This window comes from Paroedura picta, chromosome 2 (genome assembly GCF_049243985.1).
Source record: "Paroedura picta isolate Pp20150507F chromosome 2, Ppicta_v3.0, whole genome shotgun sequence".
Taxonomy (NCBI): Eukaryota; Metazoa; Chordata; class Lepidosauria; order Squamata; family Gekkonidae; genus Paroedura; species Paroedura picta.
In genome coordinates this window covers 127,673,451-127,744,449 of record NC_135370.1, presented here as the reverse complement: position 1 = coordinate 127,744,449, position 70,999 = coordinate 127,673,451, and the positions used below count along the sequence as shown (strand labels likewise).

Here is a 70,999-nt window from a genome sequence, read left to right as displayed (position 1 = left end):
GCAGGAACACAAATTGTGGGTGGATGACGCATACTGGACCAAATGCTCCCCTGTGCGGGTGCAGGAAGAGGTGGGGCAACCTGCCACGACAAACTCCAGCTTGCAGCCCAGCATGAAACCTCCAGTACATAAACGGTCTTAGTGAGGAAAATGTAATCCTTTACTTACTTGTGGCTATTACTTTAGCACTTGGAACCTTATTATTTTAGTGCTCCCAATTGATGTAACAACCTCTACATCTCTCATGAGGCCTTGGGACTCACTCAGAACCAAGATCACTAACGTTCTGATTGGCTCTGTGACCAACTGTTCCAGTACAATCATTTATGATGTCTAGGAATCTCATTTCTACAGTGTGACTAAACTAGATGCTTACCCAGTCAATGTGAGAGTTGTTGAAGTCTCCCAGTATAATAATGTTATCTGTTTTAGTCACCTCCCTTGTTTCCTTCTCCATCACAAGATCAGTGTTAAGGATTTGATCAGGTTGACAATAATATAACCCTGTCTTAAGTAACCGTTAAGGCCCAGTATTTCTACCCTTATTGCTTTTGTTGAGTTAATTTCCCTGACATTTTCTAACTTATTTGATGATTCTATGCCACCAAGCTATCCCTCCCTGTCCTGTCTATATAGTTTATACCCAGGAATGACTATATGCCATATATTTTCCCCATTCCACCATGCTTTTGAGATACCTATTGTACCTAAATAGTTATTGACATACTTGCCCAAGGGTTCTCCAGTTCCTATCGGCTTTCCCTTTTTGAGATTAACCACCAACAGCCTGGTTGCCTTTTGGTTCAGGTGAAGCCCACCTCTTTTGTACAGGTTCAGCTTGTCCCAGAAATTTCTCCAGTGCTTAACAAATCTAAACCCTTCCTCCCAGCACCACTTTCTCTATCACCACTTTGTCCTCCAAAAAGGTTGTGTTGATCAGATTACTCTGCCAGTTTTCACATGCATTCAGACAAGAAAAATATATGGCCAGTGTTCTGTAGTACATAACTTGTTAAAATAAACCAAACAAACCATAAAGAATAGTAGAGCTCAAGCATATCTGGAAGCCATACACATTGACACTGAAACTCAAAGTCTTTGTAGTTATGAATGGTACTCCTGTGGCTACACAGCTGTGAAGGAGGCAGGCCTCCACACATCCTCTTGCCAGAGGCAACTTGCTCTTAATTTCCTGGTAACTTAAGAATCCCTACCACAACATCAGGGTGTAAACGGCACGGAGCTTTTATTCCAACTCCAGGTTGATTCAGTCCCTGCCCTCTACACAGAATGCGATATCCCTTTTGATTTGGGGCGATTTAAATTTTCTGCAGCAAGAAGGATTGATCCAGAGTCAACCTACCTTTATTGTGCGATATCTTGGAGTGCTTTTAATGCTCAATATATTTTAAAATCTCATTGTTTTGAATCTGGGCTCTCCTCCGTGGTAGGGAACCCATGATTGGCCACAGGTGGTCATGTGACAAGCCTGCCTTAAAGGAGAAGCCAGTAATTTCTCTCAACTTCTGTTGGTCTTGGATTTTTTTCTGCCTTCTTCAATCCTCTTCCCCCCCCCCTTCAAGAAAAGAAAGGATTTTTTCCTCCCTCCTCTGACTTCTTAAATCCTCTCCGTCCCTTCAAGAAAACAAAGAAAGAGTCTCCATTTGCCTCCCCCCTTCTGAACTACCCTAACCACGTGCAGAACACTTTCCTGTTTCAATGGGGGGGGGGGAGAGGAAGACTCGAGTTCAAATCAATCTGAATTCAACAGGCTTGACAATGGAATAAACAAAATAAGTTTATTTCTGCCCAGGAAAGAAAAGGGTTTTCTCTTATGGGGCACTGAGCTTTACAGTAAACAGAAATACTGGGGACTTACCACAATGATACTAGATGCCAGACATCCCTGCCCCCCAAAATGGGGGGGGGGGGCAGGAGAATGATGTATCCTGCTTCAGTTGCCCATTAGGGAGAAAGGCAGGATATGAAGCAAATAACCCCTTTAATGTCTAGCATTTCTGTAGGGAACACACTGATAATCTGCACAGGGGGATATTGCACATGGTTGCATCTGAATCGCACTCAGTGCCTTCTACTACAACTCAGGACAGGAGCAAGTGTTTTTTTCCTACATAGCAGTCCCCTGGCTCCATGTTACAGCTGGATGGGATGTTCTTTAGAGCCCTTCAAGCCTAAGCCCAGCCTACCAGTTAAGAGCGTCTTCTCAAGCCCTGGTCTCTGTGCCCCTGCCTGCAGCTGTAAGGACTTTTTTGATGGTAGCACCTTTCCATTCTTTTCACCAAGGCTTATTCTTCTTAGTTGTATTATGGTCTGCTCTGCACCTGAGACCTGTTTCATTATTTTCCTAAACCAATGAAAAATAGTAGCTCTGCAGTCCTCAGCAGTATGACAAGATACTGCTAGCACATATTCAACTTCAATACATGGCATCAGTCTTTTGCCAGACACAGTGAAGGGCCAAGTGGGAAAGAAACTGCTGCTGTTCTCCTGCCCACTGTCACCATAAACACTGCATACAAAGGAGCTCTATGGATACTGTGCCAAGCACACTCGTCCCTCCCACCACCATCTATCTTGGACTTCCATCTTATACTCAGATTACCTTTAAAAGCCTTTGCTGTACTGTGGGAAAATGCAAACAAGAGGAATGGCCTGATGGAAACTATGGAAGAAAATGTAAATGAACAATCTGATATAGTGGGTAAGCCAAGCCAGGGGAAGAATTAATTGAACTCAAGTGTGATTAATTACATTGTGTTTTCATTGTGCCTCGCTGACTGACACACAGCCTGGGATGCTTGTTTTCTTCTTCCAGAGAACTGTTCACCTTTCAAGCAGAGAGGGGACACCAAACCCAGATGTTCCGCTATTCCCCAGCCAATTAGCCAGCAGACATTGACCGTTATCTAGGGAAGCCCACATTCCAGGTTGATACAAATAATTGTCTTCTTTGTCATAGTTTGCACCAACTACTGCTATTCTGTAAGTTTAAAATGTGTGTGTGTTAAGGTGGAACATTTTAAGGCATTTGTCTTTTGCAGTTTGGACTCTGCTGTTCTCAGACAAAATGAGCTTCAGACGTTCCTTGAAAACAGCAGGCAACAACATGTGCAAAAAGGGTTTGGTGCTGCTGAGTTCACTCGAATAGGCTCAAAGTTCATGTGAGTTGAAAGGGGAATCACCCCTACTTTTACCAATAAATTAGTTTGTTTTAAATGGAGAAGAGGAAGTAATAGATTTGACAGTAGATCAGGAAGTTCAGCACTGAACTAATGTCATTAACAAGGAAATGTGAAGTTTCACATAAAAGGGTAAGCACCATAGTATACAAGAGGCACCCAAAGTATGCAGTATATCTTACACCATACAACCCCCCCCCCCTTCCCAGCATCATATGGCATGAAGGATATTGCACTCGCATGGACTGACTTCTTACGACACTGGCTGACTCAACTGGTTTGCTGAGTAATGTTTGAGAAGAAGCCTACCTGAAACATACATGTTAACTATGTGCTACTAGAAGCTATCTAGGGTAGAAATGAACTCTGACAGGATCAGGTTCCTCCTTCCAGAGAAACCTTTCTTTTCAAAGTTTGGAACCATATAAAGAAGAACAAAACAGAATTTTAAATAGATACGTAGCAAGATGTAAACAGTCATTTCTTCTGGTCAGGTGAGGCATCCTCTTATTTGACTAGGAGACTAGGGTCAGCCCGCATTCCCCATCAACCTAATCTCTGGACAATTTCTCTGCCACAGTTTAAGAGACAGGAATAAAATGTTTGCCTGGTTCAGGAGCAGGGCAAAGTCTTTCTTTTCCGCTAAATGAAAGAGATGTACTTCTGAGGGCTCCACTTTCCCTGGCATGTCTTTTGCTACTCTGCACTTTCCACTTTCAGGAAGATCAAATCAGTTGCAACTAGCTCCCCGCCCCCTTAAGATGTGAAGGCAATTCCTGAAAGGAATAGAATTTAGCCAACTTACTGTTTGAGTTCTCTCATTGCAGATCTAATCCAAGAATCGGCAAAACCCATGAGCAACATGGCTTAACCACCATTAAAGCCACAATGAATTATTCAGATACTGTTTTGTTATGCAGATAGTAGCATAAAGCACAGCATCTCTCTACTAGTGACAGCTTTATTGGCAGAGCCTAATGATCAAGGGGAAGTGCATCTGATAGGATAACCCCCTTTGAGTTTCAACATGCTTACAAACTAGCAGGCACAGAATAAAAGACCCATACTTTTCAAACAAATCATTTGAGAAGGGGGAGGATGTGGGATTTACGAGTTAAACATCCATTAAATCCACAGCTTTACACCGAAGAGGAAACAAGTTAAAAGTTTTAAAAGTCATAGATCTTCCCCAACAAAGAGTGGGGATTTGCTGAGAACCAGGATGGAAAAGAAACTTTGATTAGTGCCTCAGAGTAAAGTTTAGTGAACTTGTGCAGCGGGAAGGTGAGAAATCTGCAGCTGGTTTTTGTTGGGTTTGGGGGTCTCTTGAACTAGTGTTTACCCCCCCCCCTCCCCAGATACAGTACAGGGAGCAATTAGAGAGGCTCATAAATGCAAGTATATAAAAATGGTCTACATGGGTTTAGTTTGATAGACAAGCCTGTGTGTTTTATAGGAGCTGGCATCAGAATTCCTTCCACTTTTTCAGCTCAAGGGTTCCTAATTAAAACCTTGGATCCCACGCCACTGGGGCCCAAGTGAACACTTGCAGAGACTCCATAGACTGCCAACCCCTCATCTAGAAGCATGGCTAGAAAACAGCTGCTCTGAGTATGCAGTGCAGATTCAGGGAAAGACACCCCTTCCATGGACTCCCGTAATCCCCCAGCCTACTGCTATTCCTGACTTCTAAGGATATAGGACATCCACTGGATCTGAACTACTGTATTTTGGTGGCTGCTGCTACATAGCTAGCTGTACCCTGTCGACCCTTTTATGAACAAAACACATATGAATGTTGCAGACAGATCACTAAGACGGGGGCATTATTTTTATAATCCAGTTGCACAGTGGCCAGCCAATGACGACCAGCACAAAACAATTTCGATTCTTTTGTGTTCTGCCCCTTTTCTAAGTAAAAACTTCTGCCTAAGAATTATTTCCAGGTTTGCCTTGGATATTAGTCCGTCTTCTAGTGGCCCAGTCTGCATCTTAAAGGCATTGGCCAGCTTCAATTCAAGCAAGAGTCTGTTATGGGGAAAGTCCCCGGCACACGGACCTGCAGACCGATCCTCCCCACCCCACCCCACCCCACCCCCACCGCCACCACCCCTTTCAGCGGGATCCCTCCCGGGACTGAGAGAGGAGAGCTTGAGCTTCGGCAGCTCCTGCAAGGCAACATCCTTGACAGGATTCTGCGGATGCCAACTTGTTCCCTGACGAAGGCGCCGAGCTCTCAGCCCTTTCGGGGGGAAGGTCGTGGCGGTGAAGAGAGGATGCCCTTTTGGATTTGCAAAGGGAGCTTTCCTTGACGCCCCGGGGAAGGGACAGTGCGCATAGCGCGCGGCAACTCCGTCCGAGGTCCGGCGAAGGCGAGCCGCCTCTGGGGCTCCCCGCCGCGCCGGCGCTTCACGCCCAGGACCCGAGCAGCGCCAGGCACAGGGACCCGGCGCCGCCACCGGTGGGGGACCAAGGCGAGAAGCCAACGCGGGCCCCGGGGGTGGGGGGCAGGGGGAGCATCGCGGCGCCCCCTCCAAGCCCTCCTGGGCGCGTCTCGCCCGGGCCAGGCTTTCCGTGCCGCCCCCCCTCCCCCGCCGCCGCCGGTCTTGACAGCGAGAGCGCCAGAGCCAGGCAGCGCCCCTCCTGCCCCGCCCGCACTCACCCGGGGCCCGCTGGCGCGCTGGCTGTGGGCCCGCGGCAGGAGGACCAGCAGTGCCAAGAGGAGGCGGGCAGGCGCGCAGCCCCGCGCTCGGGCCGGCATGGTGGCTCGGGGGCCGGCGGCGTCGACCGTGTGCGGCTGGCAGCGCTCGGCCTGCCCCCTCGAGCTGCAACAGGTTAAGAGCTGCGCCTGCCGCCCGGGCCCGCGCGAGGGCCATTATAAAGCTCGGCGCCGGGGAGGGGCGGAGCCAGCCCAGCCTGCCCGCCGCCGCTGCAGCCCCCCCCCCCCCCCGCCGCCCACGACAGGTTAGGCATGCCGCGCCGCCCCGAAAAAGACGCCGCAGCCGGGCGCAGGAGGAACGGAGCCCGCGACCCTCTCCTGACCCCGTTTTCAGGGCCATCCTCAAGGGCGTCCGACGCCACCGTGGTTGTGGAGGGTGCCAAGCAGGCCGCGGGACCCCCTTCTCAGTAAGCACGGCTAGGAGCCCACCTTTCCTGACTCCATTTACAGTCTGCCTGTCTCCCCGAGGGAAGCCCTCCGCTTTAGCCTCACAACAACCCTAAGAGACGGGTCAGGCTGAGGGTGGGGGACGGGCCCCCCAGTGCCAAGCCAGTTCCCACGGCAGAGAGGGAGATCAGACCAAAAGAGTCAGCCTGGTGCCCTGACTGAGAGCCACAACCGCTAATGTGGCAAGCCAGGTCTGATTCCCTGCCCCTCCACATGCAGCAAGCTGGGTGGCCCTGATAGTGCTGGTCCTCTCTGCTCTGTCAGAGCTCCCTCAGCCCCACCTACTTCACAGGGTGTCTCTTGTGGGGAGAGGAAGGGAAGGCGATTGAAAGCTGCTTTTAGACTCCTCCCAGTAGTGAAAAGTGGGGTATATAAACCGACTCTTGGTCTTCAGATTCTCTCATATCCTCCTCTGACATCATATCTCAGGGATCCAAGTGGGTGGCAGAAACAGGTACTAAGCCTTTCCTCAGGGTCTTGCAGGCAAACTCATGATGCTGTTTCATTTTGGTTTTGACATTGCTCACGAGTCTCATTTCTTTTTCCTGAAAGGTGAACCAGGATACACTCAAGCTGACTTTATAGACAAGATCTCCATAACAAACATTGATGTAGAGTCTTTTGCAAGCCGAAAAAACATTTGTAGAAAGATTCTCAATGCATTGATTTCTTTCCACTGTGCACCGATGCAAGCGATTGGTGGAAGACATGCCACTTAAGTTGTATCAGATACGCCTCGAAAATGGTTTCAGGAAAGAATCCAGATAGCTCCAATAAGTGAGCTATCGACATGCATAGCGGCAGTGGGGTGTGAGCATAGAAAGAATAAAGGGGGAGGGAAGGCCCAGAGTTGAAGGAAAGAACAGAAATCCGTCTACACATAAGCTCCATTCTGAACTCAACTTCTTAGATATATTCATCCCTGTCCAACTTGTTGGAGACCCTAACGACATTTGGTGGAGGAGCCAATTCCTTACGGGAGAGGCCAGTGCTCAGTGACAGCACATCTTTGGCCTGCAGAAGTTCCCCTGTCCAGTTCCTGGCATCTCCACTTTAAAGAATCAGGTGGCTGGTAACACAAAAGACTTCAGCCTGACACCCTGGAGAGCAGCTGCCAGCCAGAGGAGAAAATACTGACCTTGATAGACCATGGATCTGATTCATTATTAGGCTGCTTCACATGCACCTGTTCATGGTGTGTGTGTGTGGGGGGGGTAGTCTATTTGCATCGGCCAGGTGAGATCCAGAATGGACATACAATGGAGGGTGCAATGCCTACTTCTCTCCCTCCCCCCCCCCCGAGTTTCCACAAGAATCTGATTTTTATTATTACATCTAACGCATGTCGTCTTGTCTGTCATCATGGCATGCCTTCCTAAATGAAAGATAACAAATAACAAAACAGCCGTAATTATGAGTTTCTAATTGCTCAAGGATTTTCTTTGTCAGCAATAAAAGGTTTACAGACCAGTTTCTGTGAGAAAGAATACTTGTACATTCGGCAGAGATTCAAATTTCACAGAGCATCCAGGGAACAATGAGCTGGGGAGAAGAGCAGGACAGGCAAGGAGGCTGAAGGCTAGAGAGCTGATTGGGAAGAACTCCCAGAGTGGAAGCCCTGGGGGGGGGGGGGCTGAAAGAGAAAAGCAGAGAGTAGGCGGCTAGAGTGAAATGCAGGAACCTGATGGGAAGGGAAGGTTCTGTGGGACAGGAAGCCAAGAATTCAATCGGTTACCAAGCCAAGACTTGGAAGGGCTCCTCTGCTTTCAAGAATTGCACTGACAAGAGGGTTGCCATGCCTTCTCTTACCATAGCAAATATCCTGGATATCACAAGCAGAGGAAAGAACCAGGGTCAGGTAGAATCATAGAATCATAGAGTTGGAAGGGGCCATGCAGGCCATCTAGTCCAACCCCCTGCTCAATGCAGGATCAGCCCTAACCATCCTAAAGCATCCAAAAAAAGTGTGTATCTAGCCTTTGCTTGAAGACTGCCAGGTGTTGAATTTCACACGCTGCCTTGAAGTAAGAAGCCACCCCACCCCATCTTTTGGCTTCTTGTTTATTATCATTACAGGCAAATGTTCTGAAGTTATTTATGGCCCCATGACAGTGAAATGATCATCAAGGATTGTGCTTTTGGGCTTCATGTGCTGTTTCAAGGGAAAGTTGGTTGTGATCAGTGTTGAAGAAGAAGGAAGGCATTGTGCTGTTGGCCGAAGGAGCTATGTTGGCTGCCCATCTCTTTCTGGTGCTGGGTCTTACCTTGGAGGCTTGGGGCCAGGCGACTGGAAAGTGTTCGTTTTCACAATGTTTTTGCTGTTTTATGATTTTATGATTTTATCATATTTGACTTGGTGAGTTTCCTCAAGCACTCTTCACCTGTCACACCTACACGAGATATCTAAAAATTATATTTGTTTTCCGTATTCCTCTATACATGACCGAATCACAAAGTTAAGTGTCCGAGGGCCATGCTAGGCAAGACAGCATCCTAGCAGCTGACTAGCAGCTGCCTTTCAAATACATTTTTAAATGTTGCAACAACTGAGTCCTGACTGGGCCTGCAGCACGGTGGGCAGAGATGCTCCTGTTTCTCCCCTTCCCAACCTTATCAAGTGCTGAAATGACCACACATGCATGCACATATATGCACACTTGCACATGGGCAGTGGACAAACCAGACCACCATGCTGAGAACTCAATCAGGATTGGGACCCCACAGCATTTTAAAACTACTTTTTAAAGGCAGCGTCGTCTTTGGGACCGTCACTAGGATGCCATCACACCTCGTTGGGCTCCAGGTAAGCATCCCTAGAACCTCAGTACTCCACTGATCTGGTTCAGACCCTAGCACCAGACACTAGCATCCCCTGAAAATTGTGGGTGGTCTTTAAGCTGCTTACTGGACTTGAATTTTGTTGTAGCATCCCTAGAAACGTTCAGTTTTCCTCAGCTATTAACCGGCAGGTTGCTACGCAAAGACACGCAAAGGCAAATGGCCTCTGAATGTCTCTTGCCTTGAAAACACGGCAGAGTCACCATAAGTTGTCTGCCACTGGGTGGCAAAAACAAAAAAAAACCCACTCCACACAATGGTCTCAAGCTCTTTAGACGGCAAGAGAATCCTGAGAGTTTGTCAGTGAAGCTCTTCCAGTGATACAAATAGGCTATATTCATTATCACCTGTGTTAGTCTCTTTTCTGATATGGTTGAGTAACAAAGATTTTAGTTATTTATTTATAATTGAATGTATAGACCACCATTCTTGGCCCAACCGGCTCATGGCAGTTTACATAAAATATAAAATAGCATAAAACCCGATATAATTGATGGCGGCAACAAAGAACAACCTGCTCTCTCATACAGCCCTCCAGCCTTCTGCTGCCAGTTGCTGTAGCCCCGAGTGGGCCTGGGGGGGGACAGATTGCATCTAATGTCTGCCGGCCTCCCAACCCAAACTCACCCATTTGCATCTACTGAAGATGATCTTCATGTCTCGCTGCTCCCCATCTCCTGGAAACTGGAGATGATTCCGAGGGTATTGGTGCTACTTATTTTAAATCACTGTTAACAGTATTTTTAAACGTCATATAATTTATATTGTGCTGTGTGTATTCTAATCTTGTGAACCACCTCGAGACACCAGGGAAGGGTGGCATATAAATGCTATAATAATATGCCCACAATGGGAAGCCTGCGGGCAGCTTCAGCTCCCCACTCACACACATACAAACACAGAGAACGAAACCCAGGCAAACGCATGCAGTTGGCACATGGAGTGATCTACCCAAGGCATATATGTTATTTGCCTCATATGGAAGCATCTCTTTAATAGGAACTGCATAAGCCATGAACAGACTTGAGATACATGGGTTCCTAAAGGAAAAATTGTTGCTGCCCACGATGTCACTAGTCTAAACCTGGCCTGAGCTATAAATAAAATGACATGAGCTTGGACTGGCAGATTCCAAACTGTGGTGCTTTGAAAAGAGGTTTCCACACTACACTTTACCTAGGATGAAAAATATGAAGGAAGATGTCATCCCAACCACAGACATCATGCACAGGCTGCACAACAGTGGATCGTTCAACAGCTATTCAGCACCTCTTAGGAAGGGAACACTCTGAAAAATGGGTTAGGCCACATGTTTCATAGGGCCAGAGTAAGACAACGATCCCAGAGTTGGGAGCTCACCATGTCACTTACCACCGTCACTTAGTATGGCCTTGAACAAACAATCAGCTTCAGTCCCTGTAAAGCAGGAATAATTGACTTCCAGTGGCACTGTACTGAGAAGAGGCATTTAGTAAAGACTGAACAGGGCACAATGGTCAGCACATGCAAGTCAATGGAGGGAACCCATCGGTAAGGACCTCGACTCTTAAAATGTAACCATTGAAATCTGCCCTGGCTGGAATATAAGGGAAGGCAACATGAATTCAGCACTGGCAGCCTGTGCTGTCGTTCTGGCTTGTGCTGGAGTCCACATTTGTGAAGTGTAATCAGAGCAGGAGGACTAAGCCTTTGAGGAGAAGGTGGGACCTGAGGAAACTTATCACCTGGCAGATTTCATACGGAACTGCTTTCGTCTTTTGCCACTTCCGCTTTTGCAATATTGCTGATCATTACTCGCCTGTTGGACAGCTTGATAGTTGGGGGACATCAGATTCTTGATCCTGATACATCACTGACTCTTCCCGTCACCAAATAACTGGAAGGCGACCAACTGAACCCGCCCCCCTCAATCTTGACTTGGTTTTAATTTACTCCATTTTAAAATCTACAGAAACTAATAAAAGCTTTAAGTTGCTTAAAAGGCCTTGAGCCACTAGTTTCTTCACCAAAGTTTACATTCTTGAGGCTTTTTTATAGGCTAATCATGAAAAACATTTTGAAAAAAAAAAACACGCCATAACGTAACAGACCCCAAGATTAAGAAACTAAAGCTTCAAATTTTGTTCCTCATGGCTATTAAGGTGTTTCTTCTCTTCTCTCTGTCCCCCCACCCCAGCTAATTAAGATTCTGATTGGTTCTGCAGACTCCAGTTCAATTTCCCCAGTGCTCAGTTTGGAATTAACTCTCTGTCTGCCAGACACCAGCCAAGGGCTTCATTCTGTGCGGGGCTAGGATTGCCACTTTTGATGCTGTTCCTGCAGGTCTCCTAAGTTTTAACCTAAACATGATGCATGTTCACTAAGCAAAAGCTTTCCCCTCCCAATTCATCTTCGCCTTAAGGGAAGCTTCTGTAGTTGAGGTTTTCCCTATACAGCAGTGAATGGGATGACAGAATGGCTCAGTGAGTAAGCAGATATGCATCAACCTAGCATGGGGTAGAGTTGCCAACTCTGGGTCGGGAAATACCTGGCAGTGGACCTGGGGGGAAGGACCCGAGTGGAGTTCAATGGGAAGAAATCTCTGTAGTCCACAGCAGCATGAAAGCACAGCAGCTATGTGTCTATATACCAGTTTCTAAAAGGAAGCAAATGGGGAATGGACAAATGTGCATTAAACTTGCAAAGGGTCAGAGCAGACAAGGCCAAAATGACTACCCTCCATAGTGGTACCTCCACCTTCCAAGACCTTATATCAGCTGGTGCAGTCTGTCATGCAAGGGGGACAGAAGTGGCCCTTGCTAGAAAGCCCTTTCTGTGTAGCTACTGAAGGTATAGGAGACCTAGCTGCCTTTGAAATAGCTCACCCTAGATCTACCTACCAGTAGAGTACTCAGGGAATTTTGTTTTTAATTCTAAAATGTTAAGGTCTGATAGGAAAGTGGTTTCATAAAAATAAGTCTAGATCTCTCTGAATCAATCCAGACAAAACATTAGAAGGGAAGAGGCAAAGGTGGCATTTTACCTGGTTTCCATTTCTTGACTTCATGAGTTACCACAGGCAGTCAACTGAGAGGGCAAGCTTACTCCCAAGGCTTACTCCCAGCTGCTTGAGTCTGGTTAGCAAAGTATGATTGAGCTGATCTTGAGGTAAATTGCTTTCTTCTATTGTTCACCTCTTCTTTGCAGTTCTGAACCATCGTAGTGCACTGTCTATAAATGTCTGTGGTCCCTCCAATAGCATCATGAGGCAGAGCAGGCTCATGTTCAATGTGTGGTCTACTAGATCCTTTTTGCACATACTACTACCAAGTCAAGTCTCCCCCATCCTATAATGATGCATTTGATCTTCCTATCTAAATGAAGAACTTTACATTTATTACTATTAAAATTTATTTTATTCATATTAGCCCAGTTTTCCAGCTTGTCAAGATCATTCTGCATTCTGATTCTGTCTTCTGGTGTGTTTGCTACTCCTCCCAGTTTAGTATCATCTGCAAATTTAATAAGTATCCCCTCTAATCCCTCATCCAAATCATTTATAAATATGTTGAACAACACAGGCCCCAGGACAGATCCCTGGAGAACTCCACTTGTCACTCTTCTCCAAGAGAATGCTGAACCATTTACAAGTACCCTTTGGGTACGATCTGTTAACTAGTTACAGATCCACCTGACAGAATTAGGATCCATACCACAGTTTACCAGCTTGTCAATAAGAATATCATGTGGAACCCTATCAAAAGCTTTACTGAAATCCAGATAAACTATGTCTACAGCATTCCCCAGCAAGGTAGTTGTTTTCTCGAAAAAACAGATGTTGGTCTGACATGATTTGTTCTTGCGAAACCCGTGCTGAGTCTTAGAAATCACAGTGCTCTGTTCCAGCTGCTCAAGGACATTTGAGCCCAGTTTTCTAGCCTGTCAAGATCATCTCATATTCTGATTCTGTCTTCTACTTGTGAAAGGCCCCTCTGCCATCTCCCCCCAGTTAAAACAAAAAGCCAAAAAAAAATCCACCAAAGACACCCCCAACCCACCTACTACTAATCGCTAGGAAAGACTCAGCTCGCTCAACTCCATCCACCACCAATGGCACAGGTCAATGAAGTGGTAGGAACCTTGGCCAGCAAAGGTTTGAATGGCCAGAGCCCCTCCCCTTCCCACCCACCCCCAGCCCGTGATTGGCCACTTTGGGAAGGGGTGGGTTGACTTGCCCATATAAGGCAGGGTTTAAAAAAATTTTTTTCATGACTTTCATTTGGCTAATGAATAATTTATGAAATTGAACTAAGTCAACTAGATAGTCCCCTCTCCAATTACTTGGGCAGTGTTTTTTAAACACCCCTTTGTTATTTTAAAATGTACTTACAAAAATTAGGGGTGGCCAGTATCAGAAGCATTTCTTCTGAATGCTTCTTAAGTAAAACTGTTTGCTGCAATATGCATGTGAAAATATAATTCCCCCCTCAAAAAATGTTTTGTTCAAATGCCAGTTTAAAAGATCAATAACCCATGAATTGGCCAACATTCACACAATTGATTTCTTTATTTGAGTCATTATTTCTTCTCATAAAATGCAGAGCACCACTTAACCGATGTAATAACATTATTAGAATGTCTGGAGTGAGCTCTCCACATCACAGCAATGCTGCTACCTTCATCAGGCCACCATAGGATCACATGAAGCAATCTCTTATTACTCGTGGCCAGTCAATGCAGACAAATGAAGGAATGAACTGACATAAGGCAAGAGGCTTTACTCTATTCCTTGAAGAAAGCTTTTCCTCTACCCTCCAGAGGGCTGATTTTGAGAAAGCAGTCTGTGTATGCAGAAGACATCTTAGCTGCAGAGCAGGCAACTAGCAGATGCAGAAAAATAGTTCCATATCATACAGGCTAGAGACAATTCAGGTGTTATGAACTAGATCAATTGTCCAGAATTTGGCAAGCTCTATCTCAAACAAACTAAGCATTGGGTGAAGTTTGCTCCAGATGTTTGTCTACAAAAACATACTCTACCCCAAAAGGCTTTGAAACAAATATTGTGATTATAACTTATGTCTACAGGGGGGAAACAGCAGATTAAGTTTGGGGTTTGGGGGCCTTTTGCAACTTAGCCAATCTCTAAATAAAAGAAGAGGTGGTATTTTATCCTTTTCACTACCTGAAGGAGTCTCAAAGCAGCTTACAATCACCTTTCCTTCCTCTCCCCACAACAAAAGGTAGGAGGGTATGAGAGAGCTTTGCTAGAAGTGCTCTGTGGTAACAACTCTAACAGGACACCCAACTAGTGAAGTAGTAAGGAATCAAACCTGGTTCTCCAAATTAGAGCCCACCACTCTTTAACCAATAGTAAATTGGTTCTCAATAAACTAGGTTTGTGGGATTTTTTTGCAAACAAATCCAGTCACACGTCTAACTTTGCTGTCATTTCAAAAATATATTTTTACAAATTACCTTCCCCCTTTGACCCCACGCCACTAACAATACACAGAGAAAAACCTTTCACTGAGCAGAAATTGCCTCTAACCTGTTTTCTGGAATACCCTACTGTGGTACATATTAACCTTTATCTTATGATTGATAGACATTGCCAAGCAAACTTAACAGAACAGATGTGTGTGTGGGGTGGGGGGGAGTGCTGTCAAAGGAATTTTAATGCTCCCCTCCCTCCTCTGCTCCCCTCACTTACAAAGCTATTTCTAAAAGATGTGTGAATCTAAAAGCTGGGGGAAGGGATGCTTGGGGATTAGGGGACATCTGAAGAAAGTAGTATAAAATGGCTCTGAAAAGAGGAGGGTGGGAAGAACCTATAACCCTTTCTCCAGCCACCCCAGTGTCAACAAATATGCAACCAATTAATGTAATTGCAGAGTTATTTATGGTGAACAGGAAAGTTTAGTCAAAGATCCCAAGGTTGGGGAGATAGAAAATCCCCACCACTGAATCTCTTTCACAGACATGAGCTGGTGGTGTCCATGTGTCTCATAACCAAAGAAGCATGTGGCTTTTGTTTGCAGGTGTTACTTTCTGCAGGGAGGTCAGGTGGGGAAACATGTCAGGGCTGGAGGAGGATGTGTGTGGAAAAGAGCAAAAAGGTCTTCTGGTTTCCAGCTGTGATCAAACGATTTGTATTTGTATTTTAGATATTTCCTCTCAGCAGTTCTCAATAGCCTTACTTAATCCTCCCCCTACCCATGACCCTTTCAGACAGCAGCAACAAAATTTGCACACAAATAGAAGGGGGGGAAATACAGCCCAATTCTCACTCTATAATTTAATTGTCCTGGATGACAGTTTGTCTACTTTGCAGTGCCCTTCACCAGAGAGGTTTTAATTAGAGCTATTGAATGGTCTGAATTGGCGCAATTAGGGTCTGCATTAATTATTGTTGCATGTGCTTTTTTGAACAGTAGGGTCTTTTTAGTTGTTGTAATAGTAGTAGAAGGAGAGAAAGGGCTACCAGGAGAGTGCAAATTACCTCTGAGATATAAGGACAAGCACTGGAAAAGCAGCAGCAAAAAACTGGAAGGGCAGATTGTAGGTAAGACTTACAAGCATACCCTTCCTCTAATCCTCTGCTGCTATAGCTCCACCTCCCTTTAGTCCCAGTTTATTGTGCCCACAGCAGGCATGCACAATTTGTGCCCCATCATACTAAATGCAATCCACCAGCCATATACAGCAGCCCCACAGGAACTCAACAAGTGTTCTGTTTGTGCTGTCAGCCTTGCATTCTGTGGCAAATCCAGGGGTTCTGTTGAGGACCTGGAAGTCCATAAGTATGTTTTGTTGTATCTGGTGAGTCACAAGGAAGCACAGAATAATTTAGACCAATACTATCTCTGATCTTCATCCCCCCCCCCAAAGGACTACTCATGCAACAGTCCCCTGTAAATCAAGGAAGCCCCCCACCCAATGCTCACACTTTCAACAACATGTATATCGAAAAGCTAACACACATGCCTCAGCATGGTGAGCAGACAAAGGTGTGGAAAAGAAATGTGGTGTTTTTATGCTACCTTTAGGGACAACTCAGACAACTTCCTTATCTAATTCAGAGATAGTCAAAGAGTTGCTCTTGGGCAGAACAGAAACCAGCTTCTCAGCTGGATTATACAGACATTCATACCTGTTTGTGGTCTATAATACCCTAGTTTGATATCTCATAGCCTTGTTAAATCACAGCCCTTAAAATTCTAAATGGAGGATGAAAATGCGCTGTTAGTTTTCTCCTAGTGATCTACATGCATCCTGATTTTGTGAACTGTTCCTCATCTGTTCATCTGTAGGTCGAGCCATGTTCAAGTGTGCTGAACCATTAACCTGACTGAGATGGATATTCTTCTACAACACATCTTCAGGAAACCACCGGCGTAATCCTTCACCCACACACCCTCAGCCTCTACCCTCATTTTCCCTGTTGAGCCACAGTGTAATGTTATGGTGCAGACTGGCAGGGAATGGGGGAGGGAAGCACTTCACAGTTCAGTCCTAACCAGAGTTACACTCTTTGAAGCCTGTTGAAGGGGCTAAAGAAAGACGCTCTGCCATTTTGAAAGTGGGGCTTAGCTTTTTCCCATGGTGACAACAGAATGGCACTATTCTTGTGGAAATACCCATGCAGACACTGTGTGGATTCCCCTTTCTGACTAATTAACTCAGGTTAAATTTTTAATCTAGTTTTAACAGGAAAGCTCTGGGAATGCCATGAGTTGTGCTCAGAACATGGATGTCCCCAAATAATCCAGGGTTCCTTGCTTCCATGTAAGGAAAAATCTCCATGTGGAAGCAGCTATAGAAGGATCCCACTAACACTATAAATAACTCTGATATATTTGAAGAGCACATTTAATGCAAAGATGAGTATGACCAAAATGGTAGACACCTAACAGAAGCAGAAGAGATTTTAAAAGGTGGCAAAATTATACAGAAGAACTATACAAGAGTGAGCTTAACATCCCTGATAACCACAAGGGGGTAGTCACTGACCTGGAGCCAGATATCCTGGAATGTGAAGTCAAAAGGGCCTTAGGAAGTCTGAGCAACAATAAAGCTAGTGGAGGTGACAACATTCCAGATGAACTATTCAAAATGTTAAAAGACGATGCAGTAAAAGTGCTGCACTCAATATGTGAGCAAATTTGGAAAACTCAACAGTGGCCACAGGATTGGAAAAGGTCAGTTTACATTGCAATCCCAAGGAAGGGCAATGCCAAAGAATGTTCAAACTACTGCACCATTGCACTCATTTCTCATGCTAGCAAAGTTATGCTCAAAATCCTACAAGCTAGGCTCCAGCAATATGTGGACTGAGAACTTCCAGAAGTACAGGCAGGATTTCAAAGAGGCAGAGGAACTAGAGATTGCCAACATACGCTGGATCATGGAGAAAGCACCAGCAGCGGCAGTGGCAGAAGCACATCCCGCCTTTCGGTCGGTTAATTCTGGTCACCTTACTTTATACCCGGCCTTTCACTACCAGAAGGAGCCTGAAAGCAGTTTGCAATCACTAAACAAATGCCTGGTGGAAGAGTGCTGTCTTACAGGCCCTTGGGAGCTTTGCCAGCTCTGATAAGACCCAGGTCTCAGCTGACAACTCCTTCCAACCATTCCACCAGCAAGGCCGATTGCACTTCTTTAGGGCTGGAGCCTACCAGTAGATTGGATATCGCAGAACATAATGTCCTTCAGGGGACATACTCAGAGAGGGGGTCCCTCAGATATGCAGGTCCTGGACAGTTTAAGGGCTTAAAGGTCAAAATGTCCTAATTCAGTCCATGTGAGTGCACTCGTTGCTTAAACATGTTTAAACATTCCATTTCTCATTTTATGTTACCTTGATTCATACTTCTTACAGTCCATGTTCCCAGGTCCTATGAGGAAAGACTGAGGGGCTTGGAATGTACAGCCTGGAAAAGAAGCAATTCAGAGGGGACATTATTGATCTCTTTAAGTATTTAAAACATTGTTACTTGGAGGAGGGCAGGGAGCGGCAGCAGAGGATAGGACCCGCAGTAATGGGTTTCAACTACATGTAGAACAGTACCTGCTAGCTATCGGGGGGGGGGGGGATAACTTTATTTTTGCTAAACTTTCTGCTTTCCATTTTTGTAATTAACCGAACAAACAAGTAAAACTAAATTTTATTTTTATCAAACAGATGTCGTGGTGATATGTTTGCACTCGCTTAAAAACCTAACTTGGTTCATGTTTACCAAGGTACAAATGATAAGGTGGATATGAATAATTCTTACAAGTGAGTGTTTGAGGGTTCCTCCACAGCTATGTGATTTGTAGTTAGTGTCCAGTTTTTTTTAATTAGTTAATATTTATTGATTATATATACACACACACACAAGATTGTCATTGATTAATTGATTCATCCCCCTCCCTAACCTCCATTCAGTCATTGGTTAGTCTGATAGTCCACGAAGAGCTTCCATTGCTTCTGGAATTCATTTTCTGGTTGGCTATTCAGTTCCAGTTCTTAATATGAAAAGGCCCTTTAAAAGACAAACAAATAGAACTACTCCAGGAAACTACACAAATTATATATTTAATTCTTAACCATATGGCAGAACCATATTTGGTAGGGGGAGAGAAATAAAGCTGGAGAGAGAGAGGCAAACCTGGGCCAGCTTACAAAATTCTGCATACACACACATCCATGGTTGAACAGGTGCCATGTTACCATAGAGGTTAAGATGCATTCTTGCAGGGCAGCATGTTATCTACCCTGCAGCAGAACCCCAAAGAGAAATACTATCCTGCTCCAACTAGTTAACAGTTGTCTGAGCTTCTTTCTTTTTTCAATGCAAGCTAATCTTTCTTCACATTTTTTTCATCCAGGAGTCATTTCCACTGTGCTCTGAAGGGTCCTTCAACAACACTTGGCAGTGGACATCTTCCTCTAGCAGTTATCCCACACTGAGGAAACACCCACAATAGTTAATGAACAAAAACATGCTTTCATTGTAAAGTCTACTCTCCATAAGCCAAACCCATGACAATGTCTGTGACGATGGAAAGAAGGCCGCCCGATGGCATCTCCAACCAAAAGATGATGAAGCATCCTGTACCTTTTGAACTGCTGATCTGGCTTCCATTAAAAAAAAAAAAACACTTTGTCCATAACAAAAAAATGCCTTTGGGTTTTTTTGGCTAACTTTTTTTTTAACATTTCCCCCTACATGCACATAACCGGCATCACAAACCTTTCTTCAATAATAATGTCTACCTCTGTTTATCTCCCATTTTATTTCGAATAGATAGATGTGTTTTTTCTGCCATTATTATACTGATAGGAAATTTAGCTAAACTTCAGTAGAAATAACAGACATGATAAGTGCCAGAGCCGAGCCGTAGGCATACTGATCTGCTGTTGTTTCTTTAAGTATACATGCTATTATTTATTTATTTGTGTTTGGATTTATTTAACCGCCGCTCACAGTAAACTGGCTCGCGGTGATTTACAATCTTATAAATACACATCCAATACAAATGCATATACAATACAATAATAACCATTTAAACAATCCCCCATTAAAACATAATTCTAAAGACTCAGCTACACAACTCGTGGCGGTATCAACTAATTTAGTTAAAAATTCATCCCACACAGCGAGACCAATGGCTGGTCCAGGACCGGGCAGATGTGATGATCGAGGTTGATATTGACAAAGAAATTAGAGAAACAGTCTATAAAATGAAGGAAAATACTAATGCTGTCTAGAGCTATCCATCGTGTTAAAAAACATTAACTGATCAACTGATACAAATACAGGTGACTTGCAAAGCATATGAAAGAAAATTACTATTCAGAGCAGCCAGGGTTTCTAGAATGTGATGTGGCCAGAGACCCTAGCCACCGGGTTGCAAAGTTGAGAAATTCTGGAAGATTTGAGAGTGGAACCTGGAGAGGGTGGGAAATGGGGAGGGAAAGGAAGGAACCTCAACAAGATAGAGTACTATGGAGTCTACCCAACGAAGTAGCCATTTTCTCCAGGGAAACTTAGTGTGGAAAGCAATTGTAATTCCTGGACATTGTCTGGCCCCATCTGGAAGTTAAATACAAAGAAGTACCACAGGTAAGCAATATGCAAGAAAAACAAGGAACACTTGTGTAACCTGGCTGCCAAGCCTCAGTCTCAAGTTAATGTCTTGAGCTGTTTAAAGTCGCCACACAAAAAAGGACCAGAAGCATCTTTTGTAGACTTCACTTGAAGGTTGGGTCCTCAGAAGAAAGAGAGGGAAAAGGTTTTGCCTTACCTAATAAACTGACCTAATAAACTACATGTAGAACGTACCAGGCTAGATATTGGGGGGGGGGGGGGATTCACAGTCAGAGTAGTTCAGCGGTGGAATCAATTGCCTACAGAGGTGGTGAGCTCCCCCTCACTGGTAGCCTTCAAGCAGCAGCTGGACAGATACTTGGATGCTTTAGGCTGATCCTGCACTGAACAAGGGGTTGGACTAGGTGACCTGTAAGGCAGTGGTCCCCAACCTTTCTGAGGCTGGGGACCGGCAGGGCATCGGGCCGCACCCGCGCGGACCACGCCCGCACTCGCGGGCCGCGCCCGGGCATCAGGCCACGCCCGCACGGGCTACGCCCGCGGGCCGCACCCGCACGGGCCACGCCTGTGCGATGCGCGGCCCGGCCCTGATTCCCTCTCCCTGCCCTCCCGCAGTAAGAAGCTTCCCGGGCCGCAAGCTTGCAGCCTGGGAAGTTTTTTACTGTGGGGGGGGGCGGGGAGAGGGAGCCGCAGCCCGGCACCATGGTTGGGGACCAATGCTGTAAGGCCCCTTCCAACTCTATCACCCTATGTTTCAAGAGACTGTGAAGACTAAACAACTCAAGAAATTAACCGACTGAGACTTTTGGCTTGTCTTAGAAAAACTGTAAATGTTCTAACCACTGAAGAAAGATCCTTTGAAAACAAAATAAAAGTCTTTTGGCCAAGGAGCTTACCAAAACCTGAGGCCATCCTTGGCCATGTGAATTCTTTACAGCTTTGAACTGGCTCTCTACATAAGATTACTGTTTCTCTAATATCAGTTGCTTGTCCATACCTTTAATGTATATGCCATACAGGTTGTCCTGATTTTCTACCTGCTCTAAGAAAGGATAGCAAATGATGCCAATTTCCCCCGAGACAAGTTCTTAAAACCTAAAAGGGCAATCCTGAGCAAATTCACATGCTTGCACACCCATTGACTTTAAATGACACGGAAGGCTATGATTTAGCTTAGGATGGCACTGAAAACCATTAAAATTAACCCTCATTAACACCAGCCTATGAAATCCAAATATAAACGCTAATGTAGTCTTCCAGGTAGTCTCCTATGCCCTGGCCTGTGTGGCTCCAGCAAAGTTGCATCAAACAAGAAGCTAAGGACCGACACTTGCTGTACAATGAATCCAAATTCTAGAAAGTCTTTTGTCTCTTTATTGTGTGTATCAGCCAGGGCAAGAGGCCAAAATGAGTCTCCGGATTCAAACAATACTCGTTTTCAAATCCTTTAATCAGTGGCGTTGCCTTTTAAAATGGTTTCAAGTTGGCTAAAGTTTTTATTGGCACACCACGAATATTCTATGAAGTTCCATTACAGTGACGACCACTATAGGGACTTCCATTAATGTGATGAGCCTGTAGCGTGTTTGTTATATAAAGAATATTACATTGTGAAAACTTGAAACCATTTAAAAAGGCAACGTCACCAATGAAGGGATTGAAAACGAGTATTGTTTGAATCTGGTGCCGTTGTGGCATCTTGCCCTGGTTGATACACACAATAAGGGGACAAAAATCTTTCTAGAGTTTTGATTTATTGTATGGCAAGTGTCAGTCCTTATCTTCTTGTTTGATACTTCATTGGACCGCCAGGATTTCTCTTGGGAATCCAGCAAAGTTGCTGCATCATGTTCTCTGGTTTAGGCAAGACAGTTCAGCATCTCTGGTCCCACCACCCCACTGCTTGGTAAGGCAGCGAGGGGAAATGGGGTGGGGGGGGGGACACTCAGTGTTGCTCAGACACTACAATATCACTTCTACGCAAATCCATAAGTGATGTGATTTGCATTGGGGTGACACTGTAAGATTCCATTGAAATTCTGGGGAAACCATAGAGCATCACCCCAATACAATGATGCCACATCCAAGTTCTCACAGTAGGAATGTAGCGGCAGTTGAGCCACTCACCCTGGTGCACAAAGGCTCCTGCAGGTTGCCTGCACTGGGCTGACATCCCTATTCTAAGAAATATTGCTGCCAGAGAGAGCTTTCTATGGTCTCAGACAACTGGTGTTCTAGAAGAGTAGCCACCTTCATAGACTGCAGCAAAAACAACAAAGCACCCCATAGTACCTTCACAGCTAACACAATAATGGTGGCCTAAGCTTTCACAATCTGTCCTGCTAACAAAACCTTCTCTTTTCATAGCCATCTTTCCCCTTTCGTCCCCCACTCCCCCTGCTATGAATATGTGTGAACCTCTGACACCCTGAATGGTTTTCCAATGCCGACACTAATCACATTTTAGGGAGCAGGTCAGCAGTGAAGGAGCTGAAATTCGTGTGAAAAAATCTCTGGGATGGCCCCAGTGGCTCACACCTGCATGTCCCATTCATAGGCCCTGTTTACATATTGTCATCCACAATTAATTCTTTCCTGGGACGCTCCACTGGTTGCCCTCCTGTTGCACAGGGACCCCATTCCGAGCTGTTGTGACTGTTAAATTGAGCATGGGGAACCATGATTAAATTAAGTTTTGTAGCACTCTGCCCCCCCTTCCCCCCCCCTTTCTTCTTTCCCTCCTCTTTTCTCTCTGTTTAATAATGATGGCTGGCACTGGAATACAAAGGTAATTACAGACGCTAAATCTGTAGGGAAGGAAGGTTTGCATTTAGAAGTGTGAAGCACTGCAGCATGGGGAGGGGGAGTCTTTCTTGGATTAAGGCTGCTTGGGATAAGAGCTGCGATGGAAGAAAGGAGGAGCAACGCAGACAGAAACAGCTATGGTAGAGTTGGGCAGCCCTTTCCACATATCATTTGATATGGGATTTCTCCCCCTCTCCTTGAGTTGAACTGACTACTAGCTAATTGCCTGTCCGGATGACAGACAGGGAGGTGAAACAGAGGGAAGCCTCTTCTAGCCATTTCAGATGTTGTTCTTTTCTTGGAATACCCCCCCCCCCAAAAAAAAAGTCTTATGTGGAGACAATGACAGTGCCTTGCCTTGCTCACCAAATCCTAACCCACCATTCAGGATAGTCCATGTCATGTCAGGCCAACATCCACATTATCCTCATTCATTGGCAGAGCACAAGGGCCTGTTGGAAATAGGAACAATACGAAGGGACTTACTGCCACCTGTGCTGTTACAGGTTTCCACCCCAGGACAGGAGAGGAGCCGATTCAAATTCAGTGATAGGCCTGTTTCTTGCAGTACGAGAGAAGTAAATGGAGCTGACTAGGACCTTGCTTTGTGATGCTCATTCTCCACATACATGCACATTACTCAAGGTTTGTGATGGACGCACAAATACCAAAGCATAGGTGGACTGTGTCTATCAGAAGCTAACTAGGTCTAAAGGTCAGAAGTCAGCAACTGGCTTTGTGTAAATGTATTTGTGTGTTAAGGGCAGCCTAGACCAGACTTTTTCAACCTTTTGACTGTGAAGGAGCCCCTGAAATAATTTTTAAGACTTTGAGGAGCCCAGAAGTGGTCATCTTACCATCCCCACTGCCATGTCCCCAGAATTGACATCACTACTCGCACCCTTAGCCCTCCCCCCAGCCTTTACTACTACTATAGTGGTCCTGCCTCATGTAGACTGGAAAGAAGAGTAAGAGCTAAGAAGACAGCCCAGACCCCCCCCCCCATACTACACCACTTCAGAGCTCCCATGGACTCCCGTCAGAATTCCCATGGTTGGGAATCCATGGTCTAGACACTTCCAACTTATGGCAACCCTATGAATTAATGTCCTCCAAAACGTGCTACTGTTAACAGTTTTGGAGCATACCATGGCATGAATTAACTTCTGTCTCTGTCACCAGGAACACATCCTTATGCGTAAGAAACTTTTCTAGCTCCTCCATGGCTGACCTTCCCAGTCTTGATTTCCTTTTGATTTCACAGTCTCCCCTTTGCTGGTAAGTAATAATATTTTTGTCCATTCCTTCCTAGTGTCTCAGGGAGGGCTGTGATGCTGTAGTGTATAAGATGAAGTTAATTAAACCAAGCATTATTTATTTGGGTCATTCTTGAAAATACTACCTATACAATCCAGCTAAACCCACAGTTCATAAATCTGCAGCTTTGGTATCATATGAACATAAAATAAAATAGTACATAAGATAAACACCGACACACTGGAAAGGATTAACTGAGTTTTGAAATTTTGAAAAGATGGTATTTAGGGGAAACAGAAGGGGAGATTCTTTGACATTCTATGCCTTTGTTTCCCTTCCAAGGCATGGGGTGGAGGACAGCCCATACTTACCTCAGAGGGCAAGGGGCACTGTGACAGAGACACCCAGAGTGCTTCCACATGTTTCAAGTACAACAGGTCAACCAGCCTAGTATGGGAGGATTATAGGAAACATGTGGCCAAAAGTTTTTTCTGAGAATAATTATTTGCTCCAACATTCATAACAGGGAGCTGGAAACAGATGGCCATAGTTTTGGGCCAGCACACACAAACTGATATGATAGCCCACCCCTTCAACGCTTGACCTCTTGCTTGTCAGATCATAATGCTTATAGAGATGTATCCTGAGATTTTCTGGATTGCTTGTAGTGTTCCAGGATTTTCTAGCAATTAATAATTTTTTAAAGGTTACTCTGGACATTTCCACTTTCCCCTCTCTTACTATGCTGTTCCAAACCTGGCTTTAAAGGCCTTAAAAATAAATTGTAGTGAACTAATCATTATTTATGACTATGATCCAAGAACCTCACATGTGGCAATGGCTCTTATTGCCTTCCTTCAGGAAGCAGCATGCAGGTGGAAAACTTAGTTGGCCTTACCTGTAACTATTGTTCATCGGCATCTTCAGTGCAGGAATACATTGGCACCGCACCTGCACAGGCTGGCTATGGACAGAATTTTTTCTAGCTTTAAGGAGCTGGAGGGGGGAGGCACTCTTCCCCTTCAGAGCTGAGAACAAGAGAGCAATCTAAATGCATGGTGAGCTAAGTTTTCTTCAGGAAAGTTCCCAAAGTTGTCCTGTATAGATCATATGATCGCTGACTATACTGTGCTTTAAATGATAAAAGTAAGTACTACTAGGAAAATAGCATGCATATTGACTACTGTAAGGTTAGCTTCTTTAATATCTAGAAGCCAAATTTGGCAGTCAGCTCATGTTTGCAATTTATTTGTGTACTTCTAACCAGCTTGTCTAACCCCAAAGTGGATTAAAAGTGGCTGACAGTATCACACTCCCCCATATGCACAACAAAAAGTAAAAATGTAAAACCCAGATACTGTAATATAGAACAAATTCAGAAAATCAGTGCAGAATAGACTTTCCTATGACTTCAGTAAATTATATCCAAAATGTCTGGCAAAAGAATCTGTCAAAACTTGGACTTTCCAGGACCAATTTGTTCAATCCCTTTTATTTGCCTCATTTTTCATTTGTAGTTATTTTTACTGTCAAATAAGACTGAACAGTGAATGTGATCTGCTGAGAGCCAAACCAGATGTGACAGTATCCCCAAGTCCACTACGGAGGCACTGTTGCCATTTTGGAAATGAAATTCCATCTGTTTATAAGAGCCAAGGGGGGCCAATTGTCATAGGAACCAGAGCACAGATGGGAGGAGGGGCCCCCACCCCCACATACTATTTTCAAGAACCCAACCCCCTGGCCTATCACTCTAGGGACCCAGGTACCTGTCTTGGGTTCTGTTACATCTACCTCAACTTTATCTCAAGGGACGCGAATACTATTTCTGCACCATTGGTACATTCAATTTTACTTGACCCCTTTCCCAGTCACTGTAGATGAGGGGAAGTGTCTCTTGAGAACTTCAAAAATCTTATACTGGAGAGTGTGGGAACATCATGGCCCAAATGTCATGGGGTGCAGGGGATCGCAATGAGGGGATCGCAACTTGGGCAAAATAGTCTAGATTAACAAAATTGCCCATTTTGACAGATAGCCATCAATTTGGTACCCTGCCACCACTTGATATGTTGGCAGAGAGAAATGGGAGGAGCCAAACAATGCCCCACAATGTCGCTGCAGGTTGCATAACCAGAAATGACATCACCATGTAACAGGACACTCTAGGACTTGTATAGCTTTCTGAGATGCAGTAATGTCACTTCCAATTATGCAATTACATAAAATCACCAGTTATGAAATTGATGTTGCAGCATCATAGGACACTGTCTGTATAAGTCCTGTCTTCCCAGTACCTTGGGAGCAGCTGGGAACCAAGTTCAATAGCAGGGCTGCCCATTCCCCTATTCCACTCATTCCCCAGCTCCCCTTCCTGAGCAGCTCTCTCATGTCCCATGCTATTTCATCCACAAGACTTCCACAGAATCAACCATCAGATTTGGTAGTTTCTGGGGGAGGTGCAAGGCTGGGAAAACTTGGTCCTACTCACAGTTCATAGTATCCAGCGTATAAAGTTTGCAGTGGCTTGAGATAAATTGACAATTTTGTCATTTGAAACTTCAGCTTTGTTCATGTCAGCTGTCTGATTTTGTTGTCCTGTTTGAAGGAAAACAGATGAAATGAAAGTAAGGGGTACCCAGCTGGATCTTTTCACTATCCCCTTCTTTACTTTCATGCTTCCATACTTGCTTCTTGCTCCATTTCAGCTCCTGGTCCCCAGCTGCAGAGGGTGACTCTGTGGGAAGCAGCAGTCTGCCTGTGGTGCTTAATCTCTTGCATTATGTATATAAAGATCACCACATGATTTCTTTTAACAAGGAAGGAAAGACTTTTAAATCATCTGTCATGTGTCCCACCCATGCCCTGGCCACTGCAAAGTGAGAGTGTGCAGCTCCCTGTTGCTTTGAACTGCATTAACGTAATTAAATTGGCATCCTATTGTGTCCAGGTGTTGGAAGACACCTGGTGAACTTCATCCTTAGCAGTTATTGTGCCACCTGCACCACAAGGGAAGCTGCACAGCCTCGCAAATGTGGTATAGACATTTCATCCAACTGTTGTAGAATAAAATGCAATCTGGCCGAGTTCCGCCATGAAAACAGAATCAGGCTTGAATGTTTTAGATGAGAGGCAGGTTTGTTTTTAATGGATTGTTTACTTTTGTTGTATTGTTTTAGTTGTCAGCCACCTGTGCATGTCTCTGGAGAGGCAGCATGTACATTTTCTAAATAAACAGAACAAAGTCTGGGTCCTGTGGCACTTTACAAACCAACAAAGCTTTATTTGCACAAAAGCTTATACCCAGAATAAAACTTTGCTAGTCTTAAGGGTGTCTCTGGACACAAACTTTGTTCTGATGCTTCAGACCAGTGCAGCTACCCCCCTGAATCTATTTTCTAAACAAGTTAGGGGAAAATCCTAAGCAGGCTTACTCAAAAGTAAGTCCCATTATGTTCAATAGAGCTTACTCTCAGGCAAGTGGTGTTAGCATTGCAGCCTAAGTAAGCAAACCTTTTGGGCCTGAGTGCCAAGAAATGCATTGTGTATCGATAAAGTCATTGGGGTACTACATCAGTATTAAACATGAGGGTTTGCTTATTTCTGTAATGTCTGACATTGAAAGATGCTTGTGAGTAGGGTTCTACTAGGGTACCAGGGAATCAGTGAGAAAGTTTAAACTCCACTTATAAGCCTTGGAACAACCACAGTCAAGGTTCTAATTTTCAATAACTGTTTAGGTACAGGATGGGATTGCTCCTTGGGATCCCTCTGGCTTCCATCCTACCCTTCTGCCTCCCATCCATAAGCTGAACCTATCCCAACATGAGTACATCCCTTCTTTTGGGCCCAGAGAATGAGAAGCCATACCAAGCAAAATATTTAGGCCTGTCAATTTACCCCCCCACCTCCATCAATATTGCCTGCAATTTAGAAACCACAAGACTATCAAAGGACTTAAGCCCTTCCCCTCATCATCTCACCTCCTAATAGGATGATATCCTGGAACAACAGTTCCTCTCTAGACCAGAGATCAGTTCCCCTGGAGAAAATGGATGCTTTGGAGGGTGGGCTCAATGACATTATACCCCACTGTGGTCCCTGACCTCCCCAGGCTCCATCCCAAAATCAGATAATCATTGCCAGCCTCCAGGACCATTTCCACACAACAACAAACTGACACATTGATGTTCTTAAGTAATCAAATGATGCAAAACTTTCCACACAAAATTTTTCCTCCCCCATTTCCTGAATCTTCCTTTACAGCAATTTTTCTCCTTTGGATCTTCAATCAATTTTCCAGTCGGGATTTCCCATCTTGCCTCCATTTTGGATCATCAGTGTCACATGTTCACTCCATTTACCACCTTTTCACACATGCACCCCTCAAGCTGTCCCCTGAGCAATTTGGTTACTTTTTAAAGGTAAGCTTCTCTCACTGTTACAACACAAATTTCATTATGATATAACAATATTATAATGTGGGGATAAAACAGACAGCAATTTTTATGTAGATTCTCCATGCAATTACCTGTCCAATAATTTCCTTTTCTTTTTGGCAGGGAGGATAGGTTTTGATGTTACGTGTTTGTATGAAGAAATATTTAGCATGTTTCATAATTATTGAATTGGTGCATCCAGTTCAACAATCTCCAGCCATTTTTATAGCTGGCAATTAAGGGGAGCAGGAGATCTTCGAAATGTCAGCAACCATGCTGTTCCCCACAATACATCCAGCAATACAACACAATGTTACGATGTTATAACATGGCACATGCTCAAACAAAGAGGGGAATAAGGGGGAATAAGGAGTATTCTTCCCCTTGAGACCCCTTGGTGCTTGCTAGAATGCTAACCTCAGGGATCACTTACTCTCAATGTCCATGATTCACAAAGTGCAAAGGAGTCACTAATTAATATTCTTAAAATATTTTTGCAATTTAATCTCAGAAGACAAACACACTCACCACGATGCAGGCTTCATTGGCCATTTAGCTGAGATTTTTGCCCCTTCTTTCTACTGAAACCTCAAACGGTGGCTCCTAAGTTAACATTGCTGAGGAATTACCCAGGTGCAGAAATGCCCTCTATATTCCTGGAGGCTGAAGAAAACACTGCATAGTTCTTCTGTACAAAATCTATTTGGGAACAATTTTTTCCTACTTACCATAAGATAAAAGCTTGTTATAAACGTAATCTTGCTATAATTTCACTCTGAACGCCCTAATTGGTTTACAGATTTATTACTGATCTCTGAGGCTGACAGGATGTTACCTCTACTTGCAGTAATCTTGTTAGTTCTGTTCTCAGCGAGACTTCCCTGAGCACTCCCTTGAACAGAGAATCACTTGTTTTGAGTTCAGTTGCCCCTCATTTGCTGTCAGAAGGAGCAAGGGGGAATTAAAGCATGTTCCTAACAACTATGATTTTTTGCCGTAATTAAAACAACAGTTTGGGAAGGGGAGAAAATAACATATATAGGGTATGTTTGCATAGGCTGGGTTTTCCTCAGTGTTTTAAGAGTTCCTACCTCAGGGCATATCTCCCAGGTACTCCTCATTCTGCTGAACATGCAGTTGTTTTCTGTATGAGCTTACCTGTTCTTCAAGATTTCCTGGGGTGCAGTCGCTCAGCAGTAGACAGCCAAGAAACTTGAGCAAAGAACTAAAACAGTCATGATCTCCATATTCCATCTTTGCCAGAATTAATCCCTTTTATTATGTTGAGTGTTGTTATTTCCATGTATGGAAGCTTCTGAGTCACATCCAAGGTTTTACAGCTGTGAGTTGAAGTACAATCATGCTGTTTTTGATGTAAAATGCATCTTCTGATGCACCCCCTGGGACAGAAATGGGTACAGACATGATGTCCGTAGTCCCACCCCAGGGAGGACAGCAGAAGAGGTCAGGGAAGCTGCAGAGCAGCACGGCAGGGGGCTGGGCCAGTGTCGCCACTGCCCGAGGTGGCCGGGGCAGTGGCAGAGTGGGGCAGCAGGATGTGGGACCAGCCCCACTGCAAGAGGTATGGAGAGGGGGAGGGAGGAGGGAGCCTTGGTGTGTGCCTTAGGGAAGGGGGAGGGACCAGGAAGGTCAGGGAAGCCAGAGGTAAGGGGGACGAAGGCAGGGGGGATGGGGGGGAGGAGTTTGTGTGTGTGTGTGTGTGTCTGAGAGAGGGGAAGCGATCAAGGAGTCCCTGAGCAGGTATGTGTTCTACATACCTTGTGAGAGTCTGGTTGTCACTAATTTATTTGCACTGTTGTGCAATCTTTAACAGTTATAACCTTCAAAGCTCGTTGACGACAAGTTGTAATTCGGTTTAGGATTGCATTGTAATGTGGCATTTCCTGAAGATGAGCGTTACGTCCTTAATGATATGATGTTAGGTTAGTGATGCACACTTCACCTCAGCTTCCCCCTCTAGTCGCAGCATGATTTGCATTTAATTTTGTTACCCATTGGTGAGTTTTATCTATCCAGATGCATTCATGCATTTCTAAATGTCTAGCTTTTTTTCAGAGATCTTGACAGTGCTAAATCCACAGCAGAGAGGAATGGAGCCAGATCTTCTCACGGATATCCCAGAGCCTTTCCTTGCATTTTCAGCTTTCCTTTTTAAAGGATGTTTGTGCAGTATCCCAAATGAGGCCACACAATAGAAATATTCAGTGTCATTAAAATATCAGCTGTTTTATTCTTTAATCCCTTTCCTAATAATCCTTAATATAAGAGTTTGCCTTTTTCATTGCTGCAGAACATTAAGCCATGAGCAGAAAGAGGGGGAAAGGGAAGCAAGTCGTACAAATTGTCACTAAGACTATATACGATCATCTGAAGCAACCTTGCCAACTTTTCCTAATAGAATTCAAGAGCCTTTAACAGTTGCAACAAGATATGCAAACTAGCAAATGAATGAATCACCAAGTGAGGCGAACACCTTCAAATACCCTCAGCAAAATGATGGAAGTGAGAGTCACAACAGGCAGAGACTTACCTAGGGCTGTTGTGACATCTATGGTGTCTCCATCAGAGCTGGGAATAGCTCCTGAGGAAGCCAAGTACAGTCATTACAACACACAACCTTCCTGTTCTTCAGTTCTGGATTAAAGCAATGCTGCTTCCTGCATACTGGACAAATTCAGTGTCCCCACCCTATTCCCATGTGGCCACGTCAGAGTGCCAGGGATGAGTCCTCCTGCCACCACATAGGAGCAGCCTCAGTGTCTGGTTTCTGCCTCCTGAAAATCTTTTGGAACCTGCCAGGGGAAAAAAAACCTTGTTTGAAATTGAAGCTGGAATCAATGGGTGGTGAAAGTTCTATCCCTGCAGCAATAGATTTCCACAGTTGGTAATGGACAGAGATGCTCTGCGCACAAACCCTGTTATTTGCAAGGTTAAGTGAAATATCAGCTGTTGCAATTAATTGTTTCCTTCCTTTGGTGTTTTATGTCCGTCTCCCCAGTTCTTAAATCTTTAGTTCTGCTGTGCCATTCTCATTGTTTTCTTTCTGCTTCACTAGTTTTACCTCTCCACTGAGTTCATTTTATGATATTTATTGCAAACATTAAACCATTTTATGGGTTTTGATCATTTACTTGTTTTAAATCTACTGGTTGGCCCTTAGTAATCTTATCCCTTATTTGATACATTTTTATGCTGCTGCTGTGGGTGTTTTCCCCCCTTTGGTGTTTTGACTGTGTTCATCATCAGGTTTATTGTATAACCATAGGCCATTACAAAGTACAACCATAGGCAATAAAAGCAGATAATCTCACATACAATGGAATCCAAACAACAGAATATCATAGATGATCAGAATCAGCCATCCCCCCTCACCTTAGACTTTGTCTGTCTGGCAGCCAGAGCAAACAGCACAAATCTATTAGAAATGTATGGATTGTTATCTGAAATTGGAAGAATCACCTTCTCGCAATTTGGAATGCCAGGGGGCATTGCTGGGTTTGTTTTATTGCAATGTGTATGGCTGCCTTGAGAATAGTTTATTGAGTGGTCTACTAGTATGTTAAATTAATTCATGAACTGATGGTTGGAAGTAAATGCGTTAGACAAACTTATGAAGTGAAATTGCATGCATATCTATTTGAAGTAAGTGATATTTTATTCAGTGGGGCGTGCTTCCACAGTAGCGTTCTTTGGACTGAGACCCAAGAGATCTAGGCTGCTTTTGAATAAGCGTGTAGTGATTAAGTGGGTTCAAATCCCATTTGAGCCATGAAGTCAGAGATACCATGATCATGGCAACTTCACTCCCCGTTCTGTAAGAGGTAATGTTGACCAACATTAAAGGGTTATAGAAAGGTAAACAGAAATGCTGTGACTATTAAAAAGCAGTGTATTTAATGCAGAATTGTATTCTGCATTAAATACAAATTATTATAGTTGATCTGACATTGCAGTTTTAAAAATTCTTCAAAGGATAAAAAAAAGTATTTCAAAATTAATGCTGAACTATATTCTCTCTCTCTCTCTCTCTCTCTCTCTCTCTCTCTCTCTCTCTCTCTCTCTCTCTCTCTGTGATCATTAGAAGAAATCTTGCATTGCCATCTAGTGGTGCTTGACGTCCCATGAAATGGAAATCAGGGGGGTTCGGTGTAAACTGTTGCCTTTCTTGAAACCAACCTCAGGAAACAAAAACAGACCTCAGCACATGACGATGATTTCAAACTGGGACCAGGAAAACTAACTAACAAATTTCAAGAACAACTGCTGGGTTTTGGACTAGGAAACAGTTCTCATATTAAGTCAAGAGAAGAAATCTGACGATCAGCCACTCAAAATATGTGCTTCAGAGTAGGGATTGAAAATAATTTCATAACCTCAAGGATGTTGCATTTTTCCATTTCTGCAATAATTCTTGCTAAGTTGATCCTCAAGCATGAAAGAGACACATCATGAACGAATATAGCTTCACCCGCTGTTTAAGTTTCTTTGTCTTACTTAACCATTCTCAGGGCTACAAAGGGCTATAGAACATGTGAAAAGTGAAAACCCTGAGGAGTGGTGATGGTAGAAAACACAAATGCTTTGCAAAGTCCAGGATTCATTTTGCCCACAGATATGCAGTGGCATTATTTTGGTACCTCTCATATTTATAGTCAAGAAAACAAGAAAACAAAGATCATGGCATCATGGCATCCGGCTCTCTCGATTACTGGCAAATAGATGGGGAAGAAATGGAGATAGTGACAGATTTTATTTCCCTGGGCTCCAAGATCACTGCAGATGGGGACTGCAGCAAAGAAATTAAAAGACGCTTGCTCCTGGGGAGGAAAGCTATGGCAAATCTAGACAGCATCCTAAAAAGCAGAGACATCACCCTGCCAACAAAAGTGCGTTTAGTCAAGGCTATGGTATTCCCAGTTGCAATGTATGGCTGCGAAAGTTGGACCATAAGGAAGGCCAAGCGTCAAAGAATTGAGGCTTTTGAACTCTGGTGCTGGAGAAGACTCTTGCAAATCCCTTGGACTGCAAGGTGAACAAACCGGTCAGTCCTAGAGGAGATCAACCCTGACTGCTCTTTAGAAGGCCAGATCCTGAAGATGAAACTCAAATACTTTGGCCACCTCATGAGAAGGAAGGACTCCCTGGAGAAAAGCCTAATGCTGGGAGCGATCGAGGGCAAAAGAAGAAGGGGACGACAAGAATGAGGTGGCTGGATGGAGTCACTGAAGCAGTAGGTGCAAACTTAAATGGACTCCGGGGAATGGTAGAGGACAGGAAGGCCTGGAGGATCATTGTCCATGGGGTCGCAATGGGTCGGACACGACTTAGCACATAACAACAACAAATATTTATAGTTAGTGCATTTCTATCACATGCACGCTGTTGCTTTTCTGGAGAGGTTTTACATGAGATATTTGGAGCGCTCTTTTCTTTCCTTTTGGGGCACTTTTCACTTTTCTGTTGTCTCATAAGCATGGAAGGCCCTCCATTCATCATCAAGCAACTGTGCTTGAACCGAAAATCAGAAAACGTCCATCTAAGGACTAGAAAAAGGAAGGAAGAAATGTGGGGCTGAGTTTCTCCACTATCCCTGGATAGGCTGTGGGCAGAGAGTCCATATTACCTACCCACGGGCAGCTAGTTCAAGATTTATCCAGTGACCCAGATTTAATGAGGTTTCTTTTTATTTTGACTCATTGGGACAAAATAAAGCCATATATCATAAATAAGTTGGCCACAAACTATGAATGCTCCCTCAAATCCCAAGGGCTTCCCCATGACCGTTTATGCACTGGGAACTTCACTGCCCCAGCTCCCATGCAGGAGTACAGATCGGGGGTGGATGAGGTGCACCAGGCCAAATGCTCCCCCATCTGGGTGCAGGAAGAGGTGGGGCAACTTGCCATGACTAAAACTCCAGCCTGCAGCCCGGCATGAAAGCTACAGTGCGTAAACGGTCCATGTGGAAGCAGGGGTATTTAGCATGTATTTAACTCTCTTCTAATTAAATCAACATGCCTAAATTTGACTCTTATCATTTTAAGTTTTTTAAAGTATATATTCTAAAAATCATGTATACCAATGCAGCTGCAAAAGAATAAATAAATATAAAATGTTCTATCAGCTTCACATAGTCCAGCAGTTGTCCTCCTACTACCTTGATTTGGATGATCTGGCCACAAGGATCCATGCTGCAGTGACCTTGAAGCTAAACGGCTATAATGCATTTTAAAAGTCTTCTCCTGAGGTCAACTCAAACTCCAGTTGGAACAGATCATAGCAGCCTGCACAATGCATGTCCTGCACTTGCTCCATTGGCTGGGCTCAGTTCAAGGTACTGATTATCATCTCCCATGCCTTCATGGCCTAGGACCCGCATACCTGCACACCCACCTCTCCTGTTATGTTCTGCCATGGCAACTTCCGTCATCTGAATAGAATTTTTTGAAGGTGCCTCTCTATTACACTGGTAAGATTGGCAGCTACATAAGGCTAAGATTGGATCACAATGTTCTAAAATGCTATCTTTGCTTGCTTAATACATTCAGCATGAAGCTCATGGCAGCCCTAGTCTCTTTGCTGAAGAACAAGTTGCATATAAACGTCCCAAACCTTCTACATGTCTTGTTGTCTATCCCTTTTCCTCTGGCTCATCTGCCATTTTATTATGCCACCTCACATGCCTGACAGAACCTTTATGCCTCAGTAATCTGCAAGAGATCCTTTGGTTGCTTTTATCCAACTTGTGCATTAATTCCCCACCACCATCTTGTTTTCTTCTTTTCTCTCAAGTGTTAAAGATGAGGGTGGATTTTAAATTTGAAATCATATTATGGTCAAGTAATGTCTTTTAAGATCTTTATTTTACAAAATTAGTTATAATAAAAAATAAATCAAAGGTTATTCTCAAGATCAATGGACAGATCCGAAAGGAAGTAGGGGAAGAGTCCAGAGTCATAGATGAAGTACTAATTCACACTCCCCTTCACTACTGCTGTTGTCACCCGCAGTTTGCGCAAGCTTTGTCCACATGCCAAACTTCTTCCTATCCTCTCTGTATTCAGAATTGTTTAAAATCAGCTGTGCAGTGACAGAAAGAGGGCAAAGAGGGAAAGAAGAAAGGCTTACCACATTCCTTCCTCTTACTAGTAAAGTTCCCAGAGCAATTCATCTGAAACACTGGCTTGTGGGTATGGTCCAGTTTCAATAGCAATGAATAAATTAATGCAGCTAAGGATTAGAGCGGGGGAGATCTCCTATAAGAAAAGGACATCAAGCAATTCCAGGAGAGAGAGAGAATCAATAACTTTCCCCAGCTCTGGGCTTCCAGGGTACGGGGAACAGGTGACCAACAAGAAGACCATAGCTCAACCCCTAAGTGCCTACATTTCATTTTTCCAGGAGCTATGCTGTGCATAGCAAGCTAAAATAATTAGGCATTAGATGGGATTTTTTTCATCTAAGATCTCAGAGCTTCATCTCTTGAAGAACTTGGTTACAAATTCGATGAGAGTTTCTTGAGAGTGTAAACACACTACCAATACTTGTAAGTAGAGACTTTTAGTCTTGGGTATATTAATCTATGTGAAATTTGTAATTTAATGTGTTTGTGTGAAATAATGAGTGTGTGTCTGCTGAACTGAGGCAATGATTCTAGCAGATTTAACTACTCCTGTTATGCTTGCAGCCAAGACCTCTGAGGCTCCTAGACTCCTCCACACTTGGCAGGGCATAGATTTGGCATAAGATCGTAGCACTGTACTAAAACGTCTGTAAGTACCACCTTGCTCATTTCTCTTTTTAAAATATCAACACTGGAGAGTAAGAGAGAAGATGAAACATTGAGCTAGGGCCAAATCACAGGGCCTGTTCTTAATACTAGCATACCACCTACTGAAGAACTGCTGCATACTAGAGTTCTTCTAAACATAGGCTGAGAGCTTTCATTACTCAGAGAATGACTACAAAGACAGTAGGTACAATTTTGTGCACAGCTTCAAAATTTTCACCTGGATTCCTTCCTTTGTCAACTTTTACAGGGTAAATGATGGCTAAGAGCGCAATCTCATCAGCTGACACTAATGATACCTATGACACCCCAGAATCATGGAAGCCAATGTCATCAGCCAATGTCTCTCTACCTAATTTCACCTTTCCATTTGCTTTTGGCCAGAGGGCTACTGACTATGCCCTGAATGGTGTTCTGATTGTTGTTCTCATCATTGTTATGATCTCACTGGGCTGCACCATGGAGATATCGAAGATCATGGCTAATTTCCGGAAACCCAAAGGAGTAGCTATTGCTGTGGTAGCCCAGTATGGAATCATGCCCTTGACAGCATTTGCCCTGGGTAAGTTGTTCCAGCTGGACTCTATTGAGGCACTGGCTGTACTCATCTGTGGCTGCTGCCCGGGTGGGACTCTCTCCAACATCTTCAGTCTGGCATCAAATGGAGACATGAACCTCAGGTAAGCCATGAACATGTTCATGATACTAAACACACTAAAATGATAGTAGACAGTGAGTGGCACAGATGCTTTCACTGGTTCCTTGGCTGACAAAACATGCCTTCTAAAAGGTTGGTTAAGGGTGAAGTAAGGAGTCCTCTAATCCAAACTGTTAACTGGTAGTATGGAACATGAGATAGTAGTAGGAAGGACCCATGTTTTGCATGCAGAAAGTTCTGTGTTCCATCCCTGGTATTGTCTCATAACTGGATCTCAGGAAGCAGGAGATCATAACTAGGATCTCAGAAATGACTTACCTCCAACCCGCGCCCCCCCCCCCAGACCTTGGGAAGCTATGCCGTTTGGAGGAGTTGTCATGGGTTCAATGGACCAGCTATAGACATTACTTTCAAGGTTAATTCTGACAGAGTATGGTCTGGGACATATAGTGCTTGATTGGAGCTAGCATGCAATTCAATACATCGTTTTTCGATACCCTCTTTCACCTAGTCAGGTTACTGGTAATAAGAGGTAGTCACTGTTAGAACCATAGAGTTGGAAGGGGCCATACAAGCCATCTAGTCCAATCCTCTGCTCAATGCAGGATCAAACTAAAGCATCTTTGATAAGCATCTGTCCAGCCGCTGCTTGAAGACTGTCAGTGAGGGGGATCTCACCACCTCCTCAGGCAGCTGATTCCACTGCTGAACTACTCGGATGTGAACCCCCCCCCCTTCTACACCATTACTGAGGGTTGCAGCCTCTGCTGCCAACAGGAACTGCTCCCTGCCCTAATCTAAGTGACAACCTTTCAAATACTTAAAAACAGCAATTATGTCACCTCTCAACCTCCTCTTCTCAAGGCTGAACATACCTAAGTCCCTCAGCCTTTTTTCATAGGGCTTGGTCCCCAGACCACAGATCATCCTCATTGCTCACCTCTGCTCTCAATTTTGTCATGTCCTTTTTAAAGTGAGGCCTTCAGAACTGCACATAGTATTCCAGGTGCACTAATGCAATAGTGAAAGGTCAATAATCATGAAATACATACCAAAACAACTTGAAGACATTCAGGAACAGAAGACCATACGTGTGAGTGCTCTTAGTCCTTCACATCCCACCATGGGTATCTATGTCATGTGTCATGTGTTCTTGTCTTAGGATATATCACATTTTATCATATCATCCCCCTTCTCAAGCAACTCTGAAAAGTAGAAACATGCTATTCTTATTTCACAGTTGAACTTGGCAGTAACTTGTGATGTGCCCCAAAAGTCAAGAATGGTATAAAGTCAAGTATTCCACATCTAGCTTCAGGATTTGGAAGGGTCCTGGCCAAGAGTCCATCAATGAGATCCATCACTCAGCAAGAGGAAGGAGGCATATTAGGATGCTAGGGAAAGGAATATGATAAAACGTATTTCCTGGAGCACCTACATCACTAGCAAATATTATGAGCCATAAAAACATAACAAATAAAATTAAAATGCACTGCTTGGTGCAATTTAATCCTTAATAAATCCAAGAGGTGGCCTCTGGACTTTGCAATGAACTTTGCCTTCTGTTGAAATATTTTGTTCTCTTTCCATCGGCAAAACTGAAAATGAGTAAAGGTGGCGTGAAAGAAGTCCCTGAACTGAATTCCCTGCTCAAATAATGATATGAGGGGAAAAGCAAACCTGTTTAATGTTTCGGGAGGGGGGCAGGTTGATGCCATGTTTGATGGTTTTATCCAGCTTCTTCTGACTTCTGCTGTGGAAACCCTCTTGGCTTCAGAGCCCCAGCAGCGGCCCTACATTGCCAGCCTCTGGAGTCAGCCGTGCATCTGTGTTTAAACTGGCCTTCCACAGTCCCTTATATCAATACAATGTGAGCAGTGGGGGTGGCAGCTATTTCTTAGAACAGCTTCTGAATTTCTGGCAATAATAGCTAGAACTGAAATAGCTACCATATAACTCAGAACCTCACTTCTAACAGCAAGCCACTCTGTCTTGCACTTTCCTTATCACAGCCTGACAAATACATCCTGACATGGAAGATTAAACTGCAATATGCATTTTATCTGTTCAGGCCACTTTGTACTGTGCTGATTATTGTTCTGCACATCATGCACTTGGTAAGGCCCCATGCTGTGCATTTGCAAGGTGTATTGGGGGGATTTTCTGGGTTTTTGAAAAGAAAAAGCTGTACATGCTAGCTGTCACACTAGCATCCAGATTTTTTTGGGTTTCCCATGCTTAGTCAGAGGCTGTGTCACAGCTTCTCTCTGTGTCAAATCCTAAACACTAGGAATAGGACAGGACACTCACCTGTCACTGCTGTAAAATACTTTCAAGTTCAAAATCTGATAAGGGATATAATAATTTCATTGATTTCAGTAATGAACACCCCAAGCATTAATGGACTGGCTGTTACATCAGTGCTCTCCTGAATGACCATGTGGTACTCCACTGATGTGTTTCCAGGCGGCCACTTTTCCCCACTCCAAAGGGCCTCATCCACAAAACAAATAACCAACCTTAGTTCTCCTTCTTCTTGTAGGAGCAGGATGGAATTTCAGAAGGCTCCAGGAGGCATCACCTTTGGATTTGTGGGGAGTGCCAATTGAGAAATAGCTCATCACAGAAGAACGTTTTGACTCTGAAACCCCCACTTTTGTGATTGCCACCACTCCCCATTGCACCCAATTTAAGTCTGGCCCTGCCTTTTCATAGCAGTCATTTTGGCGTGGCAACATAATTAGTGACTCCTGTTTTCCACCAAAAAAAGAGCAATTTTCTTGTGCCAGTCGTTTCAGTTCTTGCAGTGGCCACTGCTACAGTCCATTCACAGGAACCACCCTTGCCACCTTGAGTCTGTAAGCACCCTTCTCTTGACTGATTCAGGGAGTTTAATTCTAATGCCCGCAGATAGGAAAGGCTTGACCATGAGTGAAGTGAGGGGAAGTCCAGGCATTCAGAAGACTATCCGACAATTAATTCCTTCTTTCCCTTGTTGCTCTTTCTGTCTCAGTATTGTGATGACAACATGCTCAACACTCTTGGCCCTTGGCCTGATGCCTCTTCTGCTGTACCTCTACACTAAAGGCTTGTACCACGGTAGCCTGGAGTCCAAAGTGCCTTACAAAGGGATTGTTATTTCCCTGGTCATGACACTTATCCCCTGTGTTCTGGGCATCTTCTTAAATGAAAAGAAGCCTCGGTGTGCTCACCTCCTTGTAAAGGTAAGTGGGAGCAGGGAGCAAATTGAAAGCATGTTTCAAAGATAGGAGTCCCATGATTCTGTATCATTCCAGTTTTAGTATATGTGTTGCTGAAATGAGCACTAAGTCCCATGACTCTGAATGTCCTGTTTTATGGGATTGAAATTGGCCTCAGATTATGCTTTTTTTTTAAACTGACTGAACAGAGTTTGAGACTGTTGATGTGTTCTGTGTTTCTGAAGTATCTATTATTAAAGATGTGAGTACATACCATGGCATGTATCCAGTCTTAGGGGGGAGGAAGTCCTACGATCTTCCTTCAACTTGAGCGGCAATTCTGTCTTCAACTTTAAGATGAAGCTATCTTAAAGTTGAAATTTTTAAACAGAGGATGGATAGCCGACAGAGAGGCTGATTCTGTGAAGGCTTAAAGGTGTGGCAGGTTACAGTGGATGGGTGATAGGAATGTGAGTGTCCTGCATAGTGCAAGGGGTTGGACTAGATGTCCTAGGTGGTCCCTTCCAATTCTATGATTCTCCTGATAAGGCATTTTTTTTGGGGGGAGAGTTAAGTGAAATATACAAAAGAATAGTTTCAGAACATAGCTCTGTTGGTCTGCAGTAGAACAGCTAGATTCATAGCTGTTCTCTATAGCCCCTCAGAGACCAACAAGATGTTTGTGATATCGAACATAGGGAGCTCATAGTCTACATGTCTTGTTGGTCTCTGAGGGGCTACTGAATTCAGCTGGACAAAAGAAGACTGTGATATTGTGGGAGAACTCTGGGAATTACAGGAGTCTATCTGATAAAAAAGATCATTTTCAATTTTATTCTATAAGAGCAGAATAAAACTGGCAGCAGCTGCATTGGTTGCGAGTTGCATTCCAAATCAGGTATAAGGTTTTGGTTTTGACCCTTAAGGCCATTTGTGGTCTGGCCCAGCGAACCTGAAGGACCACCTAACTCCCTATGTCACACGGAGAGCTTTATGCTCTGCAAGTTTGAATAGGTTGGTGATACTCAGCACACACAAAGTGTGCCTGGCCACCACCAGGGCCAGGGCTTTTTTGGTCCTGGCCCCTACCTGGTGGAATGAGCTCCTAGAAGAGCTTAGGGCCCTGTCGGAGTGATCACAGTTCCACAGGGCCTGCAAGATGGAGCTCTTCCACCAGGTATTTCATTGAGGCCAGGATGTAGAGCATCAGCTGGATCCCTCCTCTGAGTATCCTCTGAACATCCGAACATCTGTATGCTGGATACTTGAATCTCAGTGGAATCTGAGTTGAAACAGCTTCAAATACCTCTAAACTCCACACGCTATAGCATGTAACTGATGGCCCATTGAGTTGGCGGGAGGTGGAAGGGGGATGGTAGAGGGGGGAGGATACTATTGGGTTATATTTTTAATTGATGTAAACTATCAGGAGCCAGCTGGTCTAGGAGTGGTGGGCAACAAATAATTAAAAAATCAAATCAATCAGTCAATCAATCAAGAAAAGCACAATATAAAATGATTTATTGATGGTATATCACCCAAAATATGGACTGAAAAAATGTATACCATAGGGAGATTTCCATGCTAGAAGTGCACAGCAGAGCATGCCAATATTTTTAATCTCTGGTGGAACTGCAATTGAGTCCATGCTGGCTGGTCTTCTGTTACAGGGTTTATTACATAGTTAATGTAAGACTTGATTCAGAATTACCCTTTCAGTTTTTGGTTTGTACATGCCAGAGGAATACCAGGTTCTTAATAGCAACTCTTTTATGTGGTTTCATAGTTAAGAGTGTCAAACTAGGACTGGGGACATGTAGGTTTAAGCATATCCACTAGATGACCTTGAACCAGTCACTCTGTCGTTTTGGGGCCACAGTATATGAAATGGCATGAATTCATAGCTACTTCCAGACATCTTGACTAATGCTGAATGGAGCTCTCCTGTTTTTCTTCTCATATTTTCAGGCAGGCATGATTGTTCTGCTTCTTTCATCTGTCCCAATAATAGCTCTGTCAGTGATTAATGTTGGGAGTCAAATATTGATCATCTTCTCCCCACGCCTGATGGGAACATCTGCTTTAATGCCATTTATTGGTTTCTCCTTGGGCTACATTCTATCTGCATTCTTCAACCTCAATGATAAGTATGTCCTTCCAACTAATCTCAATTTATTTTGCCTATAAGCTCTAAAGACAGGGACTGATTCCAGTAGCAAATATAGAGGTAATATGGGCTGGGTATTTGTCCTGAGTTTGCTTATTTAGTTAGGACATTTTTAGCCTGTCTTCTCTAAGAAGGATCCCAGTTTGGCAATGATGGTATCTTTTTTAAAAAGTGATATAAAAATAGATCACATGCCCATTTAAAGCAGATGCATCTATCTAAACCAGGCTTTCTCAACCAGGCTTTCATGAGACCCTGGAAGGGTTCCCTGAATGGGTGGGAGTTAATTTTTATATGAATTTGTTAAACATTTATCAGGTGATATGACCATAGATGGTCCCCCTCTCCCCAAATGGCTGATGGTGGGCCTGGAGGGGTGGGAAGGGGAGGGGCCCCAGATGGGCATGTACACCGCTATGCTTCCCAACCATATTTGATGATCGCACCACTTCTGGGATATCTTGAAGCCTGAAGAAATGTAAAAATCTGGTAAGATCTGATAAGATCAGGCTAGTCTGTGCTATCCAGATCAGGGTTAATTAGTCATAGTCCCTCTTAAACAATTCTGCCACGTAGATTGGGTATCAATCTGCCTGATTCAGGAATGCCTTTCAGTAATGTAGGAGCCACAACTGGAAAACCTGACACTGAGCACTGGCAGTCTTAATCAGTCTGCTCAAAGGAAATGAAACACAAAAACTCACCCAATTAATCAAGTTGCCTGAGTTTATATTGGAGGAAATGGCCTTTCAAGTATGTAGGTCTCAGGCCATTGATGGAGTGGTGATAAAGGAAATTATTACAACCCTGCATGGCCCCAGTGCCAACACTTTGAAGGTCTTTAAGAACCAGTATCTTGAATGGAACTCAAATGATCAGCCAACTCTGTACTCTAAAAAAAAAACGGGTTGGTTGCAATAACAGTTGAGTAGCCACATAGAGCACTAGCCAAAGTATGTTGCAACAGTCCAAGCTTGAAACCACTGTAGCATGGGATCAGCATGGTGAGATTGGCTAGGTCTAGCCAGGAGGCTAACTTCTGTGATAAATAACACTCACAGGAAACACTTTTTTGCTACCATATCCTCCTGCTTTTAAAAAAGAGGTTAAAGTCCAACGGAATGCACTGGCCCTTAAATGACTCAGACAGGGACAAACGGATGCCATCCAAGATGTGCAGAACCATACCATCAGCCTCTAGTATGACCCCCTGGCAATAATACAACCTGGTATTACCACTACTGGTAATAAAGCACCCAAAAGCCCAGAACAATGGCTGAAGATAAATGCAGAGAAGTCAGCAAGACACCAGAACTATCTTGGCACCCAACCAGATTGAGGCTGGTTGTCCTGCTTGTTTCTTTCTGGCACAACCTGAAATGTTGCTCCTCTTTCTGGAGGCATTTGGGGCTGCAGAAGGAGAGGGTTGGTAAGAAAGTCACACTCTGCAGATGTAAATCCTTCCGTTTGTGGAAATGCTCCAGAGAAACTAAGCCACTATATATATTAAGATAATCTGACAATCAAGCAAGACACAACTTTGGGTTCACTGTGCATGCCTTCTTTTGTTCTTCAGGTGTTTTATAATTTATCACATTGTACAACGATGCAGAGTAAGTACCTGTCAATCAGCCTGTGATATCTAATCAGGATGGTTAATTGGTAAATGCATTATCCCACCTTCTAAAATGTATTGATGATGTATGAATTCTGAATACAAAATACAGAATTCATAAGGATGATGCGGTCATTCTAAATTAATAAACATGGTTCTAACTTAGGCCTGATTTCAGTACTGAAACTACTTTGGTGCTCTGTCTAATGACCTATGCTGTAATGTAGCTAAGGGAGTATGACACAGTGACTCATCTGGATCTTTCAGGTGCTTTCAGAACCGCTCTTCATGGTATCCTTCTGGCCTATCTGGCTTTGTCTGGAAATTGGAGGCACCATTTCATAAAAAGCAAATGTACTAATCATACAGGGTGACTGCTGCTCTTCCACGTACATTTCTTCTATTGAGTTCTATGGGGTTCAATCTTGTCCCCCTTGCTATTTAACACCTAGAGATTCTCTATGAAATTGGGAGAAGTCATCCGGATGGAGGTTTCAGAGAAAGCTCATTACGGCTCCATTTCTTCTTTTTCAGTCGAATTATATTGTTGGAAGCCCCAGTGCCCTTGATGAATTCGATGAGGGCAAATAAAGAGAAACCCAGTCTATTCAAGACACATGTTAATGGTGGGAGGTCTGGTTGTTCTGGGAGATGGTGTTTCTCCTGTGTTTTGTATGGCTGTATTTTACTGAGTCTGGGTAGAAAGCTTGGGAGTGCTCTTGGTTCTGCAGTTAGTCCCAGAAACAGCATGGCAGCAGCCATGAACAAAAGTGCTTATTGCTGCCACCTTAGATTTGGATGCCAGACCTGATCCCCAATGCTCTATGCCTTGGCATCGATAATCCAGATTGAAACTACCTTACATGAGACTGCCTTTGAAAACTGTCAGGACAAAATGCAGCATCCTGTTTATTAGCAGGAGTAAGCCACTAGCAACGCATAAGACAGATAATGAAGGAAATGCAATGGCTCCTGGGTCAGTTCGTGGCACTATTCAAATTGACATTCTTAGCTGTTAAATCCCTAAGTGAAATCAAATACCAAAGGTATCTTAGCAGGTGTGCTGTTCTATAACCTGCCTCCACAGATACCTTAAGAAGCTTGGAAAGGTCATGCTTTCCTACATCTATATCTCATCTTTTCTGGACACTAGATTAACAGGGTTTTCTCAGCATGGACTCCCCCCCCCCCCCGGGGATGCTTGACAGAACTGCCTTGGAAATTAAAAAGGTAACCCATTTCATTCCAGAAAACATTTGGGTAGGATAGCGTTTATTGTAGCTGTTGGCTAGTCTATTCTGATCTGGGTTGGTTTTTAATATTTTGGTGATTTTGATTGTTTTATTATGAGTTGTGTTTCGCTGTGTTAGCTAGCAATATGAAAACTCCTGTGATTTCTAAGCCCTTATTAAATGCTGCACACAATATCTAAAGCAGTGGTCTCCAACCTTTTTCTGGCTGGGGACCGGCGGGGCATGCGCGGCGTGGCCCCTTATTCCCTCTCCCCTCCCTCCTGCAGTAAGAAGCTTCCCGGGCTGCAAGCTTGCGGCCCGGGGAAGTTTTTTACTGCGGGGGGGGGGGAGAGGGAACCGCGGCCCGGCGCCCTGGCCTTCGCGGCCCGGCACCAGGCCGTGGGCCGCAGGTTGGGGACCACTGATCTAAAAGATAAGATCAGCATGATTATTCAGCAGAGATCCAGATTTTAGCAGCTGAATCCCTCTTTAATCATATTCCCTTCAGAATTATGAGGACTATCATCTTGCTTTCTTTTTAGCAAATGCCCGAATTCTTACATTAACAATCCCATAGCAGGTAACACAGTCTTTTGTAATAGAGAAATGTGTGGCATTCACATGTTTACGGGGCTCTCCAATTTGTCAGAAGTAGACCGACAAATGGCAAGCCTAGCAAATGTCCCGTTGCTTTAAAGCAGCAACTGCATCTTTCCTCTGGTGTCGCCCTAGATTTCAAGGCCTCTACGGCAGTGAAGGACCTGAGATTACAGCACTGCTCACATTCACAATCCACTTGAGCCATTCAGGCATTTCATTGCTAAACACACACAACACACACACACACAACTTGCTTGAACAGTTCTGAAAAACAGCCCCCATGTGCCAAAGTGGTGCATGTAAGACTATGTCCCTGTGTAACGCAAGAATGCATGTGAATGTTTCCTGGATAGGTGCCGGCGGACAATCTGCATGGAGACAGGCTGCCAAAATGTGCAGCTCTGTTCCACCATCCTCAAGCTGGCCTTTGCCCCTGAAGTCATTGGACCCCTCTTCTTCTTTCCTCTTCTGTATATCATATTCCAGCTGGGAGAAGGGCTCCTCTTCGTTGTGGTCTTCAGAAGCTGCAGAAACATTAAACAATGGAAGGGCAAGTACAACCTTGAAAAAGCATCTCTTGCTCCGTTATCTTTTCTTAATCATTCCCACAGTCCAATTAAGTGCCAATCAAAGATCTTTTCTGGTCCAAAGTAGACTTAGGCCAGAATAGTTTATGAGCTCAAATCCTAAGCTATGTACACTTTCCTCCAGTACTTGGAGCTTCTGCTGATTCCAGACCAGCAGATTTCAGTGAACTGAACACCAACTAGCACCACAGAAACACACCAAACAAGGGACACCTCTGCTATGGAGAAAGGGGGGTGTAAATTAAAGCAAGGCTTAGAATTCAAGTAATCCGGTATGATGGGGGGGGGGGGAAGAAAGTTTGAAAATAGGATTGGGCATGCATCCTGTGTACCTGCTTTGCACTGTAGTCACAGATTTAAGGCTCAGGACAAATTAATCTCTCTCAAAGAGAAGCTGTCAGTAAACTGTAGCTCTCTGGTAGACTTCTGAGGTTCAAGGCTCTATAGGGAATTCACAGCCCAAGAACTCGGTAGCCTTAAAGCAGTGGTCCCCAACCCCCGGTCCGGGGACCGGTACCGGTCCGTGGATCAGTCGGTACCGGGCCGCAGCTCCTCCTCCTCCTCAGGGGCTGCCCTTCTGCTCTGCTGCCGGCTTACCTTTGGTGCTCTCCATCAGCCGCCATGGCTGGGGCTCCCCCTCGGCGTGGCACTGTGCAGTTGCTGCTGGCAGCACCCCCCAGCAGGTGACAGGAAGTCAGGGGCGCCAGCGGGAAAGCAAGTGGAGCAGGGGCTCAGGCGGTGGGAGCATCCCTCGGCAAAAGATTACCCCTCCCCCGGGCCTCAGTAAAATTTTCAAGCTTTGACCGGTCCCTGGTGATAAAAAGGTTGGGGACCACTGCCTTAAAGTATTTCATAATGGACAGAAGGAAAATGTCCCTCCTTTTAAAATCCCTACCCTTGCAATTCCTCTTAGATCCCAACTTGTATACAAGGGTTTCCTCTTATCAGTTAGGGTCCCTACTGCATTAATTTTCAGTGATGGGGGAATAGACCACAATTCCATTTGGCTCCTATTTCTCTTTTGTTTCAGATTCAGCAGCTATGGACCACACTGAAGCAGAAATCAACCAGACAGGAGAGATTACAGCAAAGGAAGGGAACGCTAAAGAACCCTGAGTATTCTTAAGTTATCCATCCCTAAGGTTTGCCAAGAACAAGAACCTGTGCATCAAATGCATCCCACCTAGATGGTGCTGCAGAGGAAGGGCTATCGTGGATTGCATTCAAAGATAAGGACACCATCTTTGTCCATTATTTGCTTTCAGCTTTCCAGTTTTCACATTTCTGAGAACTGTCATAGAACTCTAAAATCAAAGATCATTTGAAATATTTAGTGGAATCCTGTTTTTAGCATACCAGCTTCATGCTATTTTGTATTATGGGTTTAGTGTCCTTAATTTGCAGCAGTTCAAGAGGGCATTTTGCCACTTTGAAGCAAAATGCTTCTTTAGTACTGAAAAACGTACATAATAAACCAGCCAACCAACAGTAGTGTTTTGTGACATTGGACAGCAGTACTGCTTACAGGGTACACACTGCTGCCATCTTTGGAGGAGTATTTCATCCCAGGATAGAAGGAATTTGTGATTAACAGAGTGCATCTTTTGGCACTGTATGACTCCTATCCCTGATATGATTTACTGCAAACTGATGGATAGATTGCATATTCCAGCTAATGCAATTTAGAACCACAGGAGAGGAACTCCAGAGGCGGCACAATTTCCCCTGGCCTTGCCTGTGTCCTCCCCCTGCCCCAGGCAGCTGGGGCAGAAACTAATTGTTATTTCTATCAACTTGCAGTTATGTCTACAACTGCTAAGCAGCACCCAGGTTGTATTATCATCACCAATAATGGGAGTAGAAGTTCTACTCCACAGGAAAAAGCAATATGAAAAGCAGCACAACTCCTTTAAGATGGTGGAAGAGAAAGGAAATAACAGCTATGGACTGAAGACTGAATATGACATGCAAAGCCCCAAGCATCTTCTTATGACATGACTTTTATGTAGTGACCCTACCACTTTTAAATAGGTGATTATTTTTATCATCTTGGGAACTTGCATATGGAACACAATCTGTATCCAAAAGGCAAACTGAATATTTGAATGAGCAAGCAACAAGAGTGCACCTATTTTTACCAAGGGCCTGTCTGCCTTTAACTGCTAAGTGGCTGAACAGCCTGTCGAAATTCAGACATACACACATTTCCCCATTGCTGTACCTTGGCCTTGGGGAATACTGCCTGCTAGGTCCCTGAAATAAAAATGCAGTGACATCTTTAAAGGCTGTCATTCCCATCTGAACTATCATGGGCCACAGCTCACTTTGTGAAGCAGTATCTCCCTGGTGAAGTGGGCTGGGAGCAAAGAAAGCTCAAGATATTATGACAGTTCACAACAAATTTTGTTAGTCTTTAAGGCGCTACTGGACTTTTGCTCTCTTCTACTTCTACAGACTAACATGGCTACCCATCTTGATCTATCTCCATAGCAATAAATTTGTTAAGTCTGTAAGACAACAATGTATTTCTGTACTTTCCTATAACATGGAACACACCAACTCCTGCTATACAGACTCCTTATGTGATAAACACCAACAGCCTTAGGCTTATGTATTCTGAAGAGACACAGAGACAGTTGGTATCCAGTGTTCCAGAGCACATAACTGGGGCCTACGGATTAATGGCGGTTAAATTGAAGCTCTGTATTATGATGAACTGGGATGGACAGGAAAACTGCATGGGTTAACCGTCCTGGGATGTCCTCGTGTCAAGTTCCCTCCCCCAATTTTTCTCCTTTTGTAAAACAATTGGCAGTAACTTGTTTTCATCCGATTTCCTTTGTGGGGGGGGGAAGACACCCCCACCTTAGCACAGCTTTTTGTTTGTGTAAACACTGTCAGTTACTTAAGGTTTATGCCTTATTCCTCCTATCAATAGCTAGTTCAGACTGCCCCTGCCACAGGGTAAGGGATCTGGAAATGGTTCACGACATGCCAGGCAAAAATTTATTCCGGACCCTCTGTATTCTGCTGGGGGAAAAGTGGAAAAACTCTCCTGCAGTTTCAGACTATCAGAGCTCTCCAATCTATTCACTAGAGGCTTCATCTGACTGAACCTCAGAAAAGGGACAAGTTCTGCACTCAAGAATAAAAGACTCTTTAAAAGACAATACTTGAGTGGAAGCAACTTCACTGTACATAATGCTTACCTCAAAGTATCAAGGCTCAGGGCTTCTCAAAGCCCACTCCTTTCATAGAATATCGAGTTGTACAGATCAAACCATTTTGGAATAAAAATGCTTTTAGTTAACTGTCATCTGCCTGTTCTAGTATTTTTATGCTGAGAACTTTGGATTCTTCTCTGTGTCACATTGCGTGGGTTTGGCAGCTGTGCAGGAGAATGAAGAAACGGTTTTGTACTGGCTCAACAGTGACTTAAAAATACTTGGGGGGGGGTGTGATGGGGGATTTCAGTTTGTATGGGGTCCTGTGGCCCGGCCAGCAGCATGTACCAGAGTGGTGGTTAGCTAACATTGCAGTGTGTAGCTCAAGGGAGTTCAAATGCATAATCACAAAAAATCAATACAGTATCAGAGCACATGCATAAGCACGTCTTTTTTTTTTAATGATTAAAAACGGTCGGCATACTGAGTTTGGTGAAAAACTCTGGGTGCATAACAACCCCAGCACACGCTTGTGGGCCTTTGTGCTGGCTATGCAGCTTAAACATAGTTTGTCTACACATCACTAAAGGTAAAAGGTAAAGGTATCCCCTGTGCAAGCACCAGGTCATGTTTGACCCTTGGGATGACGCCCTCTAGCACAGTGGTCCCCAACTTTTTTTATCACCGGGGACCACTCAACGCCTTTTACTGAGGCCCGGGGGGGGGGGGGGTAATTTACTCCTCTACTCTCAACCACTGCCCTAACACTCTCTGATCGCTATGGTAATGTTAAACATCCCTTCAAAATAAGATACAGACACGCCACAACAATGAACATAAGGAACATTTTATTTTCATGGAAATTTTAACTCATAACAATGACAAATCAATGGGAACCCTGAGCTTGTTTCTCTGCAACGAGAGAGTCCCATCTGGGAGTGATGGGAGACAATGACACCCAAAGTGTGTTGTAAAGGGCCGGGGGGGGGGGGTGTCTTTTGCAGCCCACCTCCAATTGGTCGACGGACTACAGGTTGGGGATCGCTACTCTAGCGTTTTCATGGCAGACTCAATAAGGGGTGGTTTGCCAGTGCCTTCCCTAGTCATTACCCTTTACCCCCCCCCCCCCAGCAAGCTGGGTACTCATTTTACCGACCTCGGAAGGATGGAAGGCTGAGTCAACCTTGAGCCGACTGCTGGGATTGAACTCCCAGCCTCATGGGCAGAACTTTCAGACTGCATGTCTGTGGCCTTACCACTCTGCGCCACAAGAGGCTACGATCACTACTGTAAACCTATTGTGCTTAATGGAAATTTGGGAGATGAAGTAGAGCCACAGTTGCCTTCCCAACTTCATGTAGGTGATTCAAAATGCACAAATGGCTTGAGTTGCTGTCCTATGCCAGTGCAGAAAACTCTTCAGTTCACGGGACCCTCCAGGGCTCAGTGTTTGTTCTTAGATCAGATGTTTTGATATAAATCTGTGCCCAGAAAGTGCCTTGCTGCTCAGTTCTCAAAAGAAAGACAAAGTGGAACACACCTAGCACACACAGAGCCTGCCCTTCAAGGGGATCCAGCCATGGGTTTCCTGCCCTGCTGATGGGACAAAATCTGTAGGTCCAACTTAACCAGTAAGGCTTCCTTCTTGCAAGGTTTCCTACCATGCACAACAGCCATTGGTCAGTCCAGTTAGCTAGCAGCAGCTCATTTGTAGTACAGGAAAGCCATCTTCTAGATGCCATTTCTCAAGCGTAGCCCCCTCCTGTTGTTCTCTTCCACCTTTCAAGGCCACACTTACAAAGGCACCCTTTTCTGCATTCTTGGGGGACCCCCTGGGTTTGCAGAAAAATCTAAAATCTTTAAAAAATTTATAATGGGGGCATAAGCCCCACTCACCCCCCCCCCCATTGAAGTGCACTTACCTTTGAGGGGCTCAGCAGCAGATAAAGCAGTGGGGCCTCCCCAGCCCTTCGCGATGGCAGGGAGTCTGTGAGGCCAGCACTGAGAGGCTAATGGTATAGCAAGAAAAGAGAAGGGGGAGAGGTAGCAGGAAAGTCAGGATAAAGCATGCGTGTGGGGGTACCCAATTGTATATTCTAATCAAGTCGGCCAGATCTGAAAATTTAAATCCAGTTATTGGAACACTGAACGGGCAAGCCAGAGCTCCCTAGAAACCTGAAAATCACCTGGGGGTTTGCAGCAAAAGATGAAATCTAAAAATATTCCTTGGGAAACCCTCAGAAACCCTATGAACAACACTTGTAGCTTTTAAGTGACTATTCCCTCAGTTATGTAACCATCGCATTCCAGGGCAGGAGCCTTGAAAGGGTTCTTGTTGGGGCCAAACAGAGGAATATTTTACTCCAGCTTGGGAAATTCCTGACACCTTTGGGGGCGGGGGGTTGGGATCAGGGCCTCAGCCATAAGGTTGGCAACCTTAGGCCCAGCAGCACCCACTGGGTGACTATGCTACTTGATCTGCATGTATTTAAGTCCTTCCGGCTTGCTACTGTTGAACAGAGGCCACCCTACTGAGCCCAGCAGGCCGTCATGCTTAGAAATATCTGAGATCCAGGTTTGAATCACCATGTGATTCCCAGCAGATAGCTAGGTTAAGGTAGGTTAAAAAAATCAGTGTGAACCAAATACACAAAAAGGAAGATTATGTGAGAGTTTCTATGAGGGAAAAAACATGTAGAGGGCTTGGAAAAGTAGAACTTGAAGAGGACAGAAGACATAGTGAGGTCAACCCCCCCTCCCCAATTCTTGAAGGTTCCCCCTGCCATGCAAGTCAAACCGGCCTACTAGCTAGCTCACACAACTGGGCAAGTTTTCCTCAGTAGCAACATTTTGGGAGTAGCTGTAGTTCGCCAACTTCGGTTTAGGGAACTCCCAGATTTTGGGATTAAGGCCTGGAGGCAACAGACCCCAGGGAAGTATGCTGCCAGACACCACCCTCTAAAGCATTCATTTCCACCAAGGGAACTAGCATTGTCAATCTCCAATTAAGACCTGGAGCGCTCCCAGGATCAAAACTCATCTCTAGACAACAGATCCCCACCCAAGAAATATAAAAACTGCCAAATTAATGTCAACTGAAAAATGCCATACATGACCCTCCATACCCAAGAGCCAGTTTGGTGTAGTAGTTAGGAGTGCAAACTTCTTATCTATCGAGCCGGGTTTGATTCCCTACTCCTCCTCCACATGCAGCCAGCTGGGTGACCTTGGGCTCACCACAGAACTGATAAAGCTGTTCTGACTGAGCAGTAATAAGGGCTCTCTCAACCTCACCTACTTCACAGGGTGTCTGTTGTAGGGAGAGGAAAGGGAAGGCGAATGTAAACCACTTTGAGACTCCTTCGGCTAGAGAAAAGCAGCATGTAAGAACCAACTCTACTTCTTTAATAAGGGGCAGCAATCCCTTGTTACAGTCCTCTACAACCTCAAAAGTACAAATCAATGTATTTTATAGCAAAAGGGCTGAAGAAGTTACTCAACCTTGTGTGTGTAGACAACTGGAATTTTGGGGATATGGTATCTTAATTCTGTGCCCCAACACTTACGAGTACCAGGCACAGACATTGTTAGCACAACTTTAACAGTTAAACCAACCATTCTGGTTGAAAAGACCTTCAGAAAGAAAGACACACAAGTTTTTGAATATATTTATTATCAATAGCAACCAGTCTGACTGGAATTGGCCAAGGCAGCAAACAATACATGGAAACACCACAAATCTGAAATAAAGCTTTATTAACAGCTGGTATAGAGCTCTGTAGTCAATTCCAAACATTGAACACCCTGAAATGCCAATTACAAGAATACACCTAAAACTAAATGTTCAGAAGTCGGGTTTTTTAAAATACAAAAGATTAATTCTTTATAAAGAGCTCTACCAATATACACAAAGCTATACACTTCTGACTTAATGAAGTGAGCAGGAAAAAGATTATCAAAAAGACAATACAATTAGTTCAACAACTTCTGTGGTCCGCATGTACAAGGCTGTTCAGTCCCATTCCCTTCCCCATTCGTTCTCTGCTCCAGAAGTCACATACTTACCATCACTATTAGCAAGTATGGTTTTTAAGAGTTCCCAGGGCAACTCAATTGCCACTATCAACAGACCTCGACCGTGAGCGAGATCTCTGACGATCCACGGAAGCTGGAGACTTGGATCTACTTGAAGAAGCACGTTTCTGGCTCTTTTCAGGGACAGGAGATCTACTAACTGAACGTGACTTGCTACGGCTACGGCTTCTGGATCTGGTGTAAGATTTACGGCTTCGGGAGCGAGACCGGCTGCGAGACCGTGAAGAGCTCCTACTACGAGAGCGAGACCTGCTCCTTGACCTACTGAAAAAAGTTTAAAATAAATGACATAAAAATCTGGCTCCACACAGCAATATACTTTGATCCTAATTACATCAACGGCAACAAATAAGCCTATTTTCACCCTAGCATCCTTACCTGTGTCTTTTGCTGCCTTCAATTAGTTTAATTTTCCTTCCATTTATTTCTTTGCCAGAAAGTTTTTCAATGGCATTCTTTAGATCACTGTAAGAGGCGAACTCAACCACCCTAATTTTAAAAGAATACACAAATCAGCTTGACAAAAGACAAAAAAAGGTTTCTGAACATCATCATCATCATGTCAGAATATGTCAATATATGTATTCCAAGATACTCACCCTTCATTTAATTTAGGTCTATGTGCATCTGCAAAGGTTACCTCCCCAGCTTGCCTCATGAAGTCTTTGAGGTCCTAACACGAGATCAAATATATTAACGCAAAGAAAGAGACAGTACTGAAAGTATAAAGTTAAAAATTACTACTGTAAGAAAAGACGTTAAGAACTAAAAAGGTGGCAAATGCCACACTTGTAGATAATTCTATATTTGATAGAATACATCAGGGCACGAAATAAATGAAAACAGCAAGTTGCTTTAAGCAAAATGCTCAATTTTAACATTAAGCTATGTTCTATGCACATTACTGAACAGAAAGACATCTTTATTTGTAACAAAGCAATCTGAAGCAGTTTTATGATTAAACATTACATTTACAAAAGCACCAATTATTTTGTGCCCCATATGCCATTAAAAATATAGTTTACTTTACCTTCATTAAAATTTCCCTAGGCTAGCCAAGCAGCAAACTGCATTAAGCGATCGAAGGTACCGTCATGATATATGCCCGACTGGCTCTTCGCCAACCATTTGAAGAACACTACCCAGTCGGTGGAAGCCTTTAATCGCACAGCCCTCCCTATTAGCAGACTACTCGCAGATCCAGACATTCTCTATGCTTGAGCAGTTACACCAAGGACCACTTTACTGCGATCAGGATTCCAACGACCAACTAATGCGTATCTTTCAACTCTCTTGATCAGGATCTCTTATTCGAAGCGTTACACGAGGAACAGTTCTCAACTTAGGAATCAGATCTCGTTAACTCTCGGGGATCGCCGCAACCCGGCACTTTAAGGAAGTGCATCGATTACGTCTAGACCGGCAAACACAGATCTAGAGGTGGCCAACTGATACACTGGAGGAGCTGACTGGAAAAGTCAACCAGGCCCAACCAAGAGTGACCAAGACAGAACGATTAGGATAACCCACAGGCACTCCTCGTCATAAGGCCAACGACACAGATAGGCTGGCAAATAAAATGGATTTTTAAAGTGGTTAAAATGGATTTTGAAAACAAGGTAAAATTACATTAAAATATATTATTATTAAAACTACTTTTGAAAATATATTTAAACATTTAACTTTTAATAATAAATAGTTTAATTTTAAGATTAAAAATTAGATTAAAAATAATATATATATTACATACCCGTTAATCGGAGTCTAAAGAAAAATAACAAACCTGCCAGCTGACTCTAGATGACAAATTTTCTACAATAAGTCGATTTTCTGTCCTTACAGGTGGAGCATTTCTAAGTGGAATAAAAATTATAATGTTACTACACCCACTAATGACTGAATTAAGCAAAAGTAATTTCCCCTTAAGAGGCCTCATTGAGAAGTAATGACAAACCTATCTGCCTATGCTGAGACAAAATGCAGCTTGCCTCATGTCTGTGCACCATGTATTGCACCAAGGTACACTGAAATCTTCCTGATTACAGAATCCCCAGGGGAACACCTATTTGCTGCTGAGTTATTTTCCACACCATGGGATTCTGAACCTGAATTAAACCATGGCTTAGCATGTTACTTTGAGATACAAGATACATGCTTTAGGACTTGCAGAATGTAACTTTACAAAAGGCAACTGTAACTGCAGACATGATTTGATGTAAGGAGAAATACAACAGAGATTGCACAAGAACAAGCTGTGCCACAGAGACAGGATTGTTGCTGCATTTGAATGCAGCCATACTACTGGATCTAACAACAGGGACATACCTTCTATCATTACGTGGACGTCTACTACTAAATCGGTCAGAGTATCGCCCTCTGCCTCTTCCACCTCTAGAACGGGCCCTTGCATGTTCAATTGTAACTCTGGAAAGAAAGTAAGCATTTAATGGTTCAAATTTGTGTGAAGAAGGATCAGAAACAAAATTTAGAATAAAGATTCAAGTTACTTGGTCATTAATGTATCATGCGTTACTATCCTTCTCAACATAATTATTCAATCTAAACATTTTGCTTTAGGAAAGAAACAATAGGCTCAAGACTTACCGTTCACTACAAAGCTCTTTTCCATCCAATTCATATACTGCATCGTCAGCATCTCTGGGATCTTCAAACTCCTGCAGGACAGAAAGAAAATGCATCAGAATTAGAACTGCAACCTAAAGTATAACTTTACTTAAACAAAAAAAAACTGTGACAGTATTTCACAGCAGCCAGTTAAATAGCATTTGAGCTACAGTCTTATATATGCTCAGTCCCAAATCCCACTTAATTGACTATGGCTCTAGCAAAAGCATTCTGAAAGAACTGCCACCTTGATATGGAACACAGCAAAACAAAAAAGTGTCATTTAAAAGGGATGCATTCATGGCCAAGTTCCACAAACCAATTCTTCTCCCAAAGAGATCCATTTAAGCATCCTAACACTGCTTATGCTTCAATCAGGCACCTCCACTTACCACAAATCCGAAGCCTCTTTTCAGGTCAATGTCTCTGATCCGTCCGTATCCCTTGAAAAACCTCTCCACATCCTTTTCTCGGGCTGCTGGATTCAACCTCCCGATGAACACACGGCAGCCACTCATGGTGTCACTCAAGACGGATGGCGCTGCTGAAGAAGGTAAACCGTTAAAAGAAACCAGCCATAAACGGAGACCCTCAGTCCCAGCCGTACAAACGCGGGAGAGAAAATGGCTGCCGCAAATATAGGTCAGCCGCGCCTGGCAGCGCCCACCAGCCTGACTGTGCCGCAGTCCTCGCTCCGCCTTTCTCTGCCGCAATCTGACATCAAGGCAGGCAGAGCGCCAGGCAGCCCCGCCCAACTCCTGCGGTTCCAATTGGAACTGGGCTCGAAGCACCGCCCCTCGCTGAGCCAATCAGAAAACGCCACATTCTCACCTCCTCCTTTTATGACAAAAAACCGACAGATTTATTCAGCTACACGGGAAACTACTTGCGCATGCGTTCTGAGTTCCTCGCTCTTAAGAGAATTAAATCGACGCCATCACCTTCACAAAATGGCGGCGAAGCCCCACCCGCGTCGGTGGCTGTAGCGCCCCCATCACGGCCCTCCGAGCATAAAACCGACCTCACCCGCCCTCCCCTGGAAACCGAGTCCTATTTGTTCCCTCCCGCGCATAGAATGTGCCCCAAAATGTTCCCCCTAATCTGGATTTCCGTAGCCTTCCCTTCGCCCATCCGAGCTCGTTCTCGCAGCAGACTCCAAACCAGCCTGGCAGCCGCTCAATCCTCACAAACCTGCACTACGGCGTGATAATTTGACCAAGATCTCTGGCTGTGCAGAAGTTTGTCGACACTCAGCGAACGATCGCCCCCGCCAACCTTACCGGACGACGACCGACTCTCGACTAACCAACCAGCGCCTAACTCAGCCACAAAATGGAGCCTCGACCCACGTGACCCCGTTGACGCTCAATGATAGGCGGAAAGCCCTAGGCGAGCCACAGGGGGGCGGGGCGGGTTCTCGACACCGCCTTAAGTCACGGGAGTGAAGGAGGATAGACGCGTGAGGTCGACCTTTGCGCGTGCGCACTCGGAAGAATCGTTGTGGGCGTTTTCTAGAAGGTCCTGGGAAGGCTTCGCGTTCCGCCGGGGGCAGCGCTACTTCTCCAGCATTGGTTCAAGACCCAGTCTCCGGCGCTCTCTTTCAGAGGGCCGATATCGTGCACGACCGGGCGCCTGCGGTGCGTTCCGACGTTGCTCGCGTCGGTGGCGCTTTGTAAAGGCGCCTTCCAGCCCACCGGGCGCACCTTAGTCCCGCGCAATAGGCTCCCGCCCGCATGAAATGTTCTCCGCCCGTGGGTCAGGGCGGGGACCCTTTGCTTCCCGAAGACTCCCTCCGGGACGGTCTCAGGCGCCTTTGGGCTCTAAACGGAACCGCTCCGTCGGAGGGTTGCCACACGCGCCATGCTGCTTCCGTCCCTCGGCCATGCATGGCCGCCCTTCGCCGGTCTGGGGCCTGCTGCCTTCCGGCCGGGCTCCAACTGCTACGATGCCTTCCTAAGTCTCGTTCCCAATTGGCAATTGACCGATCAGTCTTTTCAAAGCAATTGTTAATGTCGAAACTACGGCCTGAAGCCCCTAAGATTATGTAGTAACATTTTAAAATGGCCTTTAAAGTGTTGCTTTGGCAAACTTGTATACAGAATTTTATTTTCTAGAAAATTACCAAGAACAAAACAATTGCAGCCTGGATACCTGGAAAAACTGCCTTGAAATATTTAAGTGAGATTTTTTTTAGGCAAGGAGTGAAGTATGGTGTTCTCTCAGTGCAGGTTTGATTCCCTGCTCCCCCACATGCAGCCATCTGGGCGACCTTGGGCTCGCCATGGCACTGAGAAAGCTGTTCCGACCAAGCAGTGATATCAGGGCTCTCTCAGCCTCACCTACCTCAGGGTGTCTGTTGTGAGGAAAGGGAAGGCGAATGTGAGCCACTGAGACTTCAAGTAGAGAAAAGCAGCATATAAGAACCAACTCTTTAACACAGCATTGCATAATGTCCCTGCTACCTCAGTGCCTCTGGCAACTCTTGTCTCTATTGGCCCTGCTAGGTGGGAAAGAACCCAAAGCACTGTTCATGTGGGGGCTTGCCCTACAGAAGAGAGTGACTGCATGAAGTAGGGAACACCCAGGAGACTAAGGGAGGAGACTTACCCAAATGGCATTCCACAATGATATGATATCACTTCTGTATGTATAACTGGAACTGGCATCAATGTCTTACAGGATATTTTGGAATTTACGCAAAACTGATTTTTACAATAGAGTTTCAAGGTAATCCTAGAGCATCCCATGATGTAGTGATATCACTTCTGGTTGTGCAGCAAATATGACATAGTGTCACAGAATGCTGTTTTGGGCCCCCATTTTTCAAGGAGTAGCAGGAACACTAGGCCAAGGCTAGGAGGCAACCTGGCCACCCTAACCTCAGGGACTGACAAGCTGGCACTCCTTGAAGTGAAGAATCTGGAGCAGAGCCTTCAGCTGAGATCTTGGAATCCAATGTACTGATTCTGGGCAGCACCTGAATTCCCTGATCTTCCACCATGGCATTTCCTAGCTTGTTTATCCTCTAAGGATTTTATTCCTAAATCCATGTCTGTTCCAGAAGGAGTCACAACAGGCCTGGCAGTAACAGCATCTTCTTCCACAATGTCCCCCTAACAGAAGAAGAGTTGGTTCTTATATGTCGCTTTTCTCTACTGAATGAGTCTCAAAGCGGCTTACATTCACCTTCCCTTTCCTCTCCCCACAACAGACACCTTGTGAGGTGGGTGAGGTTGAGAGAGCCCTGATATCACTGCTTGGACAGAACAGTTTTATCAGTGCCGTGGTGAGCCCAAGGTCACCCTGCTGGCTGCATGTGGGGGGGGGGTGCAGAATCGAACCCAGCATGCCAGATTAGAAGTCCGCACTCCTAACCACTACACCAAACTGGCTCTCAACCCCCCCGTCCATTTGTTCTGGAATGCTGGACCACCTGACCTCATTTAGTAATAACCCTCCCCCCCCCCAAAAAAAAACAACATTTTTTTTTAGGTCTGAATTGCCAACTGGATATAACATTGCATTAAGCAAAGTAGTCTCTGGCTCATGAAATATTATGCAGCATGTGGTCCTTTTTAGGATGCCTGAAGACTCTTTGCTGATTTCTTTTCACGCAGCATGGATATGTGGGAAGTTATATCCTGTGTCATCAAGAACATTTACCTACACATATACTGAGACTTGACTGGGGTAAACAAGCAAATCTGCTCCACTATATATTTCTGATAAGGTCTTGGAGGAGGAGCTGGTCTCATGACCTAAATGCCACTCAGTGCTTAACACCCACTCAGGGTGGCTGTCCCAGCCCTGAGTTCCGTATCCTCCAACCAGCTTGCCCGTCTGTCCTGCAGCCAGCCAATCACCTTCCATCCCTCACCCCTGACCATGATCTGCTCCTTGAGAGCTGCCCCTGCTGGTGAGTTCCATAACAGCTCCCTGTATCCTTTCCAGGTCCTGTGGGGAGGGAGAGGCCATCCACAGAGTTCTCCCACCCCACCCCAATCTAGTGCCCGTTGTATTCCTAAATGCAACGGGCTTTGCCACTAGTAATAAATAAATAAAATAATGGCACTCCAGGGAATTTCCCTTTCCTACACTGGTAAGGCTGAAAGTTTATAACAACCACTGAAGAAATATAGAGCATTGGAGGCATAAGGTAAAGGTAAAGGTATCCCCTGTGCAAGCACCGAGTCATGTCTGACCCTTGGGGTGACGCCCTCTAGCGTTTTCATGGCAGACTCAATACGGGATGGTTTGCCAGTGCCTTCCCCAGTCATTACCGTTTACCCCCCAGCAAGCTGGGTACTCATTTTACCGACCTCGGAAGGATGGAAGGCTGAGTCAACCTTGAGCCGGCTGCTGGGATTGAACCCCCAACCTCATGGGCAAAGCTTTCAGGCGGCTGCCTTACCACTCTGCGCCACAAGAGGCTCTTATTGGAGGCATAGCAGTTTCATAAACTGAAAACTCATCAATTGCAAAACAACACCCATACAATGACTGGTCCACTCCAAATAGTTCAATGAAGATATTTTAAAATTAAAAATAGAACTTTAATCAGCTGCAAATTTTTCATTTTAAAATTATGGTACATGTGCAGGAAGATGTTATTATGTTGAACCATAAATAGAAAGGAAACAAATTAGCAATATGGCATCATTTTAAATGGGTACGGTTAGTCCAATAAAGGCATTATCGTACTGAATTGTGAAAAATACATACTTTTCCTCGTGAAAATTTCCATGGAGGTGGCTATGTTAGGTTGCTTCCACACAGAAGTTTTGCTCTGGTTTGGAATCCAAACGTGGGCACTTTTCAGAGGGCATCCACACAGTGTCATTCCCTAATTATGTGCTTTCTGAGATTTCCCTTGCCTTTGATATGATTTTTCTCCAACCCCCTTTTCATATAATCTTTATAAAAAGTTCAGACAAAGTACCTTTGTGCACCATCCAAATGGGGAGATGGCAGTTTTTAAGGTCCTTCTCATATCAACCTCATTTCTTTTCCCCATCACACACACACACCAGTGTGATTTTTCCATGTGCTACTAGAGGGACCTAAAAAAACAAACAACATAATTGCCAGATCACTATAGCGCAATACTATTATAATGATCTATTGCCATGAACAACTAGTTCCTCTGAATTTCCAGATTTTGTTTTTTGAAGGCCTTTAATTCTTTATGCTGCAATTATATCAAGGGAAATGTGCTCCACTCTTTATATCTCTGCAATGAATAGGAGTGTTAAACATACAGCCTGGGGCTCTTATTCGGCCCGTGAGCAATATGTGAGAGGAAGAGAAGGTAGGAGGTTGCTGGGGGAATGGATGCACACATGTTGCTGCATATTTGGCAAGTTAATTTTCCCATTCTTCTAAGTGGGGGCAGACATTTTGCTGCTGTTAGGGGCAGGGTTATCCTTTTGATTCCTGAACATCTCCCAGCCCCATCTGGAAGTAAAATACAAAGAAACACCACCAGTAAGTAATATGCAAGAAAAACAAGGGACTTAGTTTATTTATTTCTTTTTTTTAATAATATTTTTATTTTGGTTTTCCAAGATTAGAGATAATGAAATACAGGCAATCTACATTGTTAATGCAGAAAAAGAAAGGTTATGCTCTTCATTTGATACATTTAGTCCCCCGTTTCAATCCCCTTTTGTAATATTTAAAGATAATACAATGCAAATAATCTACATTATTGATACAGAAAGAAAAAGATTATGCTCTTTGTTTGATACACTTGATACCCCGTTTCAATCCCCTTTTAACTTATTTTCTTAGGTAGATCAGATAAGGGCCCCATTGTTCTTGAAAAGCCTCTTCTCTTCATTTAAGATTATAAGACTCCACATGGCTACACTATTATGGACTTTTACCCAAAGCTTATAAACTTTTTCACGTTTCCACCACATTTAAAAAGAGAAGTCTACTTTGTTACCATCGTTTCAACATTTGTTTGCATAGTTTTTAACAATTTTAGCAATCATAAACAATTTATACTTAACATGGTCTTAGAGCCATCCTCATTTCCACTAGGGAAAAGAAAAAGAAAAGCCTATATATATATAGGTTGTTAAAGTTGTAAGTTATATAAGTGTACATTATTAATACAAAAAATGATAAAATCTTTGTTACTTACATTTACACCTCCTCAGTTAGGTGCCTCCTGTTAGTTATGCTTTAAGTTTAAGCTGAGAGTCACTACAGAGATATGTTAATTCAAATTCAGCTTGCCTATATGGCTACGGAAAAAAGCAGAAGGAGGAAAAGAATTTCAACCACTGTGTTTCATTTCCGTTCCCCAAGCTTCTTAAGGGGGTCTCCTATCGAGGCCTGCCGCATCCTGTTGTTCCCGCTGACCCATGTTCTGTCCAGTTGACCTTTGGCTTAGAGAGTGCAGTTGTAGTCTTTCCCTCGAGTATACATCGGTGAGTCTTGAAACAGTTGTACCTCCTGGGCTCCAATATCAGTACAGTTTTTTTTCCAAGAAGCTCCTTTCAATCGATTACTTTCACAGCGGATCCATATATCTTTTGATTGGTTCTTGTATACTGTTGCTTTGGAGTGGCTGTATGTCTTCTTAGGTAGGGAGTCCTTATCTAGGCTGCAAAGCTCCGACATCCCCTTTTCCATCTCCATAGTTTCAAATTTCTCTTCTGCTGGTAATTTTCAACCTTGTTTAGAGCTATCATCAGCCACTGTTATTGATTCATCATTCCTGTTAGAGACTTCTTCCTTGCCGCCCTTGAACTCCTTGAGCATATCTTTAAGCAAGCCATCTGTATATGCTTTCAAGTCTTGGGTCTGTTTCTCTAATAAATAAGCAAATTTCTTTAGCATGGACATGTTGCAGGCAATTTTGCGAATAACCAGTAGAGGTCCTACGGAGTCCTAACGAAGAGCAACAGTCTGTTTTGATATTAAAGCAATGTCTCGTACTGGAACAGAATTCTCGCGAGATCTTCTCACCCACGGCTCTTATCTCTTATCTCCGAAAACCAAAACAAATGCCGTAAGAGCTATTACTAATTAGTTTGAGTTATTTGAAGTCCTTCTTCTACTTAGAAAAGAGAATTGGCCTGCCTCGTATCGAGGTGGCTTCAAGCAGAGCCAGAGACGGGGGAAAAGAAGAAACAGGAAGGTACTTGCGAGTTTATGCGTTGATTGATGTCTTAATATCTTGGAGTTTAGCAGATGTCCTCCCCTCAGTTCACAGTTGCAATAAATCGTAGTAGAGGATCAAAGTAGATTCGCTTATCTTCCTGTCACTCTAGCTTGCTTAAATTAAAGAAAGCAGCTTTCCATGCCGAGAGTTTGTTCCAGAGGAGAAGGTGCCGGGGGAAACCCCACTCACTGTTTATAGGCTCGATCTGATGTCTACCAGATATTTTCACTCCGAAGTTGTGATGAATCGAAAGTCTTGCAGGGAAGTATCCAATTAGCTTTGTAGATTGAGATTTGTAGATTGCAGAGTTGAAAGAAGAGAAAAAGATTTTAAAATGGCGGACGGCACTTACTGGACCCTGTGCACACTGAGCTTACGTTCCAGTGGGATATTAATTTCCCTGCGGAACAGAGAGGCCCCAGAGATTCACAAGGAATTCCTGAGAAGATTGTGGGTGGGTTAGTGTACCCAAAACCCGATTCTGTCAATCACAGCAGCGATTGACCCTCAGTGGAACAGGAGCTCGAAGTATTCGAGCTATCCAAGTGCCATGTCTCCGCCCACTCCGGACTTAGTTTATTTCTGAGCTATTTAAAGCCTTCACACACACAAAAGGACCAGAAGCATCTTTTGTAGACTTCACTTGGAGGTTGGGTCCTCAGAAGCAAGGGAGAAAGTTTTGCCGTACCTAATAACCTTACCTTTAGAATGTAACCGCCTAGATATTGAGGGGGGGGGGATTCACAGTCAGAGTAGTTCAGCAGAGGAATAGGCTACCTAAGGAGGAGGAATAGGCTGCCTAAGGAGTAGAGGAATCTTCAAGCAGCAGCTGGACAGATATTTATCCAGGATGCTTTGGGCTGATCCTGCATTGAGCAGGGAATTGGACTAGATGGCCTGTATGCCCCTTCCAACTATGATTCTATACTATGAAAACACTTTAAAACACAAGTTTAGGTGCTGCCTAAATAGAAGCGAACCAACCACACATGAAAATCAATTGGACCACAAATGAATTATAGTTGAGATAATGACACCATCTAAAAGTGATCCCAAACCATCCACAGTTTCATTTTTTAAAAAAATCCAATTTCACACAAAGGCACACAGCACTCTGGAAAGTCTGTTAGAAAGTGTCATCAGTGGAGAAATTTTGGTGTGGAAATAGGAACACTATGGCCAATTTTCTTCTTTTCATTTCCATTTCCAGTCAGAATATTTCATGAACAGTGTATATTTCAAACCAGAGATATTGAATACATGCAGTTCATGATAGTTTCATTCCATTTCGAGAATGGAATTATCTGCCTGACACTGTTTTAACAGCTCCAAAATATATTGCTATTTTAAGCCTGCATACCCAACAAAGACTCTTTCCAACGATTTACAGTGTTGCTGTTGTTTTTAATGGCAAAAATCCTGGAACTAGAATGCTAAAATGAGGAATTAATTTTACTCATCTTGTGTGTCTTTGCTACAGGTTACTCTCTCATTTTTGAGCTTCCCTTAACTGCCACTAGAACTAAAAGTCTGTTGTTGTTGTTGTTGCTTTTAATGAAAGAGACTAGCAACAACTCTTAGGATGGGGTGGCCAAACTGTAGCTCTCCAGATGTCAATAGTCTGGCAAGGACTCATGGTAATTGTAGTCAATGGACATCTGGAGAGCCACAATTTGGCCACCCCAGCCCTAGGCTATATAGATGTATCTTGGGAATTCTGTGCTGCCAGGGCAACTGGCCATCTGTTGCCTTCTTGATCATGTGCCAAACAAATGAACAATGGTGTTTTGTAAACCAATGAGAAAGAACCCGCTCCATCCCTGTTGTGAGACAGAAGAACATCAATATTTCTGCACTGAAAGCACGGATTAGCCACTGTCAGTCAATCACAGTTTTCAGTAAACAGCTTCATCCTTACCACAAAGGACATTATCATCCCCATTATGCATAATTAGAACGGTGTGGTGGTGGGTGTGCTTTAGATTAGTTTTCCAGGGCTATCCATGCATCTTTTTAATAGGCTCCAGACAGTAAGAGATAGCACAGTCACACACACACACACAAGCTTATGCTGGAGGCATTCTGTTACGATCTGAATGGGAAGCAGTTTTTAAATTAAATATCCCCTGATGAAGTACATATTTTAGTGTGCATCACATCCGGTTTCAGTTTAAAAAATGCCAGTTTTGCACCTTTAGATCCTCAGCATTAAAAAATGAAAATGTTTTAAAAGTCATTAAAGAAAACCAAAGTAAAACTACTCTTTTCTCTTTTGTGCCACAAAACCCAGCACAGGCCCCAGAAGATCTGACCATTAGAGCAGTTCCTCAATGGAATAGGCTTCCTCAGGAGGTGGTGGGTTCTCCTTCCTTGGATGTTTTTAATCAGAGGCTAGAGAGGAATTGTGTCAATGCTTGACTCTTGAGGCCCTTTTTGCATGCCCCGGGGAAATGCCAATGACCACTTTGGAGTCAGAAGGCAAATTTCCTCTAGGCCAGACTGGCCATGGATCCTGTTTTTTGGGGGGGTGGGGGTGGGGAGCATCATCTGGGCATGGAATTGGGGTTACTGTGGGTGAGCAGGTAGTTGTGAATTTCCTGCATTCTACAGGCGGTTGGACTAGATTACCCTGGAGATCCCTTCCAACTCTATGATTCTAAGGAAAGTCCCCACCCCACTGTAACCTGCCATACCCCTCAAAATCTGGCCCTGGGTATGGGTGGACACCTGAAAATAGCATAAGAGATGAAGTGAGTGTTCTTGGCCCACATGAGCCAGTATTTTTAATAGAAAAGGCAGGCCAACTGTTCAGATGAAGAATATTTCAGGTGTGCACATTCTCACACTGTGTTATCAGTTATAGTGAGTTATAGAGAGCCCTCTTGATGTAGTGGGTTAAGAGTAGTGCCATCTGGCAAGCTCGTCACAGCCCTATTAGGGGCTGATCTCACAGAGAAGTCCTGTCAGAACTCTCTCAGCCCCACCTACCTCATAGGTTGTCTGTTGTGGGAATAAGAAGGTGATTGTAAGTCGCTTTTGAAACTCCTTCTAGAGAAAAGTGGGGTATAAAAATCAACTCTTCTTCTTCTTCTGAAAGGGAAGAGCCAGCATCCTGTGATTCACATCTGGTGCCATAAGAAGCTACTCAGTTGGCGCCATCACACGTTCATGACCTTACAGCGTATGAAGCAATTTTTGCAGGAAAGCCTCTAGAAGTGAGCAGAAAGGTGCCTGACATAGTATTGGATTGGAATTTGGAACAAAAATACCCACGTGACCCAGAGAGGCATGCATTTTGCATGGAAACAAACTGTCTTGACTCTAACTAGCTCTTCCTGGTAACAAACGTCACTATCCCACCCTCTGTCTGCCTTCCTATATGTAATGGTTGCAGACATCTTATATCACTGTATCTGAAGAAGTGTGCATGCACAGGAGAGCTCATACCTTGAATAAAACTCTGTTGGTCTTAAAGGTGCCACTGGACTTCAAATTTGTTCTGCTGCTTCAGACCAACACGGCTACCCACCTGAATTTGTCTCGTATGTGGAACATTAAACACTTTTCCCTTTCTCTTTATGGAAGCACTTCTCCTTTACAGCACTAGATGGTGACATTTAATTGCAGTAACCTCAATACATACCCTTTCCCCGACTTTAATGTTTAGAAAAGGCATGGAAGTTAGGACACATACCTCAAAACCTATGCATGTAAAGATCTTAGTGCAGTGGTTCCCATCCTTCCTAATGGTGTGATCCTTTAATACAGTTCCTCATGTTGTGGTGACCATAAAATTATGCAAGTGTTCTTTCACAGAAATTAAACCAAAACTGAACAATGGTGTGAAGATCCATTGTTCATGATTATATATAAATTGTTTTTCCCCCCAGGGTTTCTCAGTTCATTTCTGCCTCTTGTTCCACCATGCCAATCTTACTCTTTTCCACTGCTCCAGACAGACGAACGCTCTATCACAATCTACCCCGCAAGGCTGTTGTGTGGATGATGCCCCCCCCCAGCCAAGCTGCTTGCCGTGCCATGACCCCTATGAAAGGGTCTCTTTTGAAGGTTGAGGACCGCCTCCGGGGGTGAGGAAGAGCCGGCGGCCCGGGCGCCGTGCATACGCGTTAGCGCCCCCTGGTGGTGAAAACATGCACGAGTGGAGCTGCTGTGCATGCACGTTTTCACCACCAGGGGCGATAATGTGCATGCGCGGCAGCTCCACGCATGCGTGTTTTGTCCGCCAGTGTGCTGGTGGCCGCGCCTGCCTCTTCCCCTCCCTAGCAACTAGAAGCTAGCCGGGCTGTGAGCGATGAATAGCTGCTGGTTTTTGTACTCGCATTTCATTAACCAAAGGAGCCCCAAAGCAGCTTACAGTTGCCTTCCCTTCCTCTCTTGATGCCAGACACCCTGAGAGAGCACTGACAGAACTGCTATGTGAGAACAGCTCTGGCAGGAAAACCAAACAGTGCCCCCCAGGCCAGCAAACCAGAGCAGAACAACAGTACCTGAAGTTGGCAACCTATTACAACAAGTACAACAGCTACCAAACGGGGGGCTGCAGTGCCCCCAGAACAAAACACTGAAATAAAGAACTGTACAACTGAAAACTGAAAGAAAGAACTGTAAAAATCAACTTTTAAAAGAAACAAAACCCCAAGAAGAAAAGCAAACAATGCTGCCCCTCAGATAAAAGAAGAAACAATAAATCCCAAAGCTCCCCCAAAACCCGCCCAACCCCACCCACAGAAACCAAAAGAATAGTTTGGAAGAAGGGATTAGGAAAAGAAGGGGAAAAAATATCAGAATCCCTCAGTCAAACCACTGATGTCCTACAAGGTGTCAGAGTAAGCTTTCAAGATATTTGCAGAAGGCAATGGTTAGCTGGGAGCAATTAGCTCACTTGCAAAGAGCTTGGTTTTTAAGAGCTTTGCAGAAGGCAAAGGTTAACTGGAGGCCACTAGCTCACTTGCAAAGAGCCCTGGTTGCAAATGCAATGCTGCGAATGGCTGGCTGGGGACAGGCTGTTAATCAATTACCCTGGAGAAGAGTCTAATGCTGGGACTGATCGCAGGCAAAAGAAGAAGGTGACGAAAGAGAATGAGGTGGCTGGATGGAGTCACTGAAGCAGTTGGTGCAAATTTAAATGGACTTCGAGGAATGGTAGAGGACCGGAAGGCCTGGAGGATCATTGTCCATGGGGTCGCGATGGGTCGGACATGACTTTGCACCTAACAACAACAACAACAAAGCTGAGGAAGTCTTTTAAGTGCTAAAATCTGTGTTGGAAAACTAGGCTTATATGCGAGTATATACAGTATATTGTGTGCAATTCCACAGCAAACCCTGCCATCTTGTAATCGTTAGCCATATGGTTCCATATGGGTTGGAGGCCTTTAGGACACATCTTTTCACATATGTACCAAAACCTCCTTGGCATTGGATGTTCTCCCTCCTATGAAACTCCCCATGTACCAATAGGCTGAAAGCGGCCTGTTCAATGACATGCCAGGCCCTTGGAGAAAGTGAGTAGGAGCAATTCTCATCTGGCAGAAGCAGACCTGTGGCACAAGACAAACAAGTTCATTGTGGCCCCTTCTGAAATGCAGCTTGTACCTGGCTGGCAGGCACCTCCCCAATCTCCATGACATAAAAATGACAGCAAGCCTACTGCCTCAAATTTTCCATGCCAGAGCAATAGGACGTAATGAGAATCATTGAACAGAGGAATGGACAGATCCATGGGGGACAGGCCCATCAGGGGCTATGAGCTGTGATGCTCACTACAGTGGCTTCATGGAGGTTTAGTATTCTCTGGTTCAGACCTTAACATTTCCACTTAAATGTGACAGATTGTAGGTGAGGAGAAAGACCAGTGGCTGAAATCCCAGGAAGCTGCTACCAGTCAGCATAGACAAAACCGATAACCTTTATAGACCAACAGCATATGGCAGCTCCGCTTCTGGCTCTGCATACCTGTTGCTAAGAGGCAACAGGAGGATTCTTGGGCCTCTGTGCCTCTTGTGGGTCTTCTGGGCATTTGGTTGCTACAGTGAGAAATGAGATGTTGAATTAGACAGACACCTGACCCAATAGGGCTCTTAACCACTACACCAGTGTGGTGTAGTGGTTAAGAGCAGCAGCTTCTAATCTGGTGAGCCGGATTTGATTCCCAGCTTCTCCACATGCAGCCAACTGGGCGAACTTGGGCTAGTCACAGACCTGATAGTGCTGTTCTGGCCAACTGTCCTGTCAGAGCTCTCTTAGCCTCACCGACTTCACAAGGGTGTCTGTTATGGGGAGAGAAACATTGAATCATAGAGTTGGAAGGGGCCATACAGGTCACCTAGTCCAACCCCTTGTTCAGTGCAGGATCAGCCTAAAGCATCTAGGGTAAGTATCTGTCCAGCCACTGCTTGAAGACTGCCTGTGAGGGGAAAGGCAATTGTCAGAGGAAGGGAAGGGAAGGGTAAGCCGCTTTGAGACTCCTTCCATCCTATGTATATCTGCGCACCAAGTTCTACTGAATTTGCTTCTAGTGAGCATAGGATTTCTTAGCTCCTTGGTTGCTGTCAACAGCTCTTACACACCACAGTGATAACCTGTTGTGGGGACTGCCCTGCCACAGTCCTTCAGATCCCAGCAGCCTCTTGAATCCTTTGATTCTCTCTGACAGCCAGCTTGGCACAATGATTAAGAGCAGCAGCCTCTAATCTGGAGAACCAGGTTTGATTCCCTATTCCATCAGCTGGGTGACCTTGGGCCAGTCACAGTCCTCTCAGAGCTCTCTCAGCCCCACCTGCCTCACGGGGCTTTTGTTGCAGGGAGTGGAGAGGCAGGCAATTGTAAGCCACTTTGAAACTCCTTTTGGCAGCAAAACGCAGGGGACAAAAACCAGCTCTTCTTTTTTTGTATTTCTGGCTCCCCAGCACCACTCTAACCTCATTCTCTCATGGCCTTTGATTATTCTTTCCTTGTGGCTCTCCCTAAATATCCCCAATTTCTGCAACCTGCCCTTTCTCCATGGAGCTTATGTTAGCAACAAGCCCCCTTGTCCAAGTGGCAAAATAAAGGTGCTACTGACCATCCCGCACTTGGTTTCTTGACATGCATCTTTATATCCAGACACAATTTTCCACTTGCAGATACGATTGCAAACCTCCAGATGGGGGCTGGAGACCTCCTGGAATTATAACAGATCTCTAGAATACAAAAATTGCTTTATTGAATCCATTTATTCCAGTTCTTCTGGAGAAAATGGCTGCCTTGGTAGGTGGACTGCATGGCATTAG

The 70,999-nt window shown here is 44.3% G+C and overlaps 3 protein-coding genes and 1 long non-coding RNA gene across 11 annotated transcripts in view; 1 reads left to right on the top strand and 3 right to left on the bottom strand.

Moving 5' to 3' along the window:
* The window catches only part of SMOC1 (SPARC related modular calcium binding 1), a 117,943-nt gene extending 111,849 nt beyond the window's left edge, over positions 1-6,094 (bottom strand). Inside the window, exon 1 of one of the 2 annotated variants that reach the window (XM_077322616.1) lies at positions 5,863-6,094. In XM_077322616.1, the coding sequence (XP_077178731.1) occupies positions 5,863-5,961 (99 nt within the window). In that variant the 5' untranslated portion in view covers positions 5,962-6,094. The remainder of the gene's footprint in view (positions 1-5,862) is intronic. The other variant, XM_077322617.1, reaches the window with a different exon arrangement.
* Positions 6,095-30,505: 24,411 nt separating this feature from the next.
* LOC143830294 (uncharacterized) lies at positions 30,506-39,055 on the bottom strand. Its single transcript, XR_013228412.1, has 3 exons — positions 38,929-39,055; positions 38,301-38,453; positions 30,506-31,593 (listed from the first exon to the last, which is right to left on the bottom strand). It is a non-coding gene; the product is annotated as an uncharacterized LOC143830294 (long non-coding RNA).
* Positions 36,023-49,965, top strand: SLC10A1 (solute carrier family 10 member 1). Of its 5 annotated transcripts, none has more exons than XM_077322611.1 (8): positions 36,023-36,347; positions 36,489-36,573; positions 36,841-37,270; positions 40,262-40,472; positions 42,417-42,595; positions 46,549-46,612; positions 47,680-47,791; positions 48,450-49,965. In XM_077322611.1, the coding sequence occupies exons 3-7, from the start codon at positions 36,846-36,848 to the stop codon at positions 47,773-47,775; spliced, it is 975 nt and encodes a 324-aa protein (XP_077178726.1). In that variant the 5' UTR covers positions 36,023-36,347; positions 36,489-36,573; positions 36,841-36,845; the 3' UTR covers positions 47,776-47,791; positions 48,450-49,965. The 5 variants fall into 5 exon arrangements, with proteins under 5 accessions (XP_077178726.1, XP_077178724.1, XP_077178725.1 ...); XM_077322609.1 differs by having other exon boundaries at positions 46,416-46,612; XM_077322610.1 differs by having other exon boundaries at positions 47,680-49,965.
* A 3,504-nt stretch (positions 49,966-53,469) lies between these two features.
* SRSF5 (serine and arginine rich splicing factor 5) lies at positions 53,470-57,903 on the bottom strand. Of its 3 annotated transcripts, none has more exons than XM_077322613.1 (8): positions 57,725-57,903; positions 56,926-57,074; positions 56,513-56,583; positions 56,234-56,332; positions 55,692-55,761; positions 54,508-54,581; positions 54,287-54,397; positions 53,470-54,172 (listed from the first exon to the last, which is right to left on the bottom strand). In XM_077322613.1, the coding sequence occupies exons 2-8, from the start codon at positions 57,049-57,051 to the stop codon at positions 53,923-53,925; spliced, it is 801 nt and encodes a 266-aa protein (XP_077178728.1). In that variant the 5' UTR covers positions 57,052-57,074; positions 57,725-57,903; the 3' UTR covers positions 53,470-53,922. The 3 variants fall into 3 exon arrangements, with proteins under 3 accessions (XP_077178728.1, XP_077178727.1, XP_077178729.1); XM_077322612.1 differs by having other exon boundaries at positions 56,926-57,077; positions 57,725-57,900; XM_077322614.1 differs by lacking the exons at positions 53,470-54,172; positions 54,287-54,397; positions 54,508-54,581 and having other exon boundaries at positions 54,608-55,761; positions 56,926-57,077; positions 57,725-57,900.
* Positions 57,904-70,999: the final 13,096 nt, after the last annotated feature.

What these genes read in the sequence shown, in the direction of transcription:
- SRSF5 (XM_077322613.1), bottom strand. Translation starts at nt 57,051, where the DNA reads ATGAGTGGCTGCCGTGTGTTCATCGGGAGGTTGAATCCAGCAGCCCGA. An exon ending in AAAGAGCTTTGTAGTGAACG is followed by an intron (nt 56,333 to 56,512) that starts GTAAGTCTTGAG and finishes CTTTCTTTCCAG; the next exon opens with AGTTACAATTGAACATGCAA. An exon ending in CATCTAGAGTCAGCTGGCAG is followed by an intron (nt 54,582 to 55,691) that starts GTTTGTTATTTT and finishes ATCTCGTGTTAG; the next exon opens with GACCTCAAAGACTTCATGAG.
- SLC10A1 (XM_077322608.1), top strand. Translation starts at nt 36,846, where the DNA reads ATGATGGCTAAGAGCGCAATCTCATCAGCTGACACTAATGATACCTAT. An exon ending in GTGCTCACCTCCTTGTAAAG is followed by an intron (nt 40,473 to 42,416) that starts GTAAGTGGGAGC and finishes TCATATTTTCAG; the next exon opens with GCAGGCATGATTGTTCTGCT. An exon ending in AAACATTAAACAATGGAAGG is followed by an intron (nt 46,613 to 47,679) that starts GCAAGTACAACC and finishes CTTTTGTTTCAG; the next exon opens with ATTCAGCAGCTATGGACCAC.